Below are 71485 nucleotides of genomic sequence, written 5' to 3'. Positions count from 1 at the left end.
GAGTGACTTGAGTTTTCCTGAACAAACCCTGAATGATACACATGTATATGGGGGCAGAGGTACCATTTAACGTTTAATATATTTGAAATACAAGGGGAGTGGAAATGTGGTGTGTCTAGAGACACGGTTTTTTCACCAACGGGGAATTTGTTTCAGAGCCAAACTGGAGTTCAGCTTTACTATCCTTAATTTACCAGGAACATTTTAAATAGCATTAAAAAAAAAAGAAAGAAAAAAGACGTGTCGTTAAAAACTCATTGTAAACATCATTTAATGGTAGAATAATCAAACAGCTCTTCCATGATTTAACGAATTAGTCCCATCATGTTGGCATTTAGGCTACTTTTATTATTTTGGCTATTATGAATAATCCTGAAAAGAGCAACATAATATTATTATTTTTTTAATTTCATTGGGGAACAGTGTGTTTTTCCAGGACCCATCAGCTCCAGGTCAAATAGTTGTCTTCAATCTAGTTGTGGAGGGCGCAGCGCCTTGGTCCATGTGGGGATTGAACTGGCAACCTTGGTGTTATGAGCGCTGCGCTATAACTAACTGAGCTAACCGGCCGCTCCTAGAGTGGCTTTTTTTATTTCCTTTACACAGATTCCAGAAAGTGATATTTCAGGCTCAAAAGATTATAAACATATTAAAGATAATTGATACACTTTGCTAGATTGGTTTCCAGAAATGTAGCAATTTTACACTTCTACACGTAGTGACCAAGAATTCATCTTGCCACTTTATGACTGCCATCAAGCACTCTAACAAAATTTGCTGATTTGATAGGTAAAATTTCAGGTTTACTTTTTATTCACTTGTTGATTAGCCATTTTGTCCCCTCCCCCTTCCTTGTCTTCCTTTCTAACTTTCCTCCCCTCCCTTCCTTTCCGTCTTTTTTCCTCCCTTCTTTTTTTTCTCTCTCTCCCTTCCTCCTTCCTTCCATTCCTCCTTTCTTTCTAGAATTCACATACTTTGCCTATAAACCTGTCAAATATTATGTTTTTATAAATTCCCCCTAACTTCCTGTTGCATTTAATTTTTATGTTTTATTATGTATCTTAATATTTTTATGCAACAAAAATCTGTACCTTTATATTCCTAACATTGTTTTTAGTATTAAAAAGTTTATTTGCCATTCAGAAATTAGATAAATATTAACTTCCATTTTCATTTATTTATGGCTTGATTCAAAATTATGACTTGATTTTATATTTTATATATTAATGCTCTGATATACCTGAAAAAAAAGTGTATATATATATATATATATATATATATATAACTTAACTTTCCCCTGAAATAACTAGTTGCTTGAGCACCCTTTGGAGAAGTCTTATCTTTATATAATTATATTTTTAGATCTTAAATGTGGCTCTTTTTAATAATTAAGACATGCTTGTTGCAAAAAGTTCAAACATCTCAGAAATACATTCATAATGTAGAAAGTGAAAGAATCTACCCCCTAGAGAGAACCACTGCTGAAGATTTAGTGAACTTAAACTTTTTAAAGCTTTTTAATTAAGGTATAGTTTACAAAATAACATGCATAGATTTCAGGTGTATAATTTGATGAGTTTTAACAAATATATGCACTCATATAACCAACACCCAATTAAGATATAAAATATTTCTGCTCCCAGAAAGTTCCCTCTGGCCCCTTTCAAATCTCCATTCTCCCAAAGCAACAACTATTCTAATTTCTATAGTTTAGTTTTGATTGTCCTTGAACTTCATATAAATGGAATCATGAGCATCAACTCATCTGTGTCTGGCTTCTTTCACTCAACATAATTCTTTTGAGATGCATCCATGTTGCTCTGTGTCTTAGCAGTTTGTTCTTATTTATTGCTGAATAGTAATCCATTGTATGGATAAACCACAATGTATTTATCCATTCACTTATTGATCGACATTTGGGTTCTTTCTAGTTTGGGGTCTATGTCAAATATATCTGCTAAGAACATTCTGGTACAAGCCCTTTTGTGGACATTTCTAGGAGTAGAATTACTGAGTCATAGGGTAGGTGTCACTAAATCTAGAAGAAATGGACACACATTTTTCCAAAGTGGTTTACCGTTTAACCCCCACCAAAAGTGTGGAACAGCTGCTCTGCAGCCTCACCAACACTTGGTATTAACTTTTGTGTGTGTTTGTGTGATTGTAATATAATAGTTTTTTTTTTAATTTTGACAGAATCACAAAAGTTGCACGTACAGTACAAAGAACATGTTTTTCTATCACCATTTTAGAATAAGTTGCCAACCTGATATCAGATAATTCTTTAGTGTATATTTCATACAAACAAGGACATTCTCCTACATAACCATAAAAAACTTAGCAAGTTAATATTGGTGCATTACAACCATTTTTAACCCTCAGACATTATTCAAGCTTTAACAGTTGTCCCAATAATGTTCTTTCTAGTAAAAGGATCTAGTTCAAAAAGTGTGTGTTATTGTACATTTAGTTGTTAAACTCCATCAAACTGGAACTGTTCTCAGGTTTCCTTTTTTTTTTTTTTAAAGATTTTTATTGGGGAATTGGGGGATGGGAACAGCGCTGAGGAATTGGGGAAGGGAAACAGACAAGTTGCTGTCCTTTTGTTCTTCAGTCTAGTTCTGGAGGATGTTGCTTCACTGGCCCAACTTGGCACCATCATTGCGCTCTTCCCTCAATGATCAGTCGCCGGCTTCTGGACGGCCGCTCATGGCGGCTGCTGGCTGCTCACGCTGGCTGCTGGCTACACACTGTAGCCCATGGCAACCCACTGCAGCAGGGGCTGCAGCCTATGCTGTCGCCGGCGACTCATGGCAGCCCAGCTCCAGGTTGAGCTGTTGTTCAGCATCTTAGCTGTAGAGGGCAGTGTCACTGGCCCTCATATGTGGGATCCGAACCGGGGCCCTCTGGCGTCCCAAGCCAGTTCTTAACCATCGTGCCACTTGGCCGGCCCTCAGGTTTCCTTTTTTTTAAGTTTTGAAGTTTCTAAGCCAATTATATTGTAGAATGGCCCCAAGTTTGGGTTTGTCTTATATTTTTTCATAATTACATTCAGGTTTTGCATCTTTGACAAGATTAAAGCACATGAATTTCATTTGTCCTTACTGATATTCACTTTGACCATTTGAATAAGGTGGTGTCTACAAGGCTTCTTCACTGTAAAGTTAATGTTTTCCTTTTGTAACTAACACTTTTGTGGGGAGGTATTCTGAGATTAGGTAACTATGCCATTGCTTCCCAAACTTTTAATTTGTTTATGTATTAATTGATATCTGTGTGAACTCATGATTTCCCATGTTCTTTAGTGGGCAATAATCTAACAAGCTGGCTTTTGTGTCCGTTTGACATGTCCCTAACATTCTTGGAATAATTATTTGCTTTCTGGCACAAGGATATCCAGGATCACCTTATACTCTTCCTGCCCAGCTCTGGAATCAGCCATTTCTTCAAGGAGGCTTAGTTTCTTTTAGTGAAGAATGGTGTTTAGAAATCCAGGTTTAGGCACATGGTGTGCACATTTGTGAGTATATCACTGCTCCTAGTGCCTCTCTCAGGAGAGAACTAGGGAATATATGGATACACACACACACACACACACACACACACACACACACACACACACACCCCAAACACATACATTTACATCTGTACTTCTCTCTGTGTATTGAAAACCATGAACCTGCATCAATACTTCCAATTTGAGAGCAACTCACAGTGTTCACTTTAGTTTTTCCCCTTTCCAAATTTGTAGCTCCTTTCTCTGACATGTGTTATTCTTATTATACTTACTTATTTGATGAATTGCTGAATGTATCCAATTCCCATGTCCACTGCCAACCCCTCCCCAATGTGGTCCCCTCTCACTATACTTACTCTCTTGACGCCACTTTAGATCACTCCCCTGCCAACCAGGACACCTTCTTTCCATGCTCACTTTCTGAAATCCTGCTTTAGGCCTCCTGTGGAAGTGGATGCCCTCCTCAGTTCACTTAGGCTCTCTGTGCTGGGCCACCCTCACATGAACACCCTTCTCACTTAGCTCAGGCCCTAATTCCCCATGTTGGGCTAGCTACCGTATGGATGCTGTGCTCTTCCTGTTCAGGCTCAGACATCTAACACTGGTCTTTCCCCTGTGTGAGCTCCTGTCTCACCCTGCTTATGCTTCAATATGCTGTGTTGGGCTGTCCCTGAAGTGGTTGCCCCCCTCACCCTGCTGGAGTTCTGATACACTGTTTCAACTCAAATCTCTATCACATGGAAACTACCTTGCTCTGTTCCACATAATGGCTCTGGGGCTGAATCATTTGGGAAGGGACTGGAAGGGAAGAAGTAAAGGCAAAAGGAAAGGGTGTTGAACTATAGTCATTCCTTTAAATTTTAGTTATTCTAAAGGGTATGATGTTGTATCTCATTATATTTTTCATTTAGCTATCTCTGATGACTAATGGTATAGAGCTTCTTTTACATGCTTATTGGCCATTTGTACATCTTGTCACAGGTCTGTTTGAAGTTTTTGCCTATTTATAAAAATGTTTTTCTTTCCCTTATTGATTTGTATTCTTTACATAGTCTGGATCCAAGTCCTTTATAAATGTATGCATTGAGAAATATATTCAACCCTTCTGTGGCTTTCCTTTTAATTTATTAATGGTGTTGATGGTCAGAAATTTTTACTTTTTATGAAGTTCAAATTATGAGTTTTTAATTTTATAGCTAGATGGAACATAATTTTTTAATTTTATAGCTAGATGGAACATAATTTTATAGATGGAACATAATTTTTATGTTCCACCTGAAATATTTGCCTACCCAAAATTCATGAAGATATTCTCCTGTGTTTTCTTTTAAAAGCTTTAAAGGTTTAGATTTTGTGTTTAGGTGCCTGATCCATTTCAAAATAATTTTTGTGTATGCTGTGAGACAAAGGCCAAAGTTATTTTTCCATATAGATATCCAGTTGTGCTGATACTTTTTGTTGAAAAAGGTCTTCATTTTCTGATAACCTTGGACCTTTTTGTCAAAAAGCAATTGTTGTATACTTGTGCATTTATTTCTGTACTTTCTGTTCTGTTCCATTGATCTGTAGTCTACCAATACACCAATACCCTCACTGTACATGATTACTGTAGCATTATCATCAGGTGGTGCAAGTCCTCCACTTTTGTTCTTTTTCAAGATTGATTTGCTAGGTCTTTTGGGTTTCTATATAAATTGTAGAATCGGGTTGATTAGCTGCAAAAAATGCTGCTTGGGATTTTGATTAGGATTATGTTGAATCTATAGGTCAAATCGGGGGAAATAGCCACCTTAATGATATCAAGTTTTCTATTTCATGAACATTATGTATATCCATTCATTTGCTAAATTTTCTCATGATTTATAGCTGCAGTGTAAATGTCTAACAGAGCTTTATCAAATTTATTCCTGAATATTTTATTTTTTTAATTTCACTTTTTCAATTGTTTGTTGGTAACATATACAAATACAGTTGATTTTTGTATATTGAACTTGTATCATGCAATGTTCTTTAATTTACTTTTCAGTCTTAGTATTTTTTTCATAGATTTAAAAATGTTTTTCAATATAAACAATCGCGTTGTCTGTAGTAAAGACAGTTTTACTTAAATCTTTTTCAATCTGTACACTTATTTCTTTCTCTTGTCTTATCACATTGGCTAGGACTCTTAATACAATGTCAAATAGACATGGTGATAGTGAAGATCCTTGCCTTTTCCTGATTTTAGGGCAATATTTTTTTCTATTTCACTGTAATCATGTAATGTTAGCTGTGGGATTTTCTTAGATGCCCTTTATCAGCTTGAGCAAGTTCCCTGCCAGCCCAGCTTGAGATGTTTTAATTTTCAACTGATGTTCACTTTTATCAAATGCTTTTTCTGAAACTGAGAGGATGATATAGGCTTTTACCTTTACATCATTATTGTGGAAAATTTCATAAATTGATTTTCTAAACTTAAATTGCCCTTGCTACCCTGGAATATATCTCATTTACTAAATTTTGTTTAGTTACTGTACCTATGTTCATGAAAGATATTGGTCTGTAATATCCGTGTCAAGTTTTATATCCAAGGTATGCTGACCTCATAAATGCATTAGAATATATTCTCTTATTTTCTATTTACTGAAATAATTTGTGTAAAATTAGTATCTTTTCTTTAGTAAATATATGATAGAATTCACCAGTGAAGCCATCTGTGCTTGGAATTTACTTTGTGGAAAGGTTTGTTATAAAGGTTTCAATTTCTTTTATAGATATAGGACTATTTGGGTTTCCTATTTTTTCTTTATATTTCAGTAAATTGTTTTTCAAGGAATTGGTCCATTCATCTAAATATTCATATTTGTTGGCATAAATTTATTCATAATATCTCATTCTTGATATTGGTATTTTGTGTTTTCTCTGTTTTCTTATTCAGTTTTGCTACGGCATTTTTTCAATTTTATTAATTTCAAATTTTGGGGGGGCTATTTGGATATACTCTACTATATGTGTGTACTCTATTTTATTGAGTTCAGCTCTTATTATTATTATTTCCTTCCTTCTGCTTCCTTTGGATTTTCTTTGAGGTTCTTTTGCTAATTTCTTGCTTTGGAAGCTTAGATAATTGATTTAAAACCATTCTTCTGTTCTAATGTATACATTTAGATCTATAAATTTATTTCCAAATACTGCTTTAGCTGCATCTCACAAGTTTTAGGCTGCATGTTCACTATATAGTCAGCTCAGAATATTTTATAATCTCCATTGTAATTGCTTCTTTGATCCATGGATTATTATTTATTTATTATTACTTTTTTTTTAGCTGAGCCATCCTGCTACCTGTTGGCAGCTCAGCAGCAGCTCAGCTCCAGCCGGGAATCAAACCTGTGACCCTGTTGCTCAGAGCTTATACTTTTGAGTGAGCTCTTTACCAACTGAGCCACTTGGCCGGCCCCCATGGATTATTTTTGAAGTTTGTGACTTCATTTCTAAATACTTTGAGATTTTTAAGTTATAGTCCTGGTAATGAGTACTAATTTAATTGTATGGTAGTTGGCAAGAATACATTGTGTGATTTTTTACTTTTGAAATTTGTTGAAACTTGCTTTATGGACTGAAGCATGTTTTATTTGATAAATGTTACTTGTGTACTTGAAAGGAATGTGTATTCTATACTCTTTGGTGGTAGTAGACTATAAATACTAACTAGGTAAAATTGGCTGATAGTATTGTTTAGATATTTTATATTTTAATTTTATGATTGTTCTATAAGTTACTGGGAACGATGCGCTGAATGCTCCAAACATGGCTGTAGATTTGTCTATCCTTTTATTCTGTCAGCTGCTGCTTTATGCATTTTAGAGCTATGTTCTTAGGTGCATATTAATTTAGCATTGTTGTTGCTTTCTGTTGAATTAATTCTTTTACGAATATAGAATTTTCCTCTTTACTTCAAGTAGTAGCTTCTTCCCTTAAAGTAGACTGTCTCTGATATTAATATAATAATATTTGCTTTCTTTGGTTAGTTGTTTAAGTGACATATTTGATCCATCATTTCACATGAAACTTATTTGTGTTTTTATGTTTTGGTGTATTTTGGTGTGTCTCTTGTAAGCAGCATATAATTGGGTCTTTTTAAAGTCATCTAACAATCTATGTTTTTTAATTGGAGTTTTGTTCCTTTATGTTCACTCTAATAATGAAATAAGTAAGTTGCGATTAAGTCTACTATCTTGCTAATTGTTTTCTATTTTTTCTATCTGTTGTTTTCTTTCTTCCTTCCTTCATGCCTTGTTTTTATTAATCAACTATTTTAATATTCCATTTTATCTTTTTATTTTCCATTTACTATCAGTCTTTTAGCAGTTAGTCCTAGGATTTACAAAATATATATATATTTATTTTTAAGATTTTATTGTGGAATTGGGGGAGGGGAACAGACAAGTTGCTGTCCTTTTGTTATTCAGTCTAGTTATGGAGGACGTCGCTTCACTGGCCCATGTTGGTATTATCATTGGGCTCTTCCCGGCTGCGGCAGATCGGTCGCCGGCCATTGCATGCCGCTCATGGCAGCTCACGAAAGCACACGCCAGCTGCCGGCCAGCTCCACTGCAGCCTACGCCATCTCTGGTGACTTATGGCAGCCCAGCTCCAGGTTGAGCTGTTGTTCACCATCTTAGCTGTAGAGGGCACAGCGTCACTGGCCCTCATGTGGGATCCGAACCAGGGCCATGCTGCTCAGAGCTGGCGTCCCAAGCCAACTCTTAACTAACACGCCATTCAGCTGGCTCCAAAATGTATTTTTTTATGAAGTAAAATTAGTTTATTTTACCTGCAATTCTAATATAAACTGGATGTAAGCTGATACTGAGAAATATTAGGAAGAATTACTGATAGACGTCAGAACATTATACCTTCCAATCTATCCTCCATGAACTTCTTATAAAGTGCCATAAATTTGGCCAGAAATGCTTCCAAATGATAAATGGCTTTGCTACCCAGCTGTAGATGGTGTTCATAGTAAGCTGCCGTCTGGCCCACTTCTCCTTGCGATTATGTAAAAGTTCTGAGAGAACTTTTGATTATTATTATTTCAGGAGGAATAAATACATTATTATTTCGGGAGAATTACAATGAGTTAAAATCTCATAGAGTCTTCCAAGAACTTCAAGGAGCCTTTGTGGAGTCTGCTGACTGACAATAGCATTGGCAATCTCCCTCAGATACACCTCCCAATCTATTAAGGGACTTCTTGATCCACAGTAAAATGATATTGTTGCACTCTGCAGACTTCACACATAAGAATGGCTTTTCTGAGATTTATGCAGGACTTCTCTGCAAGTCTATGAGTCAGTTGTGAAGGAAGATTCAGACCTTCCTTCTTGCACATAGCAGATAACACATGGCAAATATCTTCAATGCTGGGAGCAGGCACATGAACTGCCAGGCACTTACTACAAATAGGTGCTATCACTTTACATGTAGAATTGCAACACAAGGTCAATCTGCAGGTGGACATATACTTTTCCATGGTTTTGCGCAAGGCATGTTGAGCATCTTTGGTGAGTTTGCCAACTTCTGTCAATAAAACCCCTTTAAAACCTCTTTGAGTATTTGTTTCAGGTTGCTGTGTTTGTGTCACTGTTTTCAACATCTCCTAAATTACTACCCAGTCACTATTTCCAGCATCACTGGGATTAACTTTAAGGTGGTAATTGCTTGCAATGGTGCTAATTTCAATTTTACTTTTAGATGGAGTTGTGATAGTCTGATGTTCAATTCTCATTTTTTTCCACTCCCAACACCATAAATTTCATGTAGAATTTTTGTCTTTTTACCAGCACCTGCTAGTCCATACACTAACAGATGAGTGAAGTCATCACAGTGCATCAGGTTGAGCAGCTGGACCACCTGCTCCTTGTAATAGCCCAGCTATCCCAAGGAGCAGGGCTGGTATTTGTCCACCCAGAGGCTCGTGTCAATCGAGTTCCTGAGGTTTGACACTTGAAAGTTCTGCACACACTCACTCATGCCCCAAAATGTATTCTTAACTTGTTACAATGTACCTGTCATTATCATAAATAATGCAAGCATCTTACACCAGTTTATCTCCATTTACCCCCCACACACATATTTTTATTGATTTTATATATTTTATTCCCTATGTTATAAATCTTACATATATTTGTTATGATTGTTGTTTTAATAGCCAATAGTATCTCATTTACTCAGTGTGATAATGTGAGATCATTTACCTTCAACCTGAATAAATTCCTTTAGGATTTATTACCATGTTAGCCTGTTAAAGATGCGATTTTACAGCTATTTGTCTAAGAACATTTTTCTTTTACTTTTTTGTATGGAAATCTAGGCTGGCAGGTTTTTTGTTTGTTTGTTTTTTTCTTTTTCTTTTTTCCTTTCAGCTGTTTGAAGATGTTATCCCATAGCCTTCCAGCTTCCATTAATTTTTGTTAAGATATCAACTATTATCTTAATTGTCATTTTCCCAGGAGATCTTGTATCTTTTTTTTCTGGATGCTCTAAATATTTCCTTTAAATCTTTAGTTTTCAGAAGTTTGATTATGGTATCCTTAGGTGTGGTTTTCTTTTATTATCCTGCTTGGTGTTTGTGAAGATTTTTGAATCTGTGAGCTTTATCATTCATTTGAGTAGAAAAATTCTCAGCCATCATTCTTTAAATATTGCTGATGCCTGCCTTTTTCTCTTCTCCTTTGAGGACTCAAATTAATTGTATATTAGACCTTTTGTCTATACCCCACATCTCTCTCATACTTTGTTCTTTTTCATTAAGGGTATTGTTTTCTTATCCATTCAGCCACTCTATCTTTTGAGTGGAGCATTTAATCCATTTACATTTAAAGTAATTGTTGATAGATATATAGTTGCCATTTTTTATTCATATTTTTATCTTTTTTTTTCCCTTCTTCTTAAAGAAGTCCCTTTAATGTTTCTTGTAATACTGGTTTGGTGGTGATGAATTCCTTTAGATTTTTTTGTCTGGGAAGCTCTTTATCTCTTCTTTGATTCTAAATGATAGCTTTGCTGTGTAGAGTAATCATGGCTGTAAATCCTTGCTTTTCATCACTTTGAATATTTCATGCCAGTCCCTTCTGGCCATCAAAGTTTCAGTTGACAAATTAGTCGACAGTCTTATAGGAGCTCTCTTGTAGATAACAAAATGCTTTTCTCTTGCTGCTTTTAGAATTCTCTCTTTGTCTTTAACCTTTGCCATTTTAATTATGATGGTCTTGATGTGGGCCTCTTTGGGTCCATCTTGTTTGGTATGGTCCGTGTTTCTTGGGCTTGTAGGTCTATTTCCTTCACCAGGTTAAGGAAGTTTTACATAATTATTTCTTCAAGTATGTTTTCAATTCAGTGCTCTCTCTCTTCTCTTTCTGGTACCCCTGTGATGCAAATGTTGGTACACTTGATGTTGTCCCAGAGGCCCCTTAAACTATCTCCCTTTTTTGGCTTCTTTTTTCTTTGCTCTCCTCATAGGGTGTTTTCTGCTACCTTATCTTCCAAATCACTGATTCAATCCTCTGCTTCATCTAATCTACTTTTGATCTCTTCTAATATATTCTTCATTTCAGTTATTGCATTCTTCATTTCTGAGTGGTCCTTTTTCATATTTTCCATCTCCATTTTTATGTTTCCTATTTCTTTGTTGAAGTTCTCACTGAAATCACTGAGCATCCCTATAACCAGTATTTTGAACTCTGCATCTGGTAGGTTGCTTGTCTTGATTTTGTTTATTTTGCTTATTTTTATTTTTTTTTCTGGAGCTTCATTCTGTTCTTTCAGTTGGGACATATTTCTTTGTCTCCCCATTTTTGCTACCTCCCTGTGTTTGTTTTTATGCATTAAGTAGAGCTGCTGTGTCTCCCAGTCTTAGTAGAGTGGCCTTATGTAGTAGGTGTCCTGTGAGACCCAGTGGCACAGTCTCCCTGGTCACCAGAGTCAGGTGCTCGAGGTGTGTCCCTTGTTTAGGTTGTGTGTGCCCTCCTGTTGTAGGTTTGCCTTGGTTACTGTTTGCACATTAATGGGAGGGATTGACTCTCAAGCTGTTTGGTTGTGAGAACTGGCCATGACTACAGTGGAGGAGCAGTTATGCAGGAGCTGACCCTACAGAGCAGGATTTGCTTTAGCAGGGCTCTGGTCCCTACCCAGTCTGCCCTTTGGGTGCATGTTTTTTGGAGATGGTTGGGTGGTGGTCTGAAGCTAGCTACCAGGTGTGTTTATTCTGGGGCTTCTTGGTATGACTCTGTTGCAGGTCAAGATCAGTCACTGCCTGTGCCTTGCCCAGGGCCACTTGGTATCAGCTACAAAGTGATCTTCAGATGATTACCACTTGTGTTGAACTTGCAGGTGCCTGGGAGAGGCTAAACTGTGAACTGAGGCCAGCTACCACTAGTACCAAGCTTGGGGCTGTGAGCAAGAGGTATGGGGTATGCCAAGGCCAGATGCTACTTGTTTTGGATTTGTGAACCTTTGAGAGATTTTAGGAAAGTCTGCAGCATGATCCAAGAAAGGCCATTTGTATGGAAAAGCCACTAGAAGTGGCTTAGGTGTGCCCGCAAGTTGGACGGAGCAGTGTCTCAGGGAATCACCAGGGTGGGGAGAATGGTGTTAGCCAAGTTGATGGAAACTCAGATATGGCAGCTGCCGCCAGCATCTGCATGCTGAGTGAGGGGAGGGCTAGACAAAAGAACAATGGCTTGTCCCAGCACTTCTGTCTGGAGAAAGCTGTCCCTCCAGCCCTTGTCCTGAAGCCAGACAATTCAGTTCCTCTCTATATGTCCCTGGCACCTTTCATGCTGCTGTCCCAGCACTGGAGCTCAGAGTGAGTGAGTCTATAAGCAAATAAGTCTATGTGCATTCCCTTTAAGAGGAATGCCTGGGACTCCAGCCCCTTCTGTCTCACTCAGCCGCAATCTCTGGTTTTCACAACCAGAAGTTATGGAGACTTCTTTTCTCAGCACTGGATTCCTGGGCTGAAAAGCCTTGTGCAGGGCTGGGACCCCTCGCTCCTCAGGGGTACCTCTGTAGCCAAGATATTCCCCCTGATTTTTACCTGCCACATGTGAGTATGGGACCAGCCCATCCACATCTCTGCCCCTCCAACCAGTCTTGATGTGGCTTCTTCTGTAGGTCCTTAGTTATAGGGCTTCTGTTCAGCTAGACTTTAGGCAATTCTCAATGATGGTTGTTTTGTAGTGTCATTGTAATTTTGATGTGGTCATGAGAGGAGGTCAGCATAGTGTTTACCTACTCTGCCATCTTGACCAGAATAGTTCTTAAATTCAGATATTTCAATTTGCATTTCTAGAATGTCCACTTGATCCCTATTCAGAGACTCAAATTCTCTGCTGAAGTACTCTGTCTTTTCATACATTTTGTCCATGTTTCCTCCAATTTCTTTAACATACTAATTATAGTTAATTTGACATTTTTATCAGATAATTCTAATATCTGAATCATCTCTGGGTCTTCTTCTTTTACTGTTTTATCTCATGGCGATTTGGTTGTTTGTTTTTTTCTTTCCATGTCAAGTGGAATTTTTTGTTTTGTTTGTCTGCTAGTTAATATAGTGGTTAACACAGTGAAGAGGCTCAAGATTAAATTGCCTTCCTCTGAGCGTTGAATCTTGTTCTGGTAGTCCTTACTCCTCTTGCATAACACTGCTGGTTCATAGACCTTAATCCTAGGATGTGGCCTTTCTGGAGTCTCCACTGAGTGCCTAGGTATTCATGAAAGTTTGTACATTCTACATTAGGCTAGGCCTAACCTCTCACATCTTACCATTCATGTACAACCTCCGAAATCTCTGTTCAGCTCTCAGCCTCCCAGACACTGTCCTCTGCTAGGTCTCCTGGAGTCTTGCCCTGCTCATACGTATCTTAACAGCGGGCCAAGTATCTGAGGGACATTTTTATGCAATTTTGGAGGGCTCCTCCTCTGTAGCTTTCTCCTCTAAGGGACCTGCCCTCCAAACCCAGCTTTGTTAATAGGCCTGAATTCTAACCTCCTTTTTCTCTGCCCATAGACACTGCTGTTCTCTGCTTGGGCTCTATATCCCTTTGCTGGGATGAATGTAAGGCTGGCTTCATGTGCTTCCCTTTTCTGCAGGGTAATAATCCTGCCTTGCTTGCTGTCCCATGCCTGCAATTGTTGTTTTACACAAGTTGTCTAGCTTTTATTGTTGTTTACCACAGGAAGGTGAGTCCAATGTCCGGTTTCAGTCATAAATAGAGCTCAAAGTCAAGAGATTCATATTTTAAAAGGAATGAATTTAAGGAACTATTATGTTTTTCTCACCTCAAGCTGTAGTGCCAGGTTAAACATAAAGAGCCTCTTTCCACATACACCCACTCAAATTCAAATTCCAAATTGAAAGTTCAATATTTTTATAGGGTTCTGTCTTTTATTTTCATGCCTTTGTAAAAGTTGATAGCTTAATAAAATATACTCATCCTAATCTTTGCTAAATTTTCTATTCATATAATTGGAGTAAAACTAAAACATTTACATATTGATTTTCATATTTCATAGAACTTTCAGAAAAAAATGTTAGCTTTCTTTGGCCAAAGATAGAAAATGGAAGTACAAGTGTTCAGATTTCCTTCAATTGTTAAATAAGAGTGAAATAGATAAGCTTTGTCATTTTATTCCTTCAAATTTAAAACAATTTTATAGTTTTCTTGAGATATAATTTACATGTAACATTTTATTAGTTTTAGGTGTACAACATAATGATTTCATATATGTATATATTGCAAAATGATTACAATAACTTTAGTTAATGTCCATTACCTCACATATTTACAAATTCTTTTTTCATGTGATGAAAAATTACTTCACCACCTTCACCCATTTCTCCCACCCCGTGCCCTGCCTCTGGCAACCACCAATCTGTTCTCTATGAGTTTGTTTGGTTTTTTTTAACATTTCACATATAAGTGAGTTCATACAGTATTTTTCTTTATCTGTCTGATTTACTTCACTTAGCTTAATGCCATCAAGGTCCATCCATGCTGTCACATATGGCAGGATTTCTTCCCTTTTTTATGGCTGCGATAAAGGTATAGATATCTCATATTTTCCTTATCCATTCATCCATCAGTGGACATTTAGGTTATTTTCATCTGTTGGCTACTGTAAATAAGGCTGCAGTGAATATGGGGGAACATATATATTTCCAAGATAGTGATTTGGTTTCCTTCAGATATATGCCCAAAAGTGGAGTTGCTAGATCATACGGTAATTCTATTTTTAATTTTTTGAGGCACCACCATACTGTTTTCCACAGTGGTTGTACCAATTTACATTCTAATCAACATTGCACAAGGGTTCCCTTTTCCTCACATCCTTGCCAGCACTTGTTATTTCTTGTCTTTTTGATAATAACCATTCTAACAGGTGTGAGGAGATATCTCATTGTGGTTTTGATTTGCATTACCCTGATGATTAGTGATGTTGAGCCCCTTTTCATGTACATTTGGCCATCTGTATATCTTCTTTGAAAAAATGTCTATCCAGTTTCTCTGCCCATTTTTAAATTGGATTTTATTTTTTTGCTATTGAATCGTATGAGTGCTTTATATATATTGGATATTAACCCCTCATCTGATTTGCAAATACATAATTTGCAAATATTTTCTCCCATTCCATTTCCATTTTTCTCCTTTTCATTTTTGTTGATGGTTTCCTTTGCTGTACAGGAGCTTTTTAGTTTGATGTGGCCCCACTTATTTTTGCTTTTGTTGCCCGTTTTTGGTGTCAAATCCAAAAAAATATCACCATCAAGACCAATGTCAAGGAGTTTGCCCCGTGTTTTCTTCTAGAAGTTTTATGATTTTGGTTCTTTGGGTTTTGTTATCTCATTCCTTCTTGCTTTTTGATGAATGTAAAACCCAAAGGAATAACTATTAAGTACCTTCACTAAAATTGGTGTAGACACAAAATTAGATTAGCGGTAGGAAGATCTATAATTCCCATCTCTCCCACAAATTGCCTTTTAAGACAATTCAATCTCTGGGTAGGAGTCTAAACTAAAATTTTTATAGTAGAAAGGCCTCTGTGTTACGGTCATAGAATTTGTTTTGTTTTCCTCATATTGGAAAGAATAAAGAAGTTACTGAGCAATACGTTTCCCCAATATCCTATTGTTATTTACTTGACATTGAAGATTAAAGTTATTAAATGCTTCAAGGGGACTTTTTAAAGTAGGGTTTCCATTAGGTTCAAAGCATTTATTTAGTCATTAAATATATACTGAATATTGCATATTCAAATAATGCAGGGGTGGATAGCAAAAATATGTCAAACATTTTTATTTTCAAGAATTTACTGTGAGAAGGGTAAATAAACATAGTACATGGAAGTAAGTGTTATTGCTACCCTTTATAGTGTTATGAAAATTCAAGGAAAGATCTTTCGGTGGATCAAAAAAGGTGTCATGAAGGTAGTGGTATCAGATTTGGTCTTAAATGTTGAGTAGGATTTTGACTGGTGGGTGAGGAGGAAAGCGTGTATAAGCTGGGAGGGTCACATAGTTAAAGACAGAAAAAAAGGGAATAGCAGAAGGTCCAATTTGTCTGGAAACTAGAAATAACAATGAGAAGGTAGTTTGGGGTCTCCTTGTTGGGAGTTTAAACACCAGGTTGGGGGGTGGGGTGGGTAAGCCACTGGGAAGCAGAGAAACTGTTGTTGATGGAGGGAGCACTGTGACTGGAGCATTCGTTTGGCCATGGCAGGATATCAGGACCTCAGGGCCAGTGCTGGTCCACAAAAGAGTTTTCAACTACCTGAGTAGAAAATCTTGGATAACATAGTGAGTTTGCATAAAATTAGTTTAATGTAAAGGACTCTTCTACATTCTGATGTTGAGTCCTCCCTACATTACTTTTAAAAATACTCTATAGGAAAATAAATGATAAATGCTCATGTTCATTGCAGCATTATTTACAATAGCCAAGACATGGAAACAATTACCCAGCCATAAAGAATACATTTTTTAAAGGATGACTTTTTATCTTGCAAAATTAAAAGTTAGCGGTCCTATGTTAGTCCTTAAAACTTTTTTTGTTTTTTTAAATGTTATTGGTGAGAAAACCAGAAACCTAGGAACTACTGGCACATGGGGTCAATTTAGACATGAGGGAAACTGGAGATGGTTTCAGCACTTTTGGATATAGTGGAGAAAGTGGACTTAAAAGCAGAAAGATATTTGGGAAATAAAACTTAGAAGATGAGGAAACCATTTGGCTATGTGAGTCAACAGAGGAAAATTTCAAGGGTACTCCCCCAAATCTGCTATACCTATATTTTCCACTAAAAATAACTCTTATTGAAAAAATTATTTATCAACTGAAAAACTTAGAAAATATAGACAAAAACAAAATAACATTCTTAACCCCATCACCCACAGAGAACCTTTGTAAAAACAAACAAACAAACAACAACAAAAAACTTATAAAACATTTTTTGGTACATACTCTCCCAAACTTTTTTTCCTGGGCATCTGAATATATTCTCTGCTTTCGCTTTTCTAAAAAGTGCTACCACATTGTGATCAACCTGCTATTCTGCCTCATCCTATAGCATTGCTTCTCTACAGGAACATGAACACAGACATAATGAGTTGATCTAGCCTAGTGAAAAGTATTTGTCACACTTACTCAAGTTGCGTTTGAATAAGTGTCAAGTACATAGAAGTGATAAAATTCTCATACACAGAAGGCATATAAAATGATTTCAGGCAAATTCTTGGGACAAAAAAAAAACCAATGCAATAGAGTAAAAAGCATGTGTTCCTCTGCTGGTTAAGTCTCCAAACACCTATCTCATTTGATCGGTCAAGTGCAAATTAATGCATAATTTTTATATTCAAGTTGCTAGGATTCAGAATTTCCAGAGGAAGTTTAGGGTATACATATATTGTCCTGAGGATCTACTATTTCAAGTAGAAATAAAAATTTTCTAATTTCTCAGAATGCATTAAATTGATCTCTAATTCAAGAAGAGTTGTAGACTATATATTTAAAAATACATAATTACTTCTAGGTATAAATAAGGACTATTTCAAAGCAGATAATTTGAGAGAATAATTTTACCATGATGCTTAAAATTACAAATACTATTTGCAAATAATAAATTTAAGTCCTTAGAAAGTCTGTTCTCTATCTCATTTAATAAACTTTAGTACCCTTTTCTTCATAGAGGTAAACCTCAACCCCAGATGGATTACGACAAATTAGTGGATTCTAAATTAATTGCATTTCTATTTTTTCAACCGAGATTGCCTTTAGTAAGTGTTGTTATATGGCTCTTAGTTCTGTTATTTGCCTTTAAAAATCTATTTTTCTTTCCTTTAGAGCTATATTTTAATACTAAAAATAAGAACTTTTGGGTCTGGTTTTCTTCCTGGTGAATGGTAAACAAACTTTCCTGTTATTGCTCCCTCCAAATTTTTTTTAGTAAATATATTTAAGAAATGGATTCACAGAACTTCTAGTAATTTCCAAACAACTACACAGGTGATTTTTTTTTTTTTTTACTTTTCAAAACAAACCATCTTTAAGCTGCTTTCAAGATTTTTACTGTTAATTTTTAAATCACATATGATTATTTTCACCTAACAATGCTTTTTCTCTATGAACAGCCCATTGATAAGGTATTTTCAATAATTTAAAATAAAACCATTGAATGCTTTATTAAGCAAATGACAAGAATAGTTAACTTTTTAGATCTTTGGGCCTCAACCTTCTTTTGCTATTCAAATCAAAATGCAGCAGTAGTCTCACATTTGTTACCATGGGTTTCAAAAGAATAATCTACATTTCTAAAACCTATTTATATAGGACAAAAGAGAACATAATTAAGCTGAGTCTTTCCATATCATTGTCTTCAGGGTCCAGGCAGCAAAACCATGATGTAGGTGAGAAAGTATTATGGCCAGGTTCCAATGTATGTGATTCAAGCTAAAGAACAAAAAGTTGAACTGTGAATATATTAGCCGGACTCAGGAAAAGGATGCTAACCAGAGGGTCTCCATCTTTAGAGAACAAACAAGGGCAAATGAGCTAAAATGGCAGTTTATAAAACAGTTTCCAGTGCGTATCAAGAGGCTGAGGACATGCGTTGCTCATACCTACTAGAGAACAAGACAGGCTGCTCATTTGTTTGGAATGGTTCTTGATGGAAAATATTCTGGAAGGCAGGAAGATATTTTTCCATACTTGAAGTCTGCCTTTCTCCCAAAGGGCTCAAATCTTTGAATTGTATATTTTATTCTTCTCAGTGTGAATCAAATCCAGTTTCAGAGGTTACACTCTTCCCATTTTCATAACCTGACTCCCATTGTAGAATCACTGAACAGTTAGAAACTCATCCTGTTCCCACTCCATATCAAAATTCAGCCAAGATTCCTTGTTCCTTGATAGGGGGCTTCTTTTCTTACTTTATCTTGATATGCAGAGCCATTCAGAGCATTGATTTACTATTACATGCATAGAAATGTAATTTAAGAAACAACTCTGTAAAATAAGGAATATGAGGGGTTTTGTTTGTTTTCTGATGTTTGGTCAAGTAATGTGGAGTAGATGGCTGAGCTTTAGCCAAGCTATTTTCCTATTTCCTTTTTATAATTAAAAAAAAATCAAAATTGAAATTTCTTTAAAATAAACTACAAATAAATCTGTACAAATTAGAGAAAATCTCTTCTTTCAAAGTATGTTGCAAAGATGGGACATTAAGTATTCAATTGGTTATATACACTTTTTGGATATTTAAGTGTTTGTAATGATTGACATCTGGCAAAGACATTTTTCAATTTTCTAACACCAATACAAAAGCTGTTATAAAAATGAATAAAGGTGCTTCTAAAACAACTGTTAAATATTTTGACTTAGTGATCAAGCCATAAATTTTTCAATCCTAATTTTGTCTGTCCACTCTCTAATGGACAAGTGATCTTCAGTTTTTGATAAGATAGTGAGCTATTTGCTTCCGTTTAGCAGAGCGGGATGAGGAACATCCTTGCATGTGATTGGTTGGTTTTTAAGGGCCTACTCCTCTGGAAAGGGATTGTCCCACATATTACAATACCTTCCTAGAGTTGTGGACTCAATTGAGGCTATATATTTAAATTGAAAATGAGCATTTACCATCAGACATCATAAATGTCAGGACTCCTGTTACATAGATTCTACACATCATATTGACTTAATGTGCTTATGATGTGCTGTTTTGAAACAACCTTAAATACCATACCCAGAAATAACAATTGACTGTGACAGAGAGGTAATTTGGGGTCCCTGTGTGTTTACAACGAAGCCAATACGATTTTAAAAAGAATAAATTCCAATTACACAAATTGACTTCAATAAGATTAACAAAACCGAGGAAGACAAATATGTCAGCTGTCAGTAAGTCAAATAAACTATACTATTTATATCCATATGAAATAAAACAATGACTTGCCATTTTTATTATCCGTTTCCCAGCTACTCAAAGAATAAACATTATCATTTTTCAAATTCCACTTATTTTATCTGAATTTACTGAGTAAAATGCTCAGTTGCAGGATTTTACGTTTGCAATTCATCAGGTTACAATACTTAAGTTCCTACAGTTTCTTCCCCAGTGTAAGCATTCTGTATGCGCGTTTTATTTACATTCTGTCACTTTTTATTTCCTAAACTTTATATGCTCAAGAATGAAACTGTATTGGTGTTATGTAACACCATTTCAAATTTGCAACAGTATTGGTTTAGCTCTCCCTTGAACCCACCTCTCTGAAAAATAAACACATGTATCCAAAAAGAAAAACCACCTTAGCGTGTATGGAGAAGAGTGAAGACATGTAGAAGTAAAATCATTGAAAAACAGTTAGTTGTATGGAAGGGTAAAGATGTATCTAGCCTTGTTAACAATCCCCATGATTTAATAACAGCCACAGGCAGCCAATTTAGTACACGACAAAGTCCTAGGCCCGCCCAAAAAAGTTGGTAACCCGGTGGGAATTAAGGCTTTAAGATCTCTTTACAACTAATGTGATTCTAAAAACCCATAGCAAGCAAACCGAAAAACCTGGAGAAAGTACTGAAAATAGTCTCTTTGGCAATCCAAATCGAAACATATGACTCAGGAGGACGATTAGAATAAACTATGCGCCGTTTTCTTTTCACTAGGTCTATGAAGCCCATAAATTATGTTTGGTCCGGAAAACCAGGAGTTATCAGCACCTTCTTTTTCCACTGTTTAATTAATATTCAATACATTTAGCAACAATTCTTAATTCATGATCTTCATTCATTTATTGACTAAACAAGATCCTGGGTGCCTCTTGGTGATCTCTCCTTCCAAGCTGACCTCATATGACAGCAAATTGAAATGCCCCTCCGTGGAGAGGATCGAGCCCGCGAGGTAAGTCATCCAAAGGTGGATACATCTTCCTTTTATTTACTTATTTATTAGAGGGGCGGTGATGGTAGCGGCTGGACTAGGACTAGGACGAGGCGGGAAGCGAAGGGGCACGCGGGTTGTGAGTCGCAGCTGAGGGTGAGAACCCAAAGAAGAGGTGGGGGACTTCAGCCACAGACCACCAGCTTGGCCCGCCGGACCCAGAAAAAGGACCGGCCCCTTCCCCCACTGCACCCCTGACCCCTCCCTCTCTTCCCAGGCCTTTCATCCGCCCGCCGCCGGGCAGCCCGCGGCTCCCAGACCTCGCGCCGCCCGCCTCCTTCCGCAGCCCCGTTGGGCAGCGCACACAGGCCTAGGGCGGCCCGGCACAGCCCTCTGCTGGGCGAGGACCCCGACCCGACCCCTCCGGCCGCGCCCCTCCCCCTTGTATAACGCACCTGCGGCCCCGCCCCCGGCCAAACGCTGAGGCCGCGGCGGGCTGGCGAGGCCGGGAGGCTCGGCCTTCGAGGCACAGTCACCTTCCCTTCCCCCGCCATTCCTCCCACCCCCCTCGCTCAGCCAAGGAGCAGCCGCCGCGCTCCTCAGCCGCCCCGAAATCTAAAGGGGTCCGTCTCCGGCACCACAACCAAATGGCTGAGCCTCCCTGACCGGCTGCGCAGCCCGCCCATTGGTCCCTTCCCCCCCCGCCGCCGCCGCCACTGGCTGTTGCCCGGAGACCCTCGGCGGCGATTGGCTTAAGCTACTGCCACTCATCTGCGGGGCCGCAAATCCCGCCTTCATGGTGATCAGGGTTGTGTGCGCCGCGGGTGCTGGGGGCTCGAGAACCGAGCGGAGCTGGTTGAGCCTTCAAAGTCCTAAAACGCGCGGCCGTGGGTTCGGGGTTTATTGATTGAATTCCGCCGGCGCGGGAGCCTCTGCAGAGAGAGAGCGCGAGAGATGGACATGGACAAACGGATTCATTTAGAGCTGCGGAACAGGACGCCCTCTGATGTGAGCATTTGCCAAAAATATCTCTGTCGGTCCATTCTCCTACTTTGTGTGTGTGTGCGTTGGGGGGAGGCACTTTTTTTTGAGGGGGGGAGCCCGGGAGGTGTGGGTTTGGAGGTCGGACTGCAAATGAATTGCAAGGTTGGGGGGTTGCAATGCCATCCGAGCATGTTCCGGCTGCTGCCGCCGCTGCTGCCCTTGGTGTGTGACTACCTGTGCGTGTGCTCCCGCGTGTGCGATTGTGGGTGCGAGAGTGTGCGTGCGAGTGTGCACCCATCGGGGGCCAGCGGGCGCACGCGTTTGGGTCGGAGAGAATGAGGCAAAATCACCATCTGAGCTCGTAGCTCCCATGACTCCGACTGGGGGAAAGATTAACGAGGGAGGAGGAGAGGGGCTGCCTCCTGGATTTAACAACAAAAAAAGGGGGTTTATATTTTATAAATGAATTCCCCCCCTTCCGCCCCCCTCCCGCGCCTTCCCCCTTGGGTTCTCTCTCGCTCGCGCACACACAATAAGTTTTGGGCTTCGCGAGTCCGGTTTAGTTTCTGATAAATGTGGGCCGAGGCCCCCAGGGAAAGCGCGTGGGGAAGGGGCTGCAGCGGAGTTGGGAATGGCTCGAGTTTAAAGTGCGTCTTCATTTCTTTGCAGTGATGAGGCGAGAGACGGGGGAGCCATATTTGTAACTTTGTAGTGTTCGTGAACGCGCCCTTTCTCTCCCTCCCTCCCTTTCTCTGCTTCCCTTCCTCTCCTCTTTCTCCCTCACTCTTTCCACCCCACCTTCGGGCCAGATGCTGATGTTTCTTCCTTTCCTTCCGAAGGGAGGATAAATTGGAAGGAGGGGGGGGAGGGATTTTCGAACGTGCAAAGGCACAGATAATCCCCGCGCCTCCCCTCGAGCGATCGCTATTGCAAGTTACCCAAAGGCAACGTCCCGGTCCCCCCTCGCCCCTGTTCCTTCCGACCTCCCTAAGATGCCATCCTTCGAGCCCTGGAGCACCCCCGGGCCGGTCTTCCTCTAGGGTGGGCTCCTCGGCAGCCATTCGGCGCCTGGCTAATAAATGGGCACGGGAAACTTTGTCAGGACGCGAGCTGCCCGGAGCTGGTGCCCGTGGTGGGTATTGGCTGGGTCCAGATTGATGCGGGCATAGCGAACACGCAGCTCCTTGATGTGAGTTTGCCTTCCCGTCGCCGTTATTGATTGGGCACCGGCGGGAGTAGGGCCGGAGGAAACTTACACGGCTGGGAACTGGAAAGCTGGGCGAAAGCCCACCCCGGAGGAGGGGAAAGGCCAGGGTGGGTTACTCGAACGCTCGTTTTTATTTCTGGCACCCTCTCGCTTTCAAACAGTGTTTTATGCGAGTTGGCTGCTCAGCGGAGACCCCGGGTCTGGGGCGGAGACGCTGGCCGACTCTCCTAGTGGCCCCTTGGAGGACCAGGAGAGCGCGGGCGCGAGGGCCGCCGCTTCAGCCTGTGGGGTCAGGGTTCCAGAGTTGGGAGTTGGGGGAGCACTGTGCTCTGACCTGTCGCCCCTCCAGCCTGTTAAAACCCGAATCCTTGGCGAAGACAGGCCTTGCTTCCTCTTTTCTCTAGTTCCTCCCCCAAACCTGAGTGAGACTTTTGAAAACAAGATCCTTTTTGTGCCCTCCCCCCCCATCATAACGCAGCTGTGGACTGTAGACGTGCAGTGCCTGATGGCGCGCAGGGCGGGGAGGGGGTGGTGGAGGGCGGGGAGGGGTGCCCGGCGCGGAGAAGGCAGGAGTTGCCGCGAACAATTTGCCGGCGGCTTGCTTTTCTCCGGTCGGTTTCATCTCGGCTCGGACGCGGAGCCGGAGGATTTGGGGGCTGGGTGTGGTGATGGGGGAGGGGGCCCGATCCGCGGTCTTCCCGCGTACTTTCCGGAAGCCCCCTGTGCGAGGGGGGAAGGGCGCCAAGCAGGGGGCCGGGGTCGCGGCGGGTGGGTGGGTGTGGAGGCGAGGATCGCGGGGCCAGCCCTATCCACAACGCTGGCCAACTGGGAGCGAGCTCAAAAGCGGGTCGAACCGGCTCTTTAAACTTCCCCGAGTGTGTGCTGGGGGAGGGGCGCGCGCCGAGCTGGGAGCGATTTCTCACGCTTCGCCCCCTTGCCGCCCAGGCTCCCAGCCCACACGCCTGCCCTCGGCCTCGAGGCGGGGTGCGGCGCAGGGGGTGTAAGGGGCACTTTCTGCGCGTTTGGGGAGAGAGAAAGCTAGCTAATGAGGGACAAAAGGGGTGGGGGAGGAGGAACTATTTTTTTTTGACGTTCTTAAGACAAATAGCTCCCAGAGAGTATCCCCTGCGACCCTGCCCTCCGCGCTGGCCCCCTGGGCCCCCACACACCCACCTTCCGAGCCTCTCCCAACTCTGATCCCGGGGCTGGTGGCCACAGCGCGACGCCGAAACAGGACCAGCAGCCATGTTTCCCGGGTCTCGCGCGGCCCGGCCCGCCCCGCCCCTCCCCCATGGCGCGGCCGGCGCCGGGCGCGGGGCCCCGAATGCGGGCGCAGGGCTCCATGCGGGGCGCCGCTGGGCGAGCCGGCGCCGGGGAGGCCAAGGCTGGTGCGTGCGGGCCGCGGTGCGGGCGGGCTGGGATGGCCCCTGGGCGGGCCTTGGGGCATCTCGAGCTGGTTTAGAGCTGGAGGTGTTTTATTTATTACTATTTTTTTTAACGGTCGGGCACTCCTGAAGCCGAGGCCGAAGGGTGCCGAGGCATTATTGGCGGGCAGGGGTGGCCGCCAGGGCCCTGCTCGCCTGTGGCACGACTGCCTGCCGGGTGCCGGGCTGCCATTTTGTCACCGCGGCTGTTGTCGCTGTGGGGGGTGGGGGGAGCAGTCTTGCGCCATCACCCAGACGGCCCTGGACGTGGAGACAGCAGGGGGAGCCGGCTCCGGGGACCCGCAGTTGTACTCTGGGCCCCGATGGGGGTTTCCTCCTGGTGCCAACAGGCTGAGGCTTTGCTGGGGCGTACAGGCAGCCTTTGCATTGGGAGGCCGACGATCCTCCGTACGAGTGCTCCCCCCAGCCCCCATCGCGCTCCCCACCTCCCTCGCCCCTCTTCTCTAGTATTTTGCCCTTCCTCCTGCAGGCTTTTTAGTCGTAGTTAAATGTGGCCCTAAGGACGAACCGATCGCCCCGTTGTTTGTTCTTTTGGTAGAACTGATGTGAGGGTGTGGGGAGAAATTGAACGTGAGGTTTCGTTTTGGGGAGGGGGACGAGCACGCACACGACTCTAGCGGCCCTGACTGAAGCCAAGGACAGCAGCAGCTTACCCGGGAGGGACGAGTAGTCAAGGCGCTGGGGAAACGCCCTCGGGGCTGGGCTCTCCGGGCAGGTAGGTTTGGCTGCTTGTTTGAGGTGGGTGTTGCAGTGCCCTGCAGGCTGCTAGGGGAGCCCCGCCTCGCTCTTCTCTACCCCTTTTTCTATGTCTGTCTATCTATTTTTACTAGGGGAAGGTAGCGAACAGTAGCAAATGTAACCCTAAACGAAAAGAGAAAGGAATAAGGTTTGCTTTGTAGAAGTAAGGGATGCCTTTCTCTGGCTATTGACTGCAGAGCCAGGCAAGGTATCACCTCGTTGCCATCTCTGGGACTTTTGAAGCCAATAGGGGCTGATTAGGCACCTCCTCACTGTTAAACTGATGTGTCTGCGACTAGCTTTTATGGCAGTGCCCGGCAAAGGCTGCCCAGGAAGCCAGGTTTAACTTTGACCTTTGGAATACATCGCATGATGTTTTCCAGTCTGACTTACTGCCTAATTGGGTTCAAGTAGCCTGATATTAACTCCAGTTTATGCAAGCCAACCAGGGATCCACAAGCAGAAAATTGAGCGTGAGCTCCGGATAGTCACAGTCAGTTATGTGTTTTTGCTGGATTGCTGGTGGTGGTGGTAGTTTTGAGTTTGGGGGCTGGGGCCACAGTGCATCTGGGTTCTGGAACCACACAGATCTGAGTCTGACTCCCCCCTGCCACAAAGCAGTAAGGTAAGTTAATCTGCCCCTGTGATCTCAGGCAGGTTAACCTAACCTACCTTTTTGAACCTTGGTTTCCGTACCTGGAAAACAGGAAGACTCATCCCGTTTAATGAGTACGTGACAACTGGCTTGATCTGGCCGTCAGGTTCTCAGTCTATGATAGTGTTATTCTCTGAGATAGAGACACAATTTTGAGCCTCTCCGGTTTAAAATAATAACAATAACTAACGCTTACATCGCACCCATGCTGTGCCTGGCACAGTTCTAAGTGGAATATGCATATCAATTAATTTAGTCCCCACAACAGCACTGCGAGGTGGGTACTGTTATTATCCTTCTGCTACATATAAATTGAAGAGAGGTTATTACAGCCAGTTTGTACTCAGCCTCTACTCTACTGCTTCCCCTCAAGCACCCTTTTTTGTAAGATACCTTGGGGAAGAGCTTTTTATTTCTCTGGCTTTGAAATGGTACCACCTTATGTGAGAGAGTTTCCTGTCATTGAAGGTATTGAAGAGCCTCTTGGCTGAAGAATGTTGAGGGGGGTGGACAGGACTAGAAGCTCTGTGGATTGTCATTTTAAGGGGAAGACAAACACTTTCTGAGTTTGGGTTAGCATGTCACCTCTGGTTAGGCTGAAACGAATCTGGCTGTTGAGGTGTTGGGGGATGCCTTTGGGGTAATGAGAAGACAAGCAGGAGCCATTGTCAGGCAGTGGTTCGTATGGGATCTTACATGTAATGCATTTTCCATTTTTAGTAGTCTCTATCTGTAGCCAAAACTGAACAGAATTGGCATGTCCTTGGTATCTAGGGGTTCAAGTAGCCTATTAGAATACTAGTGTATACTAATAACACCTCGTGCATCGTCTCACTTAATCCTCCCAACAACTCCTTCAGGGTAGGCCAAGCAGTGTGACATCCTCCCTGCTGTAAGAGTGAATCATTGCAGATGAGAGAAGGCTGAGCACCAGAACAGCAGTATACAGCAGAGTTGGATTCTCCTCCCACTGAAACCAGAAGCCCTTTAGTTGGAGTGTAAGGACTTTCAAAATTGTATAATCCACTGCGTCCCAAATACGGCCCATCACCAGAATCACCCAGGGAGCCTCTTTTTGTACAGCCCATGAGCTAAGAGTAATTTGTACACATAAACATTGCAATCAATTTGATGATATGGAAGACAACTTTGAATCCCAATTAAGTGAAATGTTATTCCCCCATCAAAAAAAAAAAAGCCACTTCTTGTTAGACCTTTGTAACCTCCCAAAAATTGTTATGTATTTTTATCAATAAAAGACTTTGTGGAAATTTGTTTTCTCTCATTATAAAAGTTCCTGTGTAGTACTGTCACTTTACTATCTGGCCTTTTACAGAAAAAGTTTGGTAATCCCTGGTTTAATAGATTAGGGGGAGGGACCCTGGGATCTGAGTTTTTTAATTAAAAAAAATTTTTTTAAGTGTGTAGCAAGCGATTCATTTGGTGGTGCATTTAAGGGTATTTCCAAGAGCTTCTCTGTATCCTTTAACTAGCTGATACCTGGCGCATATGGGCCTCAATCCAAGAACCTGCATCAGAAGAGAAATTGTCTTTCTTTCCAGTTTAAAATTGAACACCCCCTCCATCCAGAGGCTCTGTATAACCCACTGAAATTCTTTATCTTGCGTATTCAGAATATTTCCGAAGGTTTTTGCATACCTTGTAGTGAAATGGTTACTCTTAAATTTTAGATGTCTTCTCAGCTAGAGGGAAGAAGCTTTGAACTGCAACGGTTTGAGCTTTGAGGCCTGTGGAAGGTGCAGCAGCTGTGTACCCATGGCTGACATCAGACCCTCAGAGCACAGATCATTGAAAACCACAGATAATCCTGGAATCTCTCATTCAGGCCTGCTGCTCTTCCACCATGCATGTTTCCCGGGGAACAAACAAGCAGCACAGTGGCTTTAAGTTTCAGAGCCCTTCTTTCTACCTCTAGCTCCCTGTTCCTGAGCAAATGAGTAGAAGGAATGGATGTAAAGTTGGTCAGGTCGGGAGAGGAGATAAAGGGGACGAACCCTAGTCCCTATAGCTGTAGCCTGTACTTTAAGGACAGCAAACTACAAACCCAGTTCCCTGTCTTGGCCGCTGCTACACCACCAGCCTTTCAAGGTGACTTACTCTAGATTTACACAATCCTTATTTGTAACACAGGCACCTGATTGAGCTTTGAGGGCTGGTCATCCCAGAGCTTCAGTCCAAATTAATCATACCACATTGAAATAGAAAACTTGAGGCTGTTGGTTGGTGATCCTTTTTGGAGAGTGCATAGGATTCTCATCAGATGTCTTCTTACAGCTGTGCCTGCCCTCTCTGTGGTGGTGTAGTCACTTAGGAATTGGCCTTGTTGCTGAATGGTGATGAACCCTGGTTGAATGAACTTACTAGCCCAGTTGTTTGGCCTGAATTCTGACTTGGTAGAGCAGGAGGCTCATTACTCTGGCCTCTAGAGGGGGCACTCCTTGCAGATGTGTGCTGCCATTCCTGACTCCCCCTCCCCCACCATTTTGACCTGTCCACCTCCTGCTCTAGTTAATTCTCTGGTCTAGAAAGTACCCTCCACTAGTCCCCATCACCACTGCCTTCCTCCCACAAACAAGTAGAGAAACATGGACCTGACTCTGGATCTTATTATACAACAAATGATAAATACCCAACAATGATGTTTTCATTAAAGAAATGGAGTCTGGCAGGGATGGAGAATTGTGAAGGCATCTGTTGTTCAGAACTTCTCATTTAATAAAATTTGTTGAAATGAGATGAGCAAAGCACCCATGGCCCTGGGCCACCTGCCCAGACATGGAAGCAGCCTCCTTGTATAGAACCAGTTGTCCTGATGATATTAATACAAAGTCTGTAAACAAGATACAGTGTCTTTGTTCTACCACACCAGGCCCTGACCTGTGCCTACTGGGCCACACCCTCCAGCCCCCATGTTTTCACTCCAATTTATTTTGTTTTTAGCTCCACAGCCCTCCCTGGTAGACTCACCTGTTGTCTCCTTTCCCCAAACTTGCTCCAGGCAACAGATCTAAAAGACCAGCTTACTTACTCCACTATCACCAATGTAGATTAAAGTCAGGGCTGTCTTTCCCAGAGATATTTGCATTCAGAGATTCCGGTTTGGTGAGGAAATTACCAGAGAACTATTAGAGACTTGACTGCTGTTCTCAGCTTGGCTGTTAACTAACTTGGGCATGTTGTTCAGCTGCTCTGAGCCTCCACTCTAAAAAGGGGTGTTGAGTTAGATCAGTGGCTTTCAAACTTTTTGAACGTAACTGAACTATCTTTTGCACTACTACCCAGTATGTGTGTGTGTATATATACATATGTTGTATGAAAAACTGACAGTGCGCTCCCTTACTACATGTAAAACACTTCTATTCATTAAAAAGGTGCTGGCCTTGATTTCATTACTTGTTAGAGTTTGAAAGACATTTAAAAGATGAATATTAAGGTTCCTTCACACACAAATATTTTGTGGTTTGACTTGGGGGAGTGAGGGGAATGAATGCCTTTTGTAGCTTTGTGAAATCTGTCCCCTGAGGGTCAATAGTGATTTCTCCTGCTTTTAAGCCAGCTTATCTCTGGGTCCCATGTTCTCAAGCTCCTAGCTCTTTCCCAACCCAAACTTTCTCATGGCATTAGGGAATCATTATCCTAAATTCCTACCCGGTATGGATGCCTTCCAGGGTTCCTAGTTGTGCCAGTGGCTCTCAGCCAAGCATATCCTTCCACCCCCTTCTCTGTGCCCTCAACAGCCATTGCCGCCCTCCATCCTTCAGTGTGCTGCGTGCTATGCAGGTTCCCTGGGGGCTCCCACATTTACCAGCTTGGAGGAGAGAAGGTTGTAGAGACAGGAGTGTGCAGTGCACCTGGCTGCTGCTCCCACCCAGACTGCCTGTGTGTTCATCCCCTTGTCGTCTCCCACTGCCCGTCCCCAGCTGTGGCCCTTGGACAGGCCCCTTCACCTTACCAATGCCTTCCGTTTTTATCTCTGTAAAATGACAGTGTGATAGTACCTATCAACAGACTGGCACACAGTGCTCAACAAACGTTAGATGTTATTGTTATTATGGTATGAACACCACAGTTTTTATTCACTTAAATCAACAGACACATTACATAAAAAAAGAAACATTTGTTTCAATGGGAAAAGAGGTTAGAAGCTAGAGATTCAAACTTGCCAGAAGTTATTTTTTCCCCATAAGCACTTCAACAGTAAATGTGTTGCTTCTAGGTGTGAGTGTAGCTTTAGCATCTAAATATCCATGGAGCAGCCCCGGCATTGCTTTGCCAAGTTGTTTCTGCTAAGGATAAGTGACATGATCGGGACAGACTCACCCCTCTCCTGGGCAGCTCCTTTTGTCACTGCCCTCAGTAACTCTTTCAGACTGTTCTTCTCAAATTGCCCACTCACCCTCCTAGACCCTTGCCCTCCTAGCCTACAACCCCCCTGCCCCCCAAGAAAATTGAAACCTGGTTTCCTAAGAAATTGCTAAACCAAACCCCTGCCCAGCTTAGCTTCCCTTGGGGTCTCATCCCTGCCAGCCCTCGGGTCCCCTTCTTCCCAGGCACCTTGCCACCCTTATTTGGATGGTTCTCCAGCTTGGGATGTTTCATCCATCTTAAACAGAAAACCTTCCTTGCTGCTTCTGTCTCATGGTAGCTATTGCCCGTCTCTTCTCTTTTACATGCAGCTTGGTGAATTGTCTGTAAGCATCTCCATTCCCTTACTTCTCTCACACCTCAGCCCTCTTCAGTCTGGTTTGCTTCCTGAACAGTTCCAAAACTCCAAACAGCCTTCACCATCTTCTCGTATGTGATGCCTCAGCTGCAGTACTTACACCCTGACCTTCGAGACATATGTTCCCCCTTGCCCCTCCCTGTCTCTGGTCTTTCTCCTACAGCTCTGGTTGCCCCTCATTTTCTGGTAGCCTTTTGCCCTCCCTGATGCAGCCATGAAGTATTGCACTTGCTCAGGCCAGAGCCCTTGAGCCATCTTGTGTGTTCCCTCCCCACAAAGTCTTGTCCACTCTCACCTAGAGCTGTGGGCACTGTGTGCTGCCTGACTTCCTGTGTTACATTTCCGGCCCTGACCTCTTGGCTAAGCTCAGGACCCATACAATGTCTCCACCGGACTGTCCCCAAAATGCCCTACATTCAACATGTTCAAAGGGAACCCATGACTTCGGTATCCTCCTCCATCCCCCTAACATGCACACACATGATCTTTCTATCCCTCACAAGTTCTGTCAACTCGAAATATCTTCTACTGCTTTCTAGTTAATCTCCCTGCATCACAGCCCCCTTGAAACCATGCTTCAAACATCAGCCAGAATGATGTTAGCAAAAACACAGGTGAAATCGTGTCGCCCTGTACTTAAAATACACCATTGTTCTTAGGATAAAGTCCAGACTCCTTAGACCAACAACAAAGTCTTGCATGGACTGGCCACTGCTGGCCTCTCATTTTTTCCCTCGCACCCATCCCACTGCACTGTGACCTTACCACCTTCTATTCACTCAAGTCTACTCCACTGCTGGAACTGTCACCATCTCCTATTTAGCATCTAATCATCTTTACCATTGCCTTCATCCTCCACCCCTCAGCTCCAGGTCTGTTTTTTTTGTCATAAAACTCTTATAGAAATTTCCTTCACAAAGTGCTTCGGTTTGTAATTGCACATACCTGAATGGGAGTGCTTTAATTAGCATCTCTCTTCCTGCTTAGCTGGTAAGCTGCTTGATTTAAAGGACCTGTTTCTGCTCAGCACTGTGCTTGTCGCATGTGGCGGACTTCCTGCAAGTGTTGGTTGAATGGAGGAACTGTGGTACTTGCATGTCCTTGTCATTTTTATCACCCTTTCTCTGCCTGGTAAGTTAAGCACGAAGCCACTGCCACTGAAACAGCATCCGAAAAGACTAGCAGTTTGGTGCCCTCAGCTTTCCTCTGGGTGGGTGTGAGCTTTTGTCTCGAGGAGGGTGAGTCACACTTTCTTGGCCCAGTGGTCTGAATTCAACGTTTTCTGGTTTTTATATCCCATGTTAGTAAAATATTTGAACTGAGCCCCAGTATGTTTACCTTTTAGTTATGGGTTATTCACATACACTACATATACGTATTGGGTTGTCGGAAAAGTCATGACGCATTTTTGCAACAAAAAAACAAAAAATACATCATGACTTTTCCAACAACCCAGTATATTATAAAACATAACACTAAAAATTAAGGATAAATTAAAAGGTATTATAAACCCTAATATTTTCTTCCTGTATCGCAGTGTGGCAATCCACTTAGAAGACCACTGCTCTAGTCAGTTACTTATTTTTAATTAGTTTATGAAAGTTCATGCTATACAAGAAATGCCATGCCTTACCAAGCACTCTTTACCTACTAAGATCTTCCCAGCCCTGGTGTGTTATGGGTAGGAGTGGAGACCATTCTTAACCGTTCTTTGATAAACGAGGAAAACCCGGTGGTCTGTCTGAGATCCCCAGCAAATCGAGTGTCTGTTTCTGCATGCCACTTTGGTATTGTCTGGTGACCCACCAAAACTCCCTCAGGCCGTCCCTTTGGGTCCAGGAAAGGCCAGCCCCTGGTCTGCTCCTGCAGAAGTTTCTGAGGTAAGAGGATTCCATCAGCAGACCGAGGCCAGTCCCTGGAATGGGAGGAGGCCGTCTACTGCTGGGATGAGCCAAAGGCAGGATCAGCCGCAGGCTGGAAGAGCAGGGATGGAGGGGCCGCAGTGAAGCTGGGGGAGAGGACTGCGGTTCCTGTGTGAGGCACTTCAGCACAGGTGTGCTGGGACCTGTGGGTCACGTATGTCTAGAAGGTCTGGATCACCGGATTCTGCTGCCTCCTGCAGAAGTCATATGAGAGAGAGAGAGAGAGGTCCTGTAATAGTAAATGTAAAGGCATTACTTTCAGAGGCATACGTCCTGGGGAGGGACTCACCCCACATGATGGAACCGCCTTTCACCTTAGCTACTGGTTTCACCAGCATGGCCAGATGATGTGACGAGGGAGGGGTGAAGGGAGCCCGCTTTGACTGAAAGGGCCTGTGTACTCAGGGCCCAGAGTGATGCGGGGAGTTACGGGAATGCTGCTTGACTATCTGTGTAGCAGATTGAATTTGTCGAATCCAGTTCCTGTGTCCTGGGCTGTGGGGATTGGGTCACAGAAAGGTGGTGGTGTGGGTTTTTGTGGGGGGTGGGTGCAGAGCACAGTACACAGGAGGAAAACAGGTGTGTGGTTAGGGAGGCCGATTGCAACCCTAGCTGTGTGTCAGAACCACCAGGGGAGCATTTTAAGCAATTCCCAGGCTCTCCCCTCCTAAGGAATCCTCTCTGAGGGTGGTGTCCTGTCTGTATTTTTAGAAGGTTCTGAAAGGGGCTCTGATGCTCAGTTGGGAGCTGCCTCCCTGAGGCAGGTGCAGAACTTCACAGCAGGTAGGAAAACTAAGTGGAGGTAAAAAGAGGAAAATGGAGCAAGAAAAACAGGAAATAGGAAAGAAAGGGCGGGACTTAACCTGCTGGGGGCAGGGATATAGTCTTTGGCCTGGCTCTGGCACCCCCACGACCACACAATTCACACACACCTACATTACTGCTCATCACAGTTGTGATTTTTCATTCACCTGTATGTCATGAGGCTGTTAAGGGAGTGTTGAATGGATTTATTGAGCAAGGCTGGACCTGGCCTGTCCTCAATCTCCAGGGGGATCTAGAGGCAGGCTGACAGGCATTTTGTAAGGAGGAGGCGACCTCAGAGCGAAGGGGTCAGGTGTTGTTGTGGGCAGTGCCGCGGACGAGGAGCTCTACTCCTTCAAGATATCTGGCAGGTGCCCTCTTTGAGCCTCAGTTGCCTCATCTGTAAAGTGGTGATTAACAAACCGGCTTCTCCGGGGATGGTTGTCAGGACTAGAAGACATGAGGTTTGTGCCAGGTGTGTGTTGTGGACAGCCCCTGAAAGTCGGTAGGCTCTAACCAGCCTAGGCTTGAACGAGCTATTTGAATGGGAGGTGGGGAGCCAGCCTGTCTGAAGGAGGCCCCTTGCTTGGTGTCTGAGCTTGTGTATGGTGGGGCAGTTCTTGGGAGAGCTGTCTTTGCCTGCCCCAGAAGGAGGCCTTACTCAGCTGCTAAAGGAGATAGGAATAAGTCAGGAGGGGCCCCAAGCAGGGTACATAGCCCCCATATTTTGTTGATGTGGGGCTGGAGAAACATCAGCCGGGCTGTGGACTTGCCATGCCCCTGGGCCTCCCTTTCTCCTCTGTGGTAGGGGTTAGGAGCTGCCTGCCTGGGAGGCGGTTCTGGAACAGTTGCTCTGGGCCAGGAGCCCCTCTGCCTCTCAGCTCACCTCCCGGCTGCAGAACTCAGTCTGCCCCTTCCAGGCTAGCTTGCATTCCAACAGCTTCTGAGAAGTTTTCTCCAGAAAATCTTTCTCAACTCACCCGGAAGACAGGGAGCAAATTGTGTCCTTCCCGGGTGATGTAAAAATGTAGAAATCCCTAGAACTTCAGGTCCTGCGGCAGTGTTCTCCTGTCAGCTAACTCTGGTAGCACCTCACGGGTGTGCATGTGGTTCTCTTCCCCACTGAGTTGGTCAGTGTCTCTTTATTTCCCCCTCCAGAGGGCAGTGGGGAGGGCTTGCAGAACCCAGCACACTCCCCTGCAGCTGGGTGTATCAGGAAGGCTTTGTGATGACATCATGTGGTCTCCAGCCTCCCGTCTGGCTGCCTGTACGAAGGATCTGTCTGTTCTGGCACAGGGACCTGTTCCATACGGAGGGCCAGGAACTGGCCATCACAGTCACCCAGGGCGTTCCTTCCACTTCTGCATGTCTCCCCTTCCCCATGGAGATTTGGGTGTACCCTGGGTGTGGCCTGAGAAGAGTGGGCAAGCGTGTACTTTAGCAGAGCTCCCCAGCTGTCGCTGGTAGGCCTGAAGAGGCCTGCCTGCAGAGGATGGCTTGCTGCCATAATGAGTGGTTCTCCTTTTAGCCCCCATCCAGTTTGCAGTTCTGCTGCAGACATGCCTTTATGTGTCTTGGTTAAGAGAGCTGGTGTGTCTGCATGTTTAGGTGTGGTGTGGTCTGTGAGTCTGGAGAGGCTTCTAGAATAGGCCCTCTAGGGCTGCTGTTTGTGGCAGAGGTAGGGGAGCAGGCCTGGGAACTGAAATGGAATGCTGTCCTTTTAAAAGCGAAGGGGTACGTGGGTTCAGGGAAGGCAGCCGGCCTCTGTACTCTGCAGCCTTCCAGTGGCCAGTGTGGTCATTGTCGGGAGCTGCCGCAGGGGAGGGTCAGATATGGAAGTGAAAATGTACCTCTGAGTTTGACCAGTGGCCACAGACTCTACAAGGTCTGGCTCTGGTCTGAAAGGTGCCTACTGCGCAGGAAGCCAGACTTGTACGGGCAAATGCCTTGCCAGCCCCCAGGAGACTTTTTATGGCCACAGGTGATGATGAGCAGCATGGCCGGCTAGTGTCTGATGTTAACCGGAGTTAGGAGGGTGATTTCTGCAAATAAAAATATCCTGGAGGGGCCATTCATTTTCATATAAGGCATACCTCACTTTATTGCTTCGCGGATACTGCGCATTTTACAAATTGAAGGTTTGTGGTAACCCTGCATAGGACAATTTTATCGGTGCCATTTTTCCAACAGGCTCAGATGAAGGTTAGCATTTTTTAGCAATAGTGGATGGTTAGCACTTTTTAGTAAGAGAATATTTTAATTAAGGTATGTACTTTTTTTTTGACATAAAGGCATTGCACACTTAATAGACTATGGTATATTGTAAACGTAACTTTTATACACACTGGGAAATCAAAAAGTTCATGTGAGTCACTTGATTGCAATATTTGCTTTATTGCGGTGGTCTGGAACCGAACCGACAATATCTCTGAGATATGCCTGTATTGATTGAATGCGTGCTATATGTTGGGTTCTGTTCTCTGCACTCTGCATATAGCATTGAACTAGATGAGCACGTTATCTGTACTGCCCACGTGAGGCTACCATTTCATTGAGGGAGACGGTCCATAAGCCAAGCAGAGACGTGACCGCTGGTGTGATAGGCCCCATGAAGACAAATAAAGCTGTGTTAAAGGGGGTGGGTGATCCAGGAAGGCCTCTCTGAGGAGGTGGCATTTGAGCAGAAACTCAAGTAATCTACTCTGGACTTCTGGCCCCCACGTGCCAGAACCTTAGGTAGATGTCTGGAAGTACCTAGAAATCATCTGCTGATGAGCAAGCTGAAGATGCAAATCCATGAGGTGATTAGTAGAAAAGTTGAAATGATACAAAAGAGGGACAAAATATAATTGGCCAGTGCTGTGCTCACAACCTTAGGCATTTCCCCTGGCTAGATGATCCTCTGCCTTTTCATCCCAGAATGTCTTTTATGATCCTCTTGAGACTCACGCTTTGAAAAATGTATACTTCCAGATTGCCTTTATTAATAATAATAGATTTATTTTCTTGTTTATGACTACGTGTGTTGGGGGTGGGGGGCAGAAATGTTACACACGTCGGTCACCTCCAGTCAGCGCTCAAGGCAAAGGCTAACCACCTGGAGTTGGTCTTTTTCCTGTCCAAGCAGAGAGATGGCCCAATTTTGGTAACCACAGGCTCTTGCTGTCTGTCACCGTGGGATTTTCACTGGTCTTTCTTAAATGGCAGTTTCTTGGAGGACCCCCATTACAACTTTGGTTTCCACCTGGACCTTTCAGGCCCTCCCACCTAGCTTGAGAGTCCAGGTGCCTTTGGGTGGGCTAGGGAGCCCCACTGATGCCTGTGACCAGAGTTGGTGAGGCAAGATCAGAGAGCCCCCAGGGCTTACTTGAAGAGGAAAAGCCAGGTAAAATCCAGCTCTGTCCTACCTCTCCAAGGACAAGAATGAGCCTTAATTGGCTGATAGTTTTCATCTAGAAGCCAGCGTCCTGCATGAATTTGAAGGGAACTTCTGATGAAGTAAGAGTTTCTTAATTAGCCTGTTAGGGAACTGGCTTTTCAGTATTATGGGGGCCGGATAATTTGATGCCTACTCTTCTGCTTTGAGCTTCTGAAGGGAAGGCACTAGATTTTCATCAAATATTCAGAAAAACTATCTTTCCTATGTTTTGTTTATTTTTAACTGTTGAGTGTCTATGTGCTAGACACCCTGCTTATTCTTATTCAGTCCATACAGAAATACTACAAAATGAGTGGGGTCATTCCCACTTTAACAGATGAGGGAACTGAGGCCAGAAAGCTAGTTAAATAATTAGCTCAAGGTCAAATACTGCGGAGGAGCTGTGGTGGGTGCAAAGCCGTGTCATTGACTTCAGAGCTCTGCACAGAACCTCGAATCTTTGACCTCCTGCCTCCTCCAAGCCACTTTGGGCTGCTGATAATATGGAAATACTCTAGACCCCTGACTTCCATTTCTTTTCTTTACCATAAAATCTGCTGAATTTGCTTCCCTAGGAAAGTGATACAGATTGATGCCAAAATTTCTGATTTTTTTAAAATGCTTTATTGTAAAATAGAACACATTAAAGTAAACAAAATAATTGTGAGGTTCATTGATTTTTCTCCTTTAGATTTTTTTTTCCCCTTTAAATGATCATTTTACACTGTCAGAAATCCCAGTGAAATCAACTTTCCCCGTGTCTGCCCTTGCCTTCTTATGCCAGGGTCTTAATGAATGTGTCTGGGTTTCCTTCTCGGCTGACAGGCTTCGTACACGAGGGCTTGTGCACGCAGAGAAGCATGCCCAGGGTGCCTTAGAGATACTAAAGAGGGTCTGGGGGTGGGAGAAGGCCGAATTGTTTTCCAATAAAAGTAAGCTGAGACATGTTTTTAGGGGCTTAGGTGATGCCTCAAAACCAGCAGCAGTGTATTCTAACCTTGTGTGAGAAGAAGGGAGTGGCTGTTGTGGAGCAGGCGGGGCGATGCCGCGTGTTTTCCCTGGAACACCTCGCTGCCCTTGCCACCAGCAAGACCCCTTGTGGGACAGGAGTTAGGCTTACCCCTTAGTGAGCACCTACTATGAGCCTTGCATCAAGCTAGCTGCTTGGCAAACACACCTTTTTTGATCCTTGAGAACACCCTAAGGTGTAGGTATGGTCACCCATTTCCAGACGGAGTCAGATGGCATTCAAGGCAGACTGAACTGCCGCCCCTGTGTCTTGTAGTGGTCTCTTCTGCTTGTCCCTCCCAGACTGGACACTGGGGTCCAGAAGGCAAGGATATTTTTTATCACTGGAGCCCCAGCACCTGGTGTGCTAGGTAGGTTCGGAGTAGCATTTATTGAATGAATGGAGGTGAAATAATTTGCCCACATAGGTAGCATAGTGAGCCCATTAGATTGTAGGACTCCAAAGCTCTGTGACTGCTGCCTGTGTAGGTCAGAAGTGGGATCTGACCTCTTTGGTTAATAATCTATATTGTAGAATTATTATAGCAAAAGATTGGAAGCAACTCAAATACTCAGTATGGGACTGGCTGAGAAATATGATGGTGCACCCACACAATGGAACACAATGCAAATAAGAAACAAGGATAGTTTTTGTGTACTATATTATACGAACTAGGAAAAAAAAGGCAAGGCAAACATCAGGACATAATATGCTAGTTTGGGTACAAAGGAGAAAAATAAGATTCTGAATTTGTTTTTATACATGTAAACAAACCCTAGTGGGATGGTTAACTGGACCGGATGGGAAGGAGAATTAACCATTTATCTTAAACTTTTTGGTTTTGAAACCATGAGAATAAATGTGTTAACTTTTTAAAACAATTTTTTTTCTAAGTAACAGCAGTGACTTTGGACCAGCTATTCTACTTACCCGGGCTTCACTCTCCCTGCCTGTACATTGAGGCCATTGGATTAGATCAAGGTTTCTTCACCCGAAGTGGAATGTTGCATGTATTGTGTACCTCTGGCTTTGTGGGCTTTTCCAGGAGACCCTGACCCTGTCCTCGGATGGTCTGTGGTCCCTTCCATTGGTGGCCTGGACCTGGATCAGCTCAGGCTGTTGGAGAAAGGCTGGGGTGGCACAGAGAGCAAGGGGCCTTCTGCAAAGGTGTCGGGCCTTGTTCCTGTCCCCATTCCTGGGAGTTGATCCCCTGAACACCCTGCCCTGATGTGGCTCAGTTGGTTCTTCCCCCAGAGTGGAGGATCACAGTAAAGAGTCTTTTCCAGAGCACGCTCACAAAGTGCTGCAATTTCATAGGAAGAAAAACATGGCAGATTGTTTTCCCAGGTTATTTTTAATGCTTTTCAGTTAAGCAAACATTTATTGAGAACTATGTGCAAGTTAGTGTGGGTGAATCAGAGCTGCCATAACACCTTATCTCTGCTCTCTTGGGTACAGAGTCTTGGGTAAGAAACGTGCTTGTAAAATTCCTCCCCCATTTCCTCCAGGACAGCTTTACCTCCTCTGGTCCCACAGAGACTGTAGGCTTGGTGGGGATTCTTCTCCCCATTTTGCCAACTCGGAACGGAGGCTCAGTGCAGTTTTACCCAAGGCCACACAGTTCCTAAGCGGTAAAGCCCAGAACCAAACCAGGTTTTCTGATTACTTCTCATGCGCCCAAATTCTTATCAACACATTCTGCTGTAGAATAGCCTATATCTACCTGGAAACATTGGGTGAGCACAATCCTGAATAAATCTCCTTTTTTCCTTTAAGGAAGGGCAGGTCTTGGGCCTTACCCCCTTTGCTGTGGTCCAAACAATGCTGACCCCACTGCCTGTGATGTCCACCGCTCTACCAGCAGTTACACGTGACCAGACAGCTGCCTTCTCCCCGCCAAATTCTCATGTCACCACTTTTTTCTTCCCTTTTTCCACAAACTTGCCACCACTGGTCGTCCTGGCTATTCCCCAGAAGGACCAAGCACACTCCCCGCTCAGGGTCTTTGCCCTGGTTGTGCCCTCTGCCCGGAAGTCTCTTCCTTCAGTCTGCACTTGGCTTCAAGTCCCCACTGAAAGCTCAGGTCAGATAGGCCTTCCCTGGCCACCCTTTCTAACATAATGTCCTTTGTTGAGATTGCTGTTTGTACTCTCCCCTCTTTTTTCTTTGTAGCATTTATATGTATTATATGTAGGTAATATATAAATTTATTGGTTGCTTATCTCCCCCACTAGAATGTAAACCCACGAGGCCTGGCATCCAGTGTTGTTTACTGCTGTATCTTTAATGGCTAGCATGGGTGCCCAGCATCGAACAGATACTCTAAATATTGTTGAATGAGTGGGTCAACCCTGTGGCCTAAATAAATAACGCTTCTTTAAAGAGCAAAGCATCAAACCATAGCACGGTAAAGGAAAAAAAAGACTCAAGGTTCATCTCTTTACAGCACTTCATCATATAGTATTATTCATTTAATAATCGTCCAGCACTGTTTGTGTGTCAAGCTCTTTGCAGACAGTCACTTACAGCCTCCAATTCGTGTTTACAGGGACAGGGAGGAAGGGAGCTCACTGATATTTTTTTTTTTCAGAGCAGCCTGTTGTTTTGTGGGACAGCCATAATGATTTAAACACCCCCTTACGTTTTATATTGGGCCCAAAACTGCCTCTTTGTAATTCCTGCACACTGATCTTACATCTTGACCCACTGGAGGACACAGAATAAATGTCTTTCTATTTGCATATGACACTCCTTCAGATAGTTGGAGAAAGATAGCTATCATGAGTCTCCCTCACTCTCTGGCCTAAATAAACCTCTCTAGTTCCTTCAGTTCTTCTAGTGTCACAGTTTTCAGATGCCTTCCCACCCTGGTTGCCTTTCTCCAGTTTGTTCTTTAAGGTTTGGAATTTGAGGTTTGGTCCTGTCGGAGCAGAGTGTTTTGGGACCCTGACCGAGGAACCGTGGTCCGTCCCATTGTTTGCTATCCACACAGCCCAGGATGGCCTTGTCCGTGTTGGCCACCCTGGCAGGGAGCTCCTTACAAGCTTCTGGTGAAGACTAACTTCATTAGGTTCTTTTTCAGATCGTGTCTAGTTGTCTAGCCCATCCCTGACTCTTCAAGAATTATAAAGGTTTTGTTTTCCAGCATTTTCGGATTAAAGCAGCTGTAGGTCTGTGAACAACACATCTACAGTGAACTCAACCTCTATTTAAAAAAAGAAAACAAACTATAGGTAAAGTTCTATCACCAAAATACAGGTGAAAGGGGTGGAACTCTGGAAGTAAAACAAAACCTGCACGTATAAACCCTGTAAGTTCCTTCTTTCTCCTGTCTTTTTGACCTCCTGTGTCTTTTTCTCAGGACTGTCTGTCTCTCCCTCTCTCTTCCGTGTTCCAGCCTTCTCCTCTCCTTTCTTCCAGCAGCCCCTTGCTTCCCCATTCCTTCTTTCTCTCGTTCCACTGCTTCCTGTTTTACCCCCTTACAGGTAGTAGACATATGGAACTAATATTTACTTAGCATTTCTTGTACTTCCATCCCCAATACTTACACCATAAACATTTAATTTACAGACTTAGGCAAGTTGTATGTGTTGAATTTCTCTGAGGGAGAAAGAACAGGTTAAATTGCTTCTATGTGTGACCCTTGGCTGCTTTGTTTAGTGGCCTTGGGTAGAAGAAACTTTCAGCCCCCGGCCATAGGTTCTTCTGTATGATTGGTTCCTATTTCTGCCCAAATCAGCGGTTTCCGACTGGTGGTTGGACAGACACTAGGGCTTCAGTGCTGTGGTGTTTGCTCTGCTTGTCATTGCCAGTGCTGCTGTCATTTTGGGTAGAGGTGGCAGAGAAGGAGGCCAAGGTCAAGGGCTTTGTCCCCGAGACCACTTAGCCTTTCCTGCCTCTCGTGCACTCCAGCCCTACTGGGGTGAGTGAGGAGGCAGGGAGGGAGGGAGAGAGAGAGGAGGGCCAGGTTCAGGTCAGGGGCTCTTTTCCTAACAGCTGTCTTCTTTTTCCTCCTCTGTTTCCTTTGGCTTCAAGGAGTTCCTTGGAGAGGCCTGTGACTTTGGGCTGAGTTAGGCGAATTGAGACTGGCCCAAGGTTTGATTCCACATCAGCTAGCTATATGACCTTGGGTGAGTCGCTGTGTTGGTTCAGTTGCCCAAGAAGCTGGATTGGATCCACTGGTTCCCCAGAGGTGGCAATGATGGGGTAATTCTCTGAAGCATTTTTAAAAAGCCAGTTGGAAGTTTGGTGGTGGCCCATACTAGGCCAGTTGGAAGTTTGGTGGTGGCCCATACTAGGGCTATAGAAAGTGTCTCAGCTTCTGAGGATGAATCGTGTGGTCTTGGAAGGGCTGTGCTAGTTTATGGATCTCTGTGCAGTAAAACTGAGGAAGTGAATTAACTTTTTGTTTTGCAGGGTGTTTTTCCACTAGGGGACTACCAGGGAGTGGGTAGCTGTCAAGGTCCACACCACACCCATGGCAGAGACCCTGGGCTGTGCCCCCTTTTCAGACCCTGCTGACCCAAGGACTCTGGTGGGATTTCCTTAGCAGACAGCCCCAGCTGTCCAAAAGTAGCCCCAGCCCACCCAGGCTTAAATCCTTGAATCTCACTTCAGGAGCCAAAATCGACTATATTAGTTAGTTATCTGGGACAGAGAGCCCAGGAAGCCATTTTTTATATTTTTGTTGATTTGCCCAAGAGGGGAGTTAGTAGGGCACTTTGCTTCAGAAAGTGAATAAATAAGAGGTTAGCCTTTTGGAATTTAGATGATTCTGCAGAGCTGTTGCCAACCCCTACTCCTTCCCTTCCTCTAGCTTGAGTGACCTGTATTTACAGAAAGCCAGCCCCTCTGGGTAGAGCACCAGGGGGGACACTGAGATCTCAGACCAGACCTTTGCAAGGCAGTGTTTGGAGGCGAGACGGCAGGAAGAAAGACTGCCAGATGTCCTGTGGCCGGGCAGCTGCTCTCAGAGGGCCCTGGTAGACAGGAACAGTTCCCCTGGGAGGACTAGAATGGGTAGAATTCCAGTTGTCGGCAGGCGGAGCCAATGAGGTATAGGTATGGCCTGGGGAGGCGCTTTGTGAACTGGAACATGGGGAAGAAATGCCAAGTGTTGGCTGCAGCTCGGGGAGGCTGGCAGAGGGATTGGGAGCCGGGGGACAGGCTGCCTTGGGAGACGTCACAGGGGGTTTGGTCAGGGAGCATTGATAGTTGGGGGGCTGGAAATCCTCCTCTGGGTTTGTACTTGATCCCTGTGGCTTTGGGACAGGGAGTGATGGGCTATGACGTGATCTGATCAAAGCAGCATTTTAGAAAGATTGACCAGGATTTACCCCTCTGCTCTCTAGACCTTCCTCTTCAGGCTCCTCATGGCTTTTCTGTTGCATGGGGCCCGTGCTCTGTCTCTTTCATGAGATCATGGTGGACAATGTGGGTTTTTGATGAACCGCACGGTTGTTGAGCAGAGAGTAGGACCCTGTGAGTTGAGGTGCCTGCCCCCACGCTGCCCTGTGAAGTGGCAGGCATGACATGGGACAACACCAGACTCCCACATTTGGCACTCAACACCCCGGACCTCTGGGGGCTGTTTTTGTGATCCTGGTGTATTTTAAGAGGCTACATGATTGATTTTCACATTTAGTAATTATCGGGATAATTGCCTGGTGTTCTGGATTCCTTTTCTGACATCCCTCAGTGATGAATCCTGGAATTCTTTGGCCCGTGAAATCTCCCACTTACTTCTGGGGAACAGTGACTGAGTTTGGGTGGGACTAAAAGTGTGTGGGCTACAGAATTTTGGAACCGAAGGAATCGCATCTCTGCTCAGGCTACATTGTCCAGGCTATGGATTAGGGGACTGGCGGGAGCCCCAAGAAAGTGGATATGATTTCCCTCAGGACACACAGCAAGTTAGTGAGTGGCCAAGTGGACACCAGGGTCCAGGTCATCAAGACTGCCTGACAAACACCCTTTGCACTGCACCTCTGTGCTTCTCCCCCCTTTCCTTCTCCTGGTCACCATTCACACACCACCTTCTGGGACCAATGTCTTCACTGGACTCTGCTTCAACTCCTGCTTCTTCAGACCTCCCAGCATCTACTGAAGGGAGGAAGGGACCACATTTAGAAGATGCAGCCTGCTAGATTTTTCACTTAATCATGTCATCCACCAATTCCAAAAGCCTCATCTCTTCCTCTCAGAACTGTTCCCCACTCCCTAGCTCCCAAACAGCTCTCTGGGCCTATTCTCTGCTGCTCTGACAATACTTTTCCTTCACATGCTGTTAAACCAGGGAAGGCTTCCTGTAGGAGGTGGAATTAACAAGTCCTTGTAAGTGAAATAGACTGGCTGAAATGGACTAATGAGGTTTAAGGGGAGTAAAGCAAAGGCATAACATCAGGAAGGGGTCCCAACCTTGCTAGGGTTCGCTGGCAAAACAGGCCCATTGAACAAGCCCAAAGCTCGGGTCCTACACCCACCCCCGCGGGTCCTGGGACTACTGCCCTGAGTCTGTCCAGGTTGGAGGAAGCATCTGCAGTGGAACCAGCTCCTGTCTTGCGAGGCAAAAACCAAGCTCTCCCCACCTGGGCGGAAGGTGATCGGAAGCTGGTTCCAGGCAGCGCAGGGAACCAGTCACAGGGTTTATGTTAATGTGGGCCCTCCCTCAGCCGGCACGTAGCCTACTACCGGGGCCTGCCGACAGCTTAATTACCGCTGCTGCAGCTCGCAGCGGTCCATGATTCCCTAAAATAATAAGGACAGTGTCACCGACTTCCTGCGGCCATGTGCTCGCACCCGAGCCTACAGAGCTCTATTGTAGGAAATAAACAAAATCCAGACACTCAGATGCTTTTTTCTTGGAGAGATTTTTTTTCCCTTAGTTAGGATTTTGAAAGATCTTTAAAAGATGTGGAGACCTGAGTCTTAGCTGCCTACTGTTGAGTCTGCAGAATTAACCTCCTGTTAGCAGAAACTGAAAGCTACATGGATGATTCCACGTCTTCCACTGGGGACTGATTTCTGATCAGAGCAGCAGTGTGGAGTACAGTGTGGCAGAAATCACCTAGCTCCAGGTTCCTGGGCTCTAGGCCAACTCTGGACCTTGGGTCTTCCTCTGGAAAAGGGGCTAAACTAGACTAGCATTTTGCAAAGTGTGGATGATGTTTAAACTTTTTTTTTACTGTAATAGAAAAAGAATAATTGTAACAGGGTAAGTCCTGTTGCAGTGTATATGCCTATATGCACACAAAAACCTGTGTGCCCTGACTTAGGGTGTAAACATATTTTCTGCTGAGGGTTGTGGTCAGATAGCCACTGACCTAGATGATCCCAAAAGTCTTTCTAGCTTTCGAAATGTCCGACTTTTCTCCCAGAGCCTGACTTTTCCCCATGGAACCTCACTGATTTTTTGCAGGTTTTGCCACACTGTTAAGCAAAACTAGATTTTATGGTTAAAATGACAAAATCATAAGCACTTATCACTCTAATCGAACACCGTTGGGAAGAAGCCCATTTCTCCTCTGCCTTGGTGTCTCAAACAGCCTGGCCTTCTAGCTAGAAATCTGCAACAGGGGATGGCCCATTTAAAAGCTGACCTATTTAAAACCCATGAGCACCAAAAAAACACAGGGTCAATTTGATTTGAGTCTTCTTTTGTGCAAGGCTAGAACCTGAAAACTGAATTGACCAGGGACTCACACAGTTAAAACCCAAACTACAAATATTGATTGAATTCTTGCTCAGCGAGAAAAAGGAAATCAAGGCCCAAGGTTAGTGTTTTGTCCAAAACAAGGTATGGATGTAAAATCAAGAGGGGTATATTTCGGGCGCACCATCTTAGTTCTCCGAAGTGTGGCGAGGCCTCATATTTTCCATGAGGACGCCTCTCACACAGCTTAGGTGACTCAGATCTGGTGGCCGCCTTTGTTCCCACGAGGCCTCGGCAGTGGACACAGCAGTCAAGTTGACTATGGATCAAGCAGAAGGCAAGTGCCTTTCCAAGCTGGGAACGTTATTTCATTTAATCCAACACTAGGTAATGGGCCCTGTTGTCCCTGGAGGCAACAGAAGCTCAAGAGAGGTGACATGAACGAGCAAGTGGAGCATGTGGACTTGAGCCAGGCCTGTCTGACTCCAGGGCCTGCCTTCTGTCCGCCTCTCCACGTTGCCTCAGGAACTGCTGGGAAAGGAGCGAGCAGCTCTCACGCAGGCTTCCTTCTCCCTGCTCTGGCCTTCGGAGGGCTCCATGTGAGGCCCAAACTGTCCATTTAAATTCGGGCCGGCTTCAGGGGCGTGTGACCTGTGCCCCATGCTTAGAAGGGCCCTGGCCCTTGGGTTTAATGTGCTGCTGTCACTGTCTTGGAATTCTTAATAATCTTTGAACAAGGGGGTATCACATTTTCATTTTACACTGGGCTCTACAAATTATATGGGTAGGACTAGCTTTGATGCAGTGTGTTTCCTTTCTTGGCGGGTCCCTCTTGCCTGCCTGTAGTGTGCCCGTCTTCTCTGGAGTGGAGGCATTTGAAGAATGTATTCTATTCCAAACAGGCCTGCCACCTGGCACACTGGGCTGTAATTGTTTACCAGCCGGCCACCACACCTCCTGCTCACCGTCACCTCCGTGTCCCCTCAGCATTTGCCTGGGTGAGCAATGTCCCAGGAGCGCCCTATGTGGAGAGAGGGGTTTCTTACAGGCAGAGCAGTAGTAGGTCAGGGCAAGAGAAGCGTGCACAGTTGGCCTGCCTCCTCGGGGCTTATACTTGTCTCTGGGACACAAGACACCAAAAAATGTTGCTGTCACTGTTTATAAAAGGTAGGGTTCGCTCAACTTGTACTGGACCTGTTACACTGTAAGTTTGACTCACTCTGTATGCCCAGCACCTAGTGTTGTGCCTGGCACGATAAACAGGACATTTGTTAAGCAGTTGCTCTGGTGTCCACTCCCCGCTAGGCTGATTATGGAGAAGGACAGTCCCTGACCTCTAGGAGGATCGGATGCTTAATACATGATTAAATGATTCATGCGGCAGCTGCCCGTGGTGCCCTGGGATGCTCAGAGCTGGGTGTGCGGAAGGCCTCCTGGGGAGGGGGGCTTGAACTGGATTTGTAGTGCAAGGCTGAGAGGTAGAGAGAGATGAGATTGGAGAGAATGGAGGGCCTCTTCAGGTCAGTTTAGGAACTTGAATTCCCCGCCCCCCTGTGCCCGCCCTCCCTCCCCCTACTTTGCAGGAAGCCAAGGATGTTTTCTAGGCTGCCGTGTGCACTTTATAGGTTAAACAGATACCATCATCCCCTTTCTGCAGAGGCAGAGCCTAAGACCTCGGGGATAGAGGCAGGGTCATTTAGCCAGCCAGGTCGAGGCCTATTTCCAGTAGTCCACCATCCCTGCTGTCACAGAGATCCCCTTTGGAGTCAGAAGCAGGCTTAGAGTGACGTAGATAACTGTGACCAGGACTGCGGTGTTGGGAATAGAGAGTAATGGTCAAATTGGAGCGCTCTGTCAAGACACGATTTCACAATTTTGAAACGAGCAACGCGTTGTTCCTTAGAGAAATACGTTTGTGTATCTTGGACGTTTCAGCCCCCATTTGTGAGAAATGACAGCTGCGCCCTTGCTTTGGGGACAAGTTGTTTAGGAAATGCCAGAGCAGGGCAGTCTGATTTCTAGGGAACCTCTCAGTGCCGCCACACTCACGTTTCTCTGGGGCCGAGTCTGAATATTCAGGCTTCTCTGGGTGTTGGCACTCAGGCATGAATGAAGCCTACGATCGATCCTGTGCAGGTTTGTTGTTGGGAGCTTGAAGAGCTCCTGATACAAGAGTGTCGTCCCAATTGTTGGACTAGAGAGAGAGTAACCACATTTGGATATTTTTAAATGGCCAGTGGGATTGGGAGACAGTCTAAACCCAAAGTACAAATTTTCAGTTTAATTTTAACTTTATGCTTAGCTCACACCCAGGATTTGGCATTGGGAAATGGGCCTTAAATTTCTTTTTCTTTTTTTTAAAGCAAAACACACCCGGAGTGTCAAAGGGATGATCTCTTCACATAGAAGGCTTTAGAGTGTGGCCACTGAGTAGAGATGGGAGGCAGGGGGTTGGAATTGCTGCAGTTCAGAGTGATTTAAGGAGCATTGGGACGTAGTTTTGAAACACCAGGGCCTGTCCTGGAGCTCTCAGAAAGCGTGGCCCTTGGTGGAGGCAGGGCGTGGGCGGAATGACTTCCACAGGTTGGCTATTGGGCTGGCGTTTTGGTTTTTTCCTGTTTGGTGTGTTTCAGACCTTCACAAGCAGCCTTCCTGCCATCCCCAGGGTGCTACATCACCCCACAGAGAAGCAGTAGGTTTCCCCCAATGTGGTTTGGGCTTTTTAGTGATATCAGCAACCTTGGGGGTAAGCCTGGGCCTCTCCAGCCCTCTTTGATTGCATCCCAAACTGTGCTGAAAACCCCCACCAGGAAGGAAATGCAGAAGCCCTGGAGATGCAGGAGGTCCCACGGACCTGGCCTGTAACCCGCCATGGCCCTCCAGGTACCACAGGCGCCCCTTTCCAGCGATTTGGAAGCAGCTTCTTGCTCCTTGGGGAGAGTGGGGTCCCAGGTCCCCCAGCCCCTCTCCAGATCTGTTCCCTGACGGCAGCCACAGCTGAGTGAGGGCTGGGTTGGGTTTTGTGTTTTGGTTACCGAGGAAGTGTAACCTGGGTGGAGACTGCTGGGAGTGGCCCCTGCACTGCTGGTGGGAGTTAGAAGAGGGGCCGAAAGGGAACGGGTGCCATCAGGGCAGCTTGTTGGATTGAGCTGGGGGGTCTGGGAGAGCCTATACCCTTCATTTGGGAACATCACAGAAACCATCAGGAGCCAACAGTGACGACCTCGGCCCAGTAGACACTCCCCATGAACGTTCCCGGCACTTTAAGATAGGTGGGTGGTTCTGATGTGGCTGTAAGATGGGAGGGTGCCTCGTGGAGCGGTTGTGAGGATTAAATGAGCCAGTGCTGGTGAAGCACCAGTGTACCTGGTGAGGGCTCAGGAAAGATCCCATGATTGCTAATGAAAGCAGTAGTAGTGGTGACTGGCATATTGTCCCTGAGAGGAGTGTCCACCAGTCTGGTGTGGTGCTGGGACTGGAACCTCTGTCTGCAGACTTCCTGGGCAGCATTGTGCCTCTCCAGGAAGGAGGCCGACGTCGCGAGGAATCCCCTTGACCCCCCCCCCCAGCACTGCCTCCCCCCAGCTGTGGGGCCTTCTCCTTGGCTAATGGCATAGGAAGAGAAGCCCCTTGACCCATCTAGAAAAACCGCATGTCAGAATTCATCGAGGGTGGATTGGAATCCCTTATATTTGTCTTTCTTTGGTGAAGCTTAAATAATTCCCAGGACCTTCTAAGGAAATGAGTAACTAAAGAAGACTGTGGGCCTGGTGACTCTTGGCATTTAACTGCAGACGAAGGAAGTGGTCCCCTCTCCCCCAGTACAGTTGATCTCCCTCCCGTCTGCTCTGCTCCCCTGAGGCCTGGCTTCCTGGCTCTACACTGATTTCCTGCCCTAGGGCAGGAGGCCTCACAGGATTCATTCCCAGGCACTCTTGCCACTGACCTTGAGGTGACTTGACCGGGACATCTGGTCTCTCCTAGGGACTGAGAGTGGGAAAGGACAGGAAAGGCCCAAGGAAAGGTAAGCCTGGGCCCAGAACGCCCTAGCTCTGAGACAGAGCAGCCACGCCTGGCTTCGCCCCTCCTTGCAAATTGCCACTGTCCTGGGCTGAGCTGTGTTGTGGGCCTGTCTCCACTAGGAAGGAAGAAAGCGGGGCAGCTGCGCAACGCTGCGTCCCAGATGTGCTCCATGCGCCCTGTTCTGCGCACTGGCAAGGGTGGACTGAAGAGGGGGCACAGCAGGCCTGCTGTGGGTTCTGTTCCATCAAGTTGGCATTTGGCCCAGAGATGCCCAAATAGGAGGGGTACCTGGAGTACTTTGGCAAGTTGGTCATCCTGGGCCCTGCAGGAAGAAGCTAGGCAAATTGGCCGGGGGGGCGGGGGGGGGCAGCCCTGGACTGGACTGGAACTGGTTAGAAGGCCCGTGTGCTTATCCCTGAGAAGAAAAAGCTGTGAGGGGGCAGGAATGACCCATGGATGAGAAATCAGAACCTGTGGGTAGAAGTCCCAGGGATCAGCATATCCAGGGAACAACAGTACATGTTTCCTAGAGGCTGCAGGGAGCAGGCAGGGGGTGCTGTGTGAAGCACGTGGTGCAGCCAGGAGGGATCACCTTTTAGGTGCCTGCTAGCCCTGGGAGGCCAGGAAGCAGCCACACTGTTTGGGGACCGGAGTGGGGAACTGGGCATCTTCCTGGAGGAGCACGCACCCTGGCCTCCCTGACTGACATCCCTGGGTCGTTTCAAGCCTGAGGCGTGACTACTCTTCCTCAGCCGGTCTCCCTACTGTCTGTACCGGAAGCCTAGCATCTCACCTTCAGCCAAGTCTGCCTTCTAACAACCTAATGAGAGGGTAGCTTTTTATTACTTCTGTCTACTTCATTAAAAATAAAGGATTTGGGTAAAAAGAGAAGAGAGGAGAATCTAAGAACTCTTAACAGGATGAAACTGCCTCTCGGGAGTTGGGCGAAGGACAGACAGGGTCGTGGACCAACTTTTGGACTTTGCTGACCTCAGTATTAGGGTGGGTCCTGGGTTTCTGGCTTTCCATTCTCCTTCCTACTCAGGACCCTGAAGGGCAAAGTCTAGAGCCGTGATATCTGTTTGGTAGCTTACATGTGTGTGTCTCTTTACACTTATATTAATTAAGACTACCGTATTTGCCGGCGTATAAGACGACTGGGCGTATAAGACGACCCCCTAACATTTCCACTCAAAATACAGAGTTTGTTATATACTCGCCGTATAAGACTACCCCCTCTTCCGCACACCTTCCACACACCAAATAAAAGGTAAAACAATATCAGATTTGATTTGGCCCACTGAAGTGCAAACAAGCGTATTGTATTTCGTGTCACCACATAACCGTTTTGGCGATGTTGAGCCACCATGTCTGCTACATGTTTTTCGAGTTCTGGCCAGTGTGGGGTGCCTCTTCTTAATGCACACTTACCCCTTGGCATACTCTTTAATGCTTTCTCATTTGATTTCCAGTCCCGAACCATCTTTTCTGTTACTCCATATTGTCTTGCAGCAGCACAATTATTATTTTCCTTAGCAAAGTTTATAACTTTCAGTTTAAAATTTGCATCATACTTCTTTCTTTTGGCTGGTGCCATGATAGGGATGATAGGGGTTTGACTGGTCGACATTTTCTATGCTGTACTGTACAATGGTGCAGTATTGTGGTTGGCTGTTGGCTGTATACAAAGCCTGATTTGATTGGTCCCTGCTCCCTGTTTGCCCGCCCTGTCACTATAGCAGTCTGGTTCACCCTTGCATCAGCATCTCCCTGGGACCTCACTAGTGCGCAAGTGCGAGCTCTTCAACATTCTAACAGGCACCATGATAGCGCAAAATCGCGAATCTTCAATGCATATGTAAAGAAATATACGGTAACCCGAATTTACCACACTCGCAAAATCGCACACAGCCGACCATACACCCAGTATGGTATCGCGATTCGCGATTTTGCGCTATCATACTGGGTGTATGGTCAGCTGTGTGCGATTTTGCGAGTGTGGTAAAATCGCATAACAGCAAAATCGCATAACAGCCGAGCATACACCCAGCAGCGCTGCTGATGCCTGAACGGTATGTGGAATGAAGTGGGCGGGCATCGGGAGGCCACTATGGCACGGGGCAAGCACTATGGGCAGTCTATCTGAAGTGTACCTGGCGTATAAGACGACCCCCCACTTGGAGGCATATTTTTCAGGGCCAAAAAATCGTCTTATACGCCGGCAAATACGGTAAATAGAATTTAAAACTCAGTTCTCCAGTCTCACCAGCCAGTTGCAGGTGCTCACTGGCCACACATGGCTAATGGCTCCTCTCTTGGACAGGACAGAGATTTTCATTGTTGCAGGAGGTTCTATGGGACAGCCCTGGTCTAGCGAATAGAGAGTTGGAGGAACCCCTGGTTGGCTGTCCCTACCATGGGGCTGGCCAAGCAGTGGCCATGGTGACAAATTCCAGGCCCGGTGGGCAGGCTCTGACTGTGGTGGCAAGAGCGGGTGAGGGCAAGCAGGGAAGAGGATCACAGATAAGTGGAGGTGCAGGGCGCTCGGGGCTGAGGATGGGAAGTAGGGGGCTAGCCGGGGGTGGGGGGTGGGGGTGGGGGTCATGCTGGAGCTGTGATGAGCATGGGGTGAGGCTCGGTGGTCCCCTAACAATATTAGAGCTGGGAGCTGGGGTGTTTCGTATTTTAATGGAGTTTGGAAAAATGTGGCAGTAGGGTTGGAATGAGACCACCAACCTTGCCAACAGCAGCAGGACCTACTAAGTTTGTCTTCTCCAGTTCAGCCACAGCTCCTTTCCAGAGTGGCCCCTGGTTCTGCAGCTCTGCTCACTCCCCGCGCACCCCCCCCACACACACACACACACACTCTGAGAAAGACCAGGGTGGGCATGTGCCGTGCGATGCCCCCGAAATGCTGGAATTTGTGCTGTGTTCAGTGTATAATGGACTGCCTCCTGGGTCTGTCTCCCTGTTCTCCAAGGAGGCCTGACACCCTCCCCCTGCCTCAGCCCCATTCCTTGCCTCCATTTATGCAGTCCTTCCCTTTCCAGGTGAAAGAACTTGTCCTGGACAACTGTCGGTCAAATGAAGGCAAAATCGAAGGCCTCACAGATGAATTTGAAGAACTGGAGTTCTTAAGTACAATCAACGTAGGCCTCACCTCAGTCGCAAACTTACCAAAGTTAAACAAACTTAAGAAGGTAAGGAGACTGTAGGAGGCGGGAGCGGGGAGGAGGAAGGGTCATTACTTTGTGTTTAGGAACATAACTGAAGGTGAAGCCAGATACCTGCACCAACACGCCCAAAGATTCCAAGATGACTTTCCCTTCCCTGCCTGTCTGTCGAGAGCCAGGCGGCTCTGAGCCCAGAGCCTTCGTTTTAAGAGCTATTTCTGCTTTTTCTCTCCCTGCCTTGTTTAGCTTGAACTAAGCGATAACAGAATCTCAGGGGGCCTGGAAGTATTGGCAGAAAAGTGTCCGAACCTCACACATCTAAATTTAAGTGGCAACAAAATTAAAGACCTCAGCACAATGGAGCCACTGGTGAGTCATTTGGGTCCTCCCCTTTCGTCACAGGGCGGGAGATGGGAGGGGTTGATATCAGGGAGTAATACTTTTGCATTTGTATAACGTCCTTTTATTTTTCACTTATCTTCCTTTTTCTTTTCGACTTTATTTAACTCTCATTATGTGCTATGAAATAGAGTCTGAGCAATATTTCTGCTTCATCCATAGAGAAACTGAGGTCTAGGGAAGTTAAGTAACTTGGCCAAGGTCACACAGCCAGACTGGGCAGTCGGGAGAGGGGTGGGGGTTGGACCCTGGTCGCACTATCCCGTCTAGTGCTTCTCCTCATGCAGTTTCTGCTCCACTTTGGAAACCGGAGCTGTCATTTCTGCAGGCTTACCGCGTGGCTCCTTGTCCCTCTTTGGAGAGGGAGGAGCCATCCAGGAATTAAGCCGACTCTGGAGGGAGCCGACATGTTTTTTCCTTGGGTCCCCGGCCTGAGTTGCCGCCTCAGAAGGGTGGGAGATGGGTTGGCTCTGACACAGGCCCCCTGGGATGACCGAGAGCTGTGTGGTCAGGAGCTTCGTGCAGGCCCTCCTCTGCTGTCCTCATGGAGCTGAACACAACCCCAAACTTCATGGGTTTACTAGCCAGAAAGGGGCAAGTCACGGTCAGAATAACTATTTCTACATAAGCAGGATCTGTATGATTGTATTGTCTTGATTTTTAAGGAGATAAACTAAGTTGTGTCATTGATTCAGGAATAGCTTTTTTGAAATATAGAAATACTACCACACAAGAAGCACACTTATTGTAAAATATACACATAAGAATCACTTCATTAGCCACGCATCTTAGAAGCGGGGAAAGGCCCTGAGGATATTTTGCCAAGTTTGTCACGTTTCCCTTTTCTGGGTCTATAGGGTGGAGGTTGGGGTATCCCTCAGTTTGGGTTTGTAGGGTCTTGTGTAAAAGCACCCTTCGCCCGCCATGGACGCTTCAGGAGGGCCTGGTTGATGGGCCAGTGTGATAGAACAGGAAGCTGGCATTTCTTCCTTAAGCTCAAATTTGACCTGCCCATTGGTGGCGTGGGGTCCATTACTAGAATATGCTTCCCATGGAACTTCTTTTCAAGTCTTCCACTTGTCTTCTAGGGAAAAACAAAACTATTTTGATATACCTGCAAGTCTTGCTTTCATAATTTCATTACAAAAGGAAAAGTTTTTGTGTGTGTTTCGGGAGGTGAGGTATGGGTACTGAGTATATAAAACAGTGTGATTCAGTCACCATTAGAGATCAGATAAAGACAGACAGACAGACACACACACACACACACACACACACACACACACAGCCTGCTCCCCACACCCAGACCACACATGCTTTTGTAGCTTCTTCCCTGGTTAATCAGAATATTTGATGCACCCACACACCCAGACAGCAACCCAGACTCCTTCTCTGCCCTTGACCCTCTGCTGAGAATGACCAGGTCTCAATCACAAGCTCCTGAGACAGAACCTAATTCCAGATGTTCACCTTGAGGGACACTGGCTTTAGTCACCAGTTAGGCCTGGCCCCATTGGAACAGGGACTCGGCCTGGGACAGGGTGTTCTTGTACCTGCGCCTTGAAGACACGGCAGGTGGGAAGTCCAGGTGCAGCTCCGTTGCTTGCTAGCTGTGTGACCCCTCCACTCCCTGGGCCTCGGCTTCCTCGGCTACCATCACACAGGCAAAATAGAGCTAGAACCCGTCTGGGATAAAGCTTTGACAAAGCAAATGTGTTAAGTGCCATGGACAAAGTCTGGATCCTCCGTCATTTTTTTTCTCTTGTCCTTTTTGACAGGCAGTTTTGCAGAGAGTAAGTGCACAGTTCCAAAGTTGGGCTGGCTGATAAAACTTCAATTCTCTGTCCTACTTCATCTGTAAAGTGAATTAATAATTATTTCTACCTTATTGGAGCTCTGAGGACAAACTGAGTTAATACACAAAGTGCCATGTTAACTCCCATTATTATTGTCGTCATTATTATTATTATTGTACACAGGAGTTAGTTTGTTGGCTCTAGTGTCCTTTTAGTTCCCCTCTGGCTCCCAGTCACAGGGTCAGGCAGCAAAGCCCTTGTTTCGTGCACAAACAGAGCTCCAGCGTAATTTCAAGCCCGTCACTGTTAAGACAAAAGCTGTAACTGCAGGATAGAAGTGTTGGCATTAGATGAGGCTTTAGTGATGCTCAAGCCCAACCCCTCATTTTCCAGGTGAAGAAACTGAGGCCCACCAGCCGGGGGTGATAGGTTTGGGTGGACATGGTGGCTGAGCAGAGCCAGACCAGTTTCTTGACCACCGATGGCCTTGAGCTCTTCGCGCTGTCTTACTTCATCCCCACCTGTTTCCTGGGTTGTTTCCCAGCTCCCCTCCCCTCCCGCCTCCTGCAAATCGCTCACTGTTGGCTTCATTTTTCTGCTTGCAGAAAAAGTTAGAAAACCTCAAGAGCTTAGACCTTTTCAATTGTGAGGTAACCAACCTGAATGACTACCGAGAAAACGTGTTCAAGCTCCTTCCGCAACTCACATATCTTGACGGCTACGACCGGGATGACAAGGAGGCCCCCGACTCGGACGCCGAGGGCTATGTAGAGGGCCTGGACGAGGAGGAGGAGGACGAGGATGGTGGGTGGCGGAGGGGAAGGGCCAGCGCAGGGCCGGAGTTCCTCCCTGCTTTGTGGGGGTTGGGCTGGGGGGTGGGAGGACCCCACCAGCCCCTGCGGGCCAGCTGGCTATCAACCTCTCTCCAAAGCTGTGGAGGGGAGTGGGACTGTCTGCTTTGTTTACTGTTGTCCCTAATCTGTCTCATTGGTTGACTGACCTAAAAGATCGGTATGTGAGCCCCAGAGAAACGTCCTGAGATTCTCCAACTGCATAGTAACTCCTTAAAAACTATCTAGCTGAATCCTCACTTCAGTTTTTTCCCTTTCCAAAGTCCCCTCGGAATGAGATTCTACAGTGTCCCTCTGGCGTGATCCTAGACTCAGACACTCTCCCAGGAAGGGAGTGTGCGGAGACAGGAAAGTGGGATATCGCCTGAGGGGTCCACCTAGACGTCCAGTTGGGGAGCTGGAGAGGTTGTGGGGCCCCCTTGTGGTTGTAGCCCACAGGCCCACAGGCCCGGACTTGGAGGGACGTGGACTCGGGAGCCCCAGGGGTCTGGGAAGCGGCAGGTGGTAGCATGTTGGGCTGCTTGGCAGTGTGGTGAGCCGTGAGCAGCCTGGGCCGCAGGAAGGACAGAGGAGGAAAGGAGCGCCTCCTCCCGTCTCCTGACCTTCCACACCACCAGCACAGGATGATTTTCTGCAGGCCTTCAGTGGCCAGAGGAAAGTCGAGAATGGAAACACTTGCCCAGTTAATTCGGACATGAGATTTTTTTTGTGTTTCCTTGTCAGATGGAAGTATTTTGCAAGATATTCAGATACCTTGTTTGCCTCAGTTTGTCACGTCATATGATGCGACACAAAGGGCCCGGGACTGGAGTCCTGAGACAAGGTTTCTAGGCCCAGACTAATTTGATGTGTGACCTTGAACAAGTCACTTCTCCACTCCGTGCCTCAGATTTCTCCCCTTTAAAGTGAGGAATTTGACTAGATGCTCTTTCTAAATAAATTGACTTCAGCTTTCCCGGACCCGGAAACATGTTCCTTTGATCCAGCAATGTCTCTGTGTGGTCTCAACCTTCACAAAGGAGCTTTCATTTTTTGTAACAGCTGGGGAGGAGGGCTTATCTTTCGGACCACTTTAGGGTGCTTATGTTTTAGATCGCTTTAGGATGTGTTCAGTCGCATTAGAGCGTCCAGGTTTGGGACCTGGGTGGGGGTGGGAGGGTCTGGGTTCCACACTGAGGACCAGATCAGCCCTGCTGGGCCCATCAGCGTGGGGCCTGTGCTGTGTGCGGGAGGAGGCAGCACCACCAGTCCCATTCTCATCCGCATTTCTGCTGCACAGAGGAAGAATACGATGAGGATGCGCAGATAGTGGAAGATGAAGAGGACGAGGAAGAGGAGGAGGAGGGCGAAGAGGAGGATGTGAGTGGAGAGGAAGAGGTAAGCGGCCGGGCTGGGTGTGGGTGCCGCCTCCCTGAGGCGTCCATACCAGTTGCCTGCGTCGGTCCCACCAAACGTCTCAGCGACCAGCCTTTGGCAGCCCGGGCACCCTGGTCACGGAAACGAGTCCATGGCGGGGCCTTTTATTGGGCTGGTTTGGGGGAGGCCCGACTCCGAGCAAGCCTGGGAGGCGGTATTAGGACTGGGTAAGCGGGGATTCCGGCAGCAGGTAAGGAGAGGGGACTCACCTGCTGGGGTAAGCCTGGGTCTCCTTTCTGTGTGAAAGTCAGTTCTTATTATTGCGTCTACATCCCCATTTTCTGCCTGTTTGTGTTCACATGTTAATTGAGATATTCACTGAGCACTTAGAATATAGGGGCGGTGTTGGGGGGGAATCAAAGACTGCTTCAAACCGATGAGTAGTAGAAGGCACTGCTGGATCCCAAATCAGAGTGACAAGGGTCTCCTGCACACAGTGGAAGTAGTGCCATTTTCCTAACACCTTGGCTGGTTCCCAATTTTTTTGACAAGATCTGTGAGTAGTGATATACAGCACAGAGATTTAGCTGTGTGTCCCTGGACAAAGACCTTGGCCTTTCTGATCCTATTGCTTCATCTGTGAAATAAGCATATTTTACAACTGGGTTATAAATAGGGATCAGTTCACTGGATTGTCAAGAGGGATAAACAAATTTGTAAGTAGAATGCTTAAGGACAGTGACTGACAAAGGGTGTTTGACCATTTACTATTCTAGGTTTTCACGCCCTTCTCCAAAGGTGCTGGCTTAGTGTGCTGGGTTTCGTGTTTGGGTGTTCTGAGCCTCTCTAGAGCAGTCATTTTCCATGGTTTGTTCAGAATTCTAAATCAACTCTTGATAATTGCAAAACTTCGACCTGGAGAGGTTTAAAATGACAATAGCATGGACAAGGCACCTGGCGCCCTGTTTCCTCTCTTGATCATGAGCATAGACACCTGCCTGCCTCGCAGACCAGCTTGGGCAGAATCTCCCAGCCAGCAGGAAAGGCAGGTCCAGGGCAAGAGAGGAGCTGGTGAGAGAGCTGGTGAGACCAGGTTCCTGTCTGGTCGGCAGCAGTTCCTCTTTTCCATAGGTATAAGCTGCTAGGCTCACCTCTGAAGAATATTGTGAGTACTTTAAAAATAAAGACTTAGATCCCTCTAAGACAGGGCAGTAAGTTGTGTTGGCTAATGGATTTTTTTCATCTTGTTTTTCCTGTCATAGGAGCTGCCACGTGCAGGATTAGGTTTTCTTGTGCAGGGTTGGGGGGTTTTTGTTTTTGTTTTTGGGTTTTTTAGTGTGTGTGTTTTTTGTTTGGTTGGTTTTTGGGTTTTTTTTGTAATCCCATTGACCATCTGCAGATTTCCAGCTTCCAGTAAAGGCGAGCTTACACACACAAAACAGGATCCCAGCAAACAGACTGATTAAGGAACTATTTGGTGACATTATAAAAGGGTACTTCCCTTGACAAATAGAAGTCTACCACCAAGTTCTTTTTAAGCAATGAGCTTGCCCGATGCTTTAGGAGCAGTGTTCAAAATACAGAGATTTAACTAGCATGTGACTTCAGGAGCAGCGTAAGGCAAAGGTCCTGTGTTGAGAATGACGTCACATGCCTTGCTGGATCTCAAGGAACTGGGATGATGTCCTCAGGGGGCCTTAAATGTATCCTCTCCTGCCCTCCCCTCCAAGTGATCCAAGTTTGAAGATGGTGAAGGGCTAGGTAGGGCGAGGTTAGACTTGGCCACAGAATCTGGATTTGCTGAAACTGGGGTCTTCTCTTGAAGCCAAAACTAGGTTGAGGACAGATAAAAGGATGGCCTACTTTACCTGACAGAGTTGGCTTGGAAACTTGTTCTCCTAAGAGAACAGCAGATTGGAAAGCTGCCTGAGTTATAGGAACTTCAGATCAGGAGTCCATAACCTGGGGGTAGAATGCACAAACCCCCCTGACATTTGCATATATTGTCCGTAATAGGGGTATTTTCCAGGGAAAGGGTTCACAGCTTTCTGCAGATTCTTAAAGGGGTCCTTGATACAAAAGAAGCTCTGCTTTAGATTTATCCTGAGATAGTAGGTAGTTGTGTGGGGCTCTGAGAGACTGGGGATAACCCCTACCTTTTTGAGGTTAATGTCAGGGAAAGGGGCTTCCTCAGCAGGTCCCTAGCCTGAGGGCACTCCTAATGTCGGGTGTGCATCTTCTCTTCTAGGAGGATGAAGAAGGCTATAATGATGGGGAAGTAGACGATGAAGAAGATGAAGAAGATCTTGGTGGTATGGCCGCCTTTTTTACTCTCGGCTGGTGGCAGGCTGGCCCCTTTAGCTGACAGATTGTGTAGGCCCTGAGGACCTGGCAATGGGCAGAACACGCCCATCTGAGGCCTCAGGTGCCTCCCTGGCGTAGCAGGTCTCCTGCCTCAGTTTGCCAGGATGGCAAAGCTCCCTAGATAATATGGTCCCCTGATTTTCCGGTTGGTGGGCTGAATTAGAGGCGGGATCAATGTTTAATCCAAATGCCTTTTCTTTGCTCTTCCAGAAGAAGAAAGGGGTCAGAAGCGAAAACGAGAACCTGAAGATGAGGGAGAAGATGATGACTAAGTGGAATAACCTATTTTGAAAAATTCCTATTGTGATTTGACTGTTTTTACCCGTATCCTCCCCACCCCCCCAAATCCCGCCCCCCGAAACTTATTTTTTTCTGATTGTAACGTTGCTGTGGGAACGAGAAGGGAAAAGTGTACTGGGGGTTGTGGGGGAGGGAGGGTGGGAGGGGGTGGAATAAAATACTATTTTTACTGCCACTCTTTATTTTTTTCCCCTACTTTTTTTTTTTGTGTCTGTTTTTGTCCCTGTAAAGGCAATAGCTGAGTACACACCAAGTGAGCATTTGTTCCTTACTCTCAAAGAGGATGGTTTGGAGGTCTCTTACATTTCCTGGTATTTCCCGAGTGTCTTGAGTTGGTTGGAAGGCCATGGCTGGCCTCAGTTTGGTTTCTCAAAGCCCAGGAGGGGCTGAGCACCAGCCACATCTTACCTCTTGTTCACATGATTTCTGCATTTCTCGGGCCTGCTCGAGGCATCCAACGCCCTGGTTTTAAATAGCAACCTAAAGGCGTATTTTGGCACTGGTTGGGGAACAGTCCCCGTCTCTCATTCCCTTCCCCTCTTCACAGATAGCGGTGGGCTTCACTCTACGAAGAAGACTGATGTCGCTCTTACGAGTTATGACCCAGAGAGCTGAAAACAGCAGGTTTATGGGTTATGAGCAAAACGGATTTGGTGATAACAATGAAAAGAGAAGAAGCAAACACTCAAACGTCAACCTCTTTAAACGATTTTTTAAAAACTGCCCTATCTTATTCTGTAAGATATTAGAATGCTTTGTTTTACAAAAGGACAAGAGAATTCTTCCAGATGTACTTCTGTGCTTAGACCATTTTTACAAACCTAAGCGCAGGAGATGTTGCTGCATGTCGGCTGGGTTTTGTTTTTTTTTTCATACACCCGAGCACGGAAAAACTAACACAAAATTGTATTTTCTTACCTAGTGGAAATCTGAAACGACTGCAAATTCCTAGTGAATGTACAGGTTTGCTTTCATGTCCCTCTTCTGGGTTGCTTTAGAAGTGACGTGTTGTTTCCTAGTCCGTGTTTCATCTGTACAAAAGCCCATCTGCACCGGTTTTTCTCCTCCCACTCAGAAGAGCCAAACTTTGAGTTTTATGTCTGTTTGTCATTGATAAATTTCAATAAATCTTTTTATACAATTTTTTGGGGGATGGCTTCCTTTGAATCCAACAGACCATTGATCCTTCTAAGATGCATTCCAGATAGCTGACAGGGGCTTTACCTGGTAACATAGCTTTCCTTAGAGGAGATTTAACTTGATACTATGTTTGGATACTTTAGGTCTCAAGCAAGATTCAGTGGTGTGCTGTCTTCATTACAAGCTTCATTTTGGAGGGGGGGAAAACTCCAAAGGATGTAAAGGGATAAAGATATAAAAAGTTATTTGAAAACCAACAAAATCACTAAAAAGTTAGGCCATCCTTGGGACCTTATTCTGAATATATTTCATTGTTTTGTTCAGACTGTAAAAAGAATATTCGCATATGCCTGAAAACCTCAGGAGTGTATAAAACAAATTCCTTCTTTATTTACCGTCACTCTGATAATTTCTACCTCTAAAGGGTCTTCAGAAATATGTATCTTAAATGGCTCTGTAGTAGTCCATTAACTATTCTGATATGCTTAATCGTAACCAAATGGTTAGATGCCTGGGTTCATTTCCAACTTACCAGTACAGTGGACATTCTGTTATACTTTTTGTGGGTTTCTTAGTACAAATGCTTAGAAGTAGCATCATTGGACCAGAAGGCCCATGTGCCAAGTTCTGTGTTTTCCAGAAGGGTTACACCAATGTACTGTGGTTGATACATGTGCACATCTATTCCCAGCCAGCTAGTCTTGAACCTCACAGTGAGCCCTAGTTCCTGTGCAATTCCAGCAGATGTGCTTCTCAGGAGAGACTGACCCACGCCACCCTCTGGTTGGTGCCCTGGCACGCATTGCTCTTTGGTTACCTACTGACCACGCATAGGATAGAGAGGTGGCCTCCCAGAGGCCAGTGGCTGCATTAAGCAACAGGGCCGTGAGGATGAACTAGGCAGGTATGCTTCCCAGAACTGGTGAAAACATGGGGTGGGGGATGGGGGATCAAAAGCCATTCGGGCCTGGCCTCAGGTTTTCTGGCCCTGACTCCCTTTATGGAGGTTTTAAGGATCAGCTGTCTTACACAGATATGGAAATAAATGCTATAAAATATAAAGTAAAACGGACTGGGTTAATGCTGATGGGACTAGGAGAAAAACCGTGTATCAGCAAACATTCACATCAAGCCTGGAGGAAAGGTCTTACCGTACCCATTTTATAGGTGAGGAAAACAGGTGTAGTGATTTGGAGGTAAGGGGGTGGAGCCAGGGTGAGACCCAGGTCTGTTTGAACTATTTTCATGTTCTTGAACCTCTCACGAATGGCAAAGAAGCAGAAGCTCAGTCGGGGGTGGGGGGGAGGCAGTAAGAACTGACCTTTATTGAGCTCTTGCTGTGTGCCAGGTACTGTGCTTTACATGCAGCATCTCATTCATATTGAATCCTCATAGCCACTATGGGCAGGTGCCATTCATTACCCTGTATACAGTTGGCCCAGGGGTGTAGTTCCGGAGCCTGCCCTGTTACCTTCCGCTACAGTGCTTCCAGCCTCTAGCCTGCTGCTTCCTGGGTTGCAGCCAGCTGTGTTAAAGTAGTTGCTCACCTTTGCTCATCACACCTCCAGTGATCCAGGTTTCCCCAATGAGTGCTAGCAAATGCCATAGGACAGGCCCTTAGAAATCACCCACTCGTCAATCAGCCCTCATCTGATGAAACCAAAAACCCAGGAGGGTAAGTGATGTGCCCACAGTCACACTGCAAGGCAGCAGCAAGGCCCAGCCTGAACCCTAGGACTCCAGTTCCTGGCCTTGCAGGGCATCATCTCACGTGGCTCACTGTGTGGTTGCAGGAAGGCCAGCTGCTGTGAGAAGCAGAAGATACAGTCTAGTATCCACCCAGAAGAGCCGAGCCTTGGGTGGACAGGATGTAGCAAGCGCTATGGCACATCTGTGTGTTTTACATGGCCTTGGAGTGCATCTTGTATTTAAATATCCACAATGGGTTTGGCTTCCCAGTAGTGTCAGGTTAATCGCCCCTGGAAAAGGTGTGCATTTCTTGATGCAGAACAGTGCCTGGAGAGAGCAATGATGATGATTCTACTACGTTAGAATGAGCTTATGAGCGCCTACTGTCATAATTTATATCCATTGCCTCCCTTAATCCTCAAACAGGTTTCATAGAGGAAACTGAGACTAGATAGGTGAGACAACCAGCCCAGCTAGTAAGTGGCAGTTAAGTGTCTTTCTGACACTGGAGATATTGTTCTTATTCACTATGTTAAAACAGCCAGACAGACAGGGAAGGGGAATGATCAATTCAGTTTGTCTCATTTGCTGACTTGCAAAGGCTGTTTTTATCCTGGTTCAGAAACACATCGTTCGTGGTTGGAAGATTGCCCACACTGGGTCCCTAATAAGCAGCTTTGGACAATGGCGACCCTGAGTCCCTGGACCAGCCCTCAGACAGGCCCCAGTGGCAGGCTGGGCCCAGTGGTAAGCAGGACTAAGGAGAGGGCTGGAGATGTTGGACAGATGAGGGCAGGTCTGAGGCCCTCAAGGCAGGTCCCCGAATGTACCAGACTGGAAGAAGATTCAAACCTGATGGGGCTTCCTCAGACTGCTAACTGACTTACGGAGCTGACGCAGGGGCCATTTGAGGAGCTGCCTGCCAAGCATCAGTTCCTCTTGTTCTGACAATAATACTACAGGAAACCACTGCAAGGACTCACATGGCTATGGCCCATCCCATTCTTAAAGTTCAGATGGGGCTGACCGTCACCTCTCTGGCTCCTGGGGTGAGCAAGTGTCCCAGTCCTGCTCAGTCAGTGTATTCCAGATTTTGACCATAGTGACTGGTACAGGGAAGGGCCTGGAACACAAATTGGTTAAATGAGCCTTGGCCCTTGGAATTTGGAAAATGAGAAACTCCTGTTGGAGGCACTGGGCTGGAAGGATGGAGGCGCGAGTTGTGGAGAGACATCCTTGGGAGAGAGCCCTTCGATGATCCCATTTCAGCCTCAAAGAGTCCTGACTGATACATTGACGTGAGGACACCAACATAGATTTAGAACTTAACTGTCTGCTAGTCGTTGCACATTATTTTGCGTGGTTATCATAATAACCTTAATTGGCAGTCATTATTATCCCCATTTCAAAGATTGAACACATGTAAGTGTTCGGTAAATATTCGCTGCTTAGTGCCAGACATACAATAAGTGCTTTATAGAAATCAACCTAGTGTTTCCCAGATTGTCCTGATAAGAATCCCTGGGGTTTGTCAGATTGCCAGGCCTCACCCCTGGGAACTCTGGCTCTGTAACCCTGGATTGGGGCCTGGGAATCTGTGTTTTAACAAGTACCCAGAGAATTCTCATCATCAGGGACATTTGGGAAATGCTGCATTAAACTCAGTATCTACAAGTCCAGTGAGGAAGGTATTATGGCCATGCTCACTTAAAGATGAGGAAAGGGAGGCTCAGAGAGATTAAGTAACCTGACCAAGCTAACACAGGTGGTGAGTGACAGAGCTGGGATTTGAACCTGGGCCTACGTGATTTTGACACTTCTTATAGAAAGAGGATGATAATAACTACCTGTGTGTCTCAGGTTGTGAGACTATGGAAAATATAGGAAAGAACATTGCAAAGTGGAAAGCAAAAACTGCTTATTTAGGGAGGGAAGGAGGGAGGGTGAGGAAGGGAAGGAGAGAGAGATGCCAGTTTTATAAAGAAGACTAAGCAACCCAAATATTTTCTGTAAGGACCAGAAAACCGAGTCCTAAAAACCACTTGGTAATTAAAGTAATCTACATGAAAGGTTTTTTTTTCCCACCCTTTTAAAATTTACATATAATAAAATTTACTCTGTATCAACCATCATGATACATTTCATAGAAGATCTTAGTTACAAAAAGAAATGCATTGGCGCTAAATCTTACTGATGGCCTTTTGAAGGGGTTAAAAGTCTTGGCCAGGACTCAGGAAGCAGGAGACCTGGATTCTCATCCTGCTCTGAGACTAACTAGCTAGGCGATTGCAGACAAGTCACCTTTATGTCCTCTAAGAAGAGCCCTGCAGCCTAAATGACTTTTGACAGCCTTAGTTGATAGTCTGTTGTTATATTCTTTCCTTTATTGCCCGGGGGACTCCAGTTAGGGCTATATTGAACGTGAAGTATAGTAAACGTGTTCCTTGCCAAAAGTCCGAGGTGGCAGTAGGAAGGGTCGGTATGGAAGAAATAGCCTTTCTGCAGAGCCTGGAGCGCTCTGAAGAGAAATTAGCAAAATGACTTTCTGAGGTCTCAGCGTGTTGACAGCCTGGTTCTTACATTCCCACAACTGCCTGGGGAATCCAGCTGGGCCACTAAGGAAGCTGAGAGAAAACTAATGTATACTGAGTGCGCACAGGGACCCAGAGCTCGACGAGTGTGATCTCATTTCATTCTCACAGCAGAATTCTCTTTGAGGTAGTTATTAGCCTCCCCACTTTCCAGGTGAAGAAACTGAGGTTCAGAGACATGTAACTTGCTCAAGATCACACAGCCAGGAAGGCATGAGCTGCTATCAGCACCCATAGCTTCCTGGCCTGAAACATGGAGGCATTTCCTCAGTTCTCAGGTCCCGTGCAGCCTACAGCTCACTGCAGCAAGATGCATCTCCTCCAAGTCTTGGTTTGACTAATTTCACACCTTTTCTCAGGAATCTAGCTCTCTGGCCAGCATGCTCCTCCCACTCATCTCTGCAATTCTCCAGGCTGTGGCAAAACCAGTCTCCTCAGAGTCCCTAGGAACAGATGTCTTGCAGCAAAAATGACTTGAACCTCAGGAACAAGGAGAACTTATTTCTACCTCTGGAGAGAGGGACATTAGATGTTTTGAAGGATAAACAGCAGCTCCTTCCAATGTTTGAAATATAGGAAAGGGCAGCACAGGTGGTGGTATCATCTTAGGCTAAAGCCAGGAGAACTACGTGACCTGGGATGAGCCACCTCTTGGTAGTGTCTGCCTCCCAGAAATGTCAGGAGATAGAGAGCATGTTTGTGTGCTGATAGAAATGACCCAGCAGAGACAGAGGCATCGATGGTATAGAAGAGACGGAAAGAAACTTGGAGAAAATCAGTAGCCTGGGATCCTGTAACTAAATAGAAGTTAAGCCTTTGGTAGAAAAAAAGAACACTTCACCCTTTGTAATAGGAGAGAAGTGAGAGAAAGGCTATTAATCCAGGTAGGTGGGTAGATTTGGTGAAGGGAAGATGGCAGAGTTCCTCTCTGCTTTTGAAGGAAATAAAAGTCAAGGTCATCGGTGGGGGGTGGGGGCAGAGAGGAGTAGAATGGGAGTAGGGGTTTGAAGAGAGATGAGAAGGAGGCATGCGAGACAGTTGTCCTGGAGGGTGGGAAAACAACCACCCTAGGAAGCCTTGGAGGGGCAAATACCCATGTACCTGCGGCTGGTGACAACTTTAAAGAGTGACCAGTGAGCATGGCTTAGCTGCCTGTGTGCAGGCATCGTGGAGGTGCAGACACTTGGGTTTAACTAGCCAGATTATTATAATGCATAAAGTGGGGGGCAAGGAAGATGGGGTGTTTAAAAGATTGTAAGGATGGACATGAATTCTAAGTTGGCCAAGGAGAGAAGTGAGTCATGATGGATAGTGAGAAAGTGGGAGAAGGTCATTAGAGTGGAAAACTGCTGGAGTTAATAGACTGTTGGGATGGGAGCACCAAGGTAGGCGAGCTGCAAGGAGAGGACGCAGCAGTCAGAGAGTGGAGATGTCCAAGGTGGTGCACTTATTGGTGAGAAGGTCAAGGATATGACCATGGGGTGGGAGTCTGAGGTAGGATGCAGGAGCAGATCCTCACTGGAGGTGAGGAGTTTGCAGAACTGAGAGGCCAAGGTATTGGATGGTTCATACTTGAGGTCACTGAAATTGCTGAGAATAACAGGAATAAAAATAGGAAAAATGATCATAAACCAACTGCTAGAGTCCTCACTAATGAGGAGGCAGATAACAGCAACACAGAGGCAGCCGTGCCTCTTTAAAGGAAGAGGGAGTAGAAATGGAAGCAGTGGTGAGAAGCAAGAACAATTCTCTAGTTCCAGGCTTTGGGACACGAGAAAGGAAGGGGACAACCTCCCTTGTGACCTCCTCTTGAGTAGACTACAGGGAAAGTGGGGTCAACAGGTTAGGACCAGGTTTGAGTTAGCACAAGAGGGGCAGTCCCTCAGCTGCTTACCTGTGGACTACACACAGTTCCAGAAGGTCTGAGGAGATGAAAAGGGCGGAAAACAGCCTTTCTTCTTCCTAACTCAGCTTCCATGTATTTTCAAGTTGGTGGTGGGGCAGGGCTGGGGCAGATGAAAGAGCCAAGTTTCTCCCAGTCTGGTGCTTGTGGGTGTCCACGGAGGAGCTGGTTCTCTTGTATTCTGTTTGTCTTCTCAGACTCTGGTGTTTGCTGGCTTCTCCTCTCAGTGGCTGCTGACTCCCTGCAACCCCACCCCTCTGACTTCTCTGTCCTAAGCAGGTAGAGATGGTAGCCTCTGCGTGCTGGCTCAGGGCCACCCACCCTGAGACCAGTTCTGGCAAGGTCACCGAGCATCCGTTTATCCAGCTGGCCAAATATCTAAGCCAGATGTCCTCTCTTACTGGCATATCTTGAGCCAGTGCTCCAAACTCCATCGCTTGGATTCAGACAGCAGGGCGGAAAGCTGGAAACACCACCGCAGCCTAGCCCCTCTGGGTCCCAGCCCCTCACAGACCGTACAACAGGGATTTGGAGAATTGCAGCAAAGGCTCCTTTGCCCTCAGGCATAATGGCAGCTCTAGGACCTCAGCCACTCAGCAGACTCTGCTGCTCTCTGCACGTCCCACTTTCCCCACCCCAGGCAAACATGAGCTGCCTGAGCTGGTTAATCACTGGCAATAGGGAGCCCCTGTTGGTCAGGTTTTGGCTGGGACACCAATATCGGCTTCAGTCATCTGGCCAGGGGGCTCTAACTTTAACCTATGAGCCCTACCAACTGTGCAGAAGGCGCTGCCTGGCCCCCTTTCCCAGAAGAGGCAGTGGGCATGCTAAACACTTGAAGCTTCAGGATTCTCGGAAGAGTCTGTTTCCAAGCTTTGCTGCCCACACTTCATGCACCCTAGATCCCTTGTGTGTTCTTGCCTGCCTTGATTGGCCTCTGGAAGTGTCTTTGACCTCCCTAATTTAGGCTCCTGACACAGTCCTTCTGCTCCTCGCCAGCTCCAAGCTGTTGCCGTTCAATTCCTTAGAAGGCAAAGGAGAACAGAAATAGAGTCCTCACAGTGAGGGGACTTCAATGGGAGGACAAACTGATAGTTCCATTGACACCATGGAGTCAAATTCTCCCTAAAAGACCAATATTTAGTGAAATAGACCACACTACAGAAAATATTAAACAAGCAGTTACTGACCACCATGGACTACAAAGTTTAAGGAAACTTATCTTCTACCTTATTTCAAGATGGCAGACAGAAGCACAATTTGGACTTGAGGTGTCCCTTGAGATTTTATAGCAACAAATTAAATCTTGCCAAATTTATCAGTGGCCACCCAAACTGATAATTCTTAAAACTGTATCAGAATGGAAAAAGGCTTATGACACTTTAAAACGGACCAAGTTTCCAGGAGGAAAAAAAGGGGAAATGTTATATGATATTTATTGAAAAGAACAGAAAACAAATTAATATGCATACAAATAAGAATATCATGTAAAGTTCATTGACATATGAAAAGATAAAACGACAGACAATTCAATAACAAAAACCCCAATGAAAAAGTGAGCAAAATATACAAGTATTTACAGACCACTTCTCAGAGGAAAATACAAATGGCCAATAAGCACATGAAAAAGTGCCCACATCGTTAGCCAGCAAGGAAATGCCAATTAAACCCTCAGTGAGTTATCACTCACACCCACCAGGATGGCTAAAATTAAAAAGGCTGACAACACCGAAGGCAGGTGAGGATGTGGAGCGACCAGAGCTCTCATGCATATTTGGTGAGTGCATAAAATGGTACCACCACTTTGGAAAAAGTGCTGGCAGTTTCTTTTAATTTTATCATTGTTTACCTACCCTCTGACCCAGCAATTCCACGCCTAGATATCTACCCAACAGAAATGAAACATGCTTGCAAAAAGATTTGTATGGGAATGTTTACAGCCTCTTTATAACAGCCAAAAATCGGAAACACTCAAATGTCCAAGAAATAAACTGCAGTATATCTGTATAATATAATACTCCCCACCAATAAAAATAAATGAATTACTGATAAAAACAACAACTTGGAAGAATATTAAAACCATTATGCTGATCAAAACCACGCCAGACACAAAAGAGCACATACTATATGATTCCACTTCCATAAAATTTAATAACAAGCAAAACTAATCTATAGGCGATAGAAGTCAAACATGCTGGTTTGCCTCTGGGGGCGTGGGACTGGGAATTGATTTGAAAGGGGCATGAGGGAGCTCTCTGGGGCGATGGAATTATTCTAGATCTTGATTAGGGTGTGGGTTACACGTGTATATTTGTCAAAATCCATCAAACATAAGATTGGTGCATTTCACTGTGTATAAAATTTAAAAATTATGAATCATAAACAAATATTGAACTGTAGCTAATGACATACATGCTGTAGTATTTAGAGGTTGAAGGGCACTAATTTCTGGAACTTATTTTTAAGTGGACAAAAAAATAAGATGGATTGATGGACAGGTGATAAAGCAAATATAGCAAAATGTTAATTATAGAATCAAGGTGGTAAATATATGAGTGTTTAATGTAGTTTTTAAAGGTTTTCTGTATGTATGAAAACTTTCAGGATGACATAATGATAACATGTAAAACAAAGATATAGTATAGAATTAAGATTATGGATGATTTTTTTAAAATTGCCTAAAACATTAACTTTGTATTTCATATTTAACTAAAATAACATCATTCTGGTATTACCACACTAAAAAAATAAAGCTTAGTATAGAAACTCTGGAATATGCAGAGAAATAGAAAAAAAATTATTTTAATCTGTATTCTCATGACCCACAGAAAATCACTTAATGACATATTAGTATTTTTTCACTTATATCTTGATCACTTCCTTGTCATTAAATATTCTTAAAGGCATGATTTTTAGATAGTAGTATATTCCATTGTATACATGTACTATATATAAATTGTTAATCACGCCCTATTGTTAAATATTGGCTTGTTTCCCAGCTTTTCTATTGCAAACAAAGCTGGTGTGAACATTACTATGCATACATCTTTGACCACATTTGATTTTTCCTTTGGATGGATTCCTTGAAGTTGGGTTACTAGGTCAAAAGTTAAAAACAGTTTTTATATTTAATACCAGCAAATTGCTTTCCAGAAAAGTCATACCAATTTACATACCTCAAGTAGTGTACGAGAGTGCTTTTTTGATGCAACTTAGTCACCTTTGGATCTGTTTTTTAAATTTAGTTTTTAGTTGTTTTTTATTTTACAATTTCATAGGAGGAAGATTGTATCTTATTATAGTTTTAATTTGTATTTCTTTGAATACTATTAAAGCTAAACATTATTTTTCCAAATTCTTATTAGTGATTTGTATTTCTTCTTTGGGTTAACTGTCCATGTCCTTTTCCTTATCTTTCTGGGGGAATGTTTACTATTATTATATTGATTTATTAAAGCTTTAAAAATATTGATTAAGGCTTTTTGTAAAGTAAGTTTATTAATCTCATACCGTATGTGTTTTCTACAGATATCTTTCCCAGTTTAGTGCTTATTTTTTTAAATTGAACTTTATATTTAGAGATAATTGTAGATTCACACGAAGTTGTAACAAATAATGCAGGAAAACATGGCATACCCTTCACCTAGTTTTCTCCAATAGTAAGATCTTGCAAAATTATAGTACAATAACATAATCAGGATATTAACATTGATACAGTCAATAATACAGACATTTCCATCAAAAAGATCCCTTGTGCTGCCTTTTTTTTAGTCACACCCACTTCCCTCCTGCCCCTGGTAACCACTATTTTGTTCCCCGTTTCTATAATTTTGTCATTTGAGAAACGTTATATAAATGGAATCATACTATATGTAACTTGTCTTTTGGGATTGTCTGTTTTCAGTGTAATTCTTTGGCGATTCACCTCAGCTGTTGCATGGATCAATAGCTTGCTCCCTCTTTTTGGTGAGTAGTGTTCCATGGTATGGATGTACCATCGTTTAACCATCCAACCCATTCTAGGTCATCTGGGTTGTTTCCAGTTTGGCGCTATTATGAATAAAGCTGCTATAAACATTCATGTATAGGTTTCTATGTGAACATAAATCTTAATTTCTCTGGGATAAATGCCCAGGAATGCAATAATTGGGAGTATGGTAGTTGCATGTTTAGTTTGCAAAGACACTGCTGAACTCTTTTCCAGAGAGGCCATACTATTTTATGTTCCTACCAGGAATATATAATGATTCAGTTTCTCCTTATTCTTGCCAGCATTTGGTTTTGTCACTATTTTTTATTTTAGAAATTCTGATAAGTGTGTAGTGACAGCTTATGGTGGATGAATTTGCCTTTCCCTAATGATTGATGATGTTACACATCTTTTCATGTGCTTCTTT

General features: G+C 45.0%; 1 protein-coding gene and 1 pseudogene across 2 annotated transcripts; one reads left to right on the top strand and one right to left on the bottom strand.

Annotated features, from left to right (window-relative positions):
- Nucleotides 1-8398: 8398 nt before the first annotated feature.
- On the bottom strand, nucleotides 8399-9529 carry LOC109385230 (replication factor C subunit 3 pseudogene; annotated as a pseudogene).
- Nucleotides 9530-20790: 11261 nt separating this feature from the next.
- Nucleotides 20791-60909, top strand: ANP32A (acidic nuclear phosphoprotein 32 family member A). 2 transcript variants are annotated; one of them, XM_019647310.1, is made up of 7 exons: nucleotides 20791-20947; nucleotides 52577-52726; nucleotides 52946-53068; nucleotides 55500-55698; nucleotides 57025-57122; nucleotides 59350-59413; nucleotides 59676-60909. In XM_019647310.1, exons 1-7 carry the CDS (start codon nucleotides 20915-20917, stop codon nucleotides 59735-59737), a joined length of 729 nt encoding a protein of 242 aa, XP_019502855.1. In that variant the 5' UTR covers nucleotides 20791-20914; the 3' UTR covers nucleotides 59738-60909. The 2 variants fall into 2 exon arrangements, with proteins under 2 accessions (XP_019502855.1, XP_019502854.1); XM_019647309.1 differs by lacking the exon at nucleotides 20791-20947 and adding an exon at nucleotides 21717-21934.
- The last annotated feature ends 10576 nt before the right edge of the window (nucleotides 60910-71485 follow it).

The sequence above is a fragment of the Hipposideros armiger genome, unplaced genomic scaffold (genome assembly GCF_001890085.2).
Source record: "Hipposideros armiger isolate ML-2016 unplaced genomic scaffold, ASM189008v1 scaffold_110, whole genome shotgun sequence".
Classification (NCBI taxonomy): domain Eukaryota; kingdom Metazoa; phylum Chordata; class Mammalia; order Chiroptera; family Hipposideridae; genus Hipposideros; species Hipposideros armiger.
The sequence above is the reverse complement of the archived record's forward strand: the minus strand, read 5'-3'. Positions and strand labels throughout refer to the sequence as shown.

Coding starts and splice junctions, on each gene's coding strand:
- ANP32A (XM_019647309.1), top strand. CDS start 21,881: ATGGACATGGACAAACGGATTCATTTAGAGCTGCGGAACAGGACGCCC. Junction 21,935..52,576: donor GGAACAGGACGCCCTCTGAT/GTGAGCATTTGC, acceptor TTCCCTTTCCAG/GTGAAAGAACTTGTCCTGGA. Junction 57,123..59,349: donor ATGTGAGTGGAGAGGAAGAG/GTAAGCGGCCGG, acceptor CTTCTCTTCTAG/GAGGATGAAGAAGGCTATAA.